This window comes from Bactrocera oleae, chromosome 2 (genome assembly GCF_042242935.1).
Source record: "Bactrocera oleae isolate idBacOlea1 chromosome 2, idBacOlea1, whole genome shotgun sequence".
In the NCBI taxonomy this organism is placed as follows: domain Eukaryota; kingdom Metazoa; phylum Arthropoda; class Insecta; order Diptera; family Tephritidae; genus Bactrocera; species Bactrocera oleae.
This window is the reverse complement of record NC_091536.1, coordinates 46,443,603-46,515,691: the sequence shown is the minus strand read 5'-3', so window position 1 is coordinate 46,515,691 and position 72,089 is coordinate 46,443,603. Positions and strand designations below refer to the sequence as shown.

The 72,089-nt window shown below is 34.7% G+C and overlaps 1 non-coding gene and 1 pseudogene across 1 annotated transcript; both read left to right on the top strand.

Annotated features, from left to right (window-relative positions):
• The first annotated feature begins 44,049 nt into the window (after nucleotides 1-44,049).
• Nucleotides 44,050-53,298, top strand: LOC138855984 (uncharacterized; annotated as a pseudogene).
• Nucleotides 53,299-53,976: 678 nt separating this feature from the next.
• Nucleotides 53,977-71,534, top strand: LOC118682399 (uncharacterized). The gene is made up of 3 exons (XR_011398031.1): nucleotides 53,977-57,348; nucleotides 65,046-65,360; nucleotides 70,548-71,534. It is a non-coding gene; the product is annotated as an uncharacterized protein (transcript).
• The last annotated feature ends 555 nt before the right edge of the window (nucleotides 71,535-72,089 follow it).

Genomic DNA, 72,089 nt, shown 5'->3' with positions numbered 1-72,089 from the left:
GTTTGCTTTGGTATGAATTTTTCGCAGATAGCAATACTTTGAATATTTGTGGTAGAGCTTATATACATACAATTATTCATGTGAAATATGGTTAAATCAGTGATGCCGTATAAAAAGAGCTAATAAGAGCTTTTGTAGCGCCCACAATATTGCAAGAACTTATTTTTCGTTTGTGCTGTAATTTTTTTCAGTGTCGTTTAAGGTTCGGGAAATAAAAGCAATAGGTTGGCGAAATTGGGAGAAAACTGCTTCAATTGCTTGGTTTGGTAAAATCAGGCTGATAAAGTTCTACCTGTTCCTGCAGAGCATCTTTTTTTTTCGATGGCAGTAATTGCCGCTTCATCGAGCTTTACTTCTACTCGCGCACTTTGATTTTTTGAAATCATTCGTCAGTCACCTCGTAGGTGTATAGTTCGTGGCTTAATGATTTGTGCGAAGTTTTTTACAAATTTCCTATAGTAGCTATCCAATCCTAAAAATTATCTGAATTCTTTTGACGTTTTTGGCATTCGGTACTCTTTTATAGCTTGAATCTTTCTTGGATCAACCGTTACTCGGTTATGTTTAGTTATGTGGCCAAGGTACTCAACAGAGTCCTGGAAAAAATGCGACTTTTCGTACGAAATTTTCATATTAGCTTCATGCTGTGCATTGACTATGGTTCGAATATGTTCTATGAGTTCTTCAGACGTAGAAAAAAAAATTAAAACATCGTTTATATAAAGGTAAGCAAATTTACCGATATATATGTTGAAAAATTGAGGATGCGTTCTTAAGTCCAAACGGCATCCAACAAACTCATACTTTGCGCCATTCACTAAAAATGCGGTTTTTTCGCGATCGGATTGCTATATTAAAGTTTGATGGAATCCTGATTCTAAATCAATGGTCGAGAAATCTTTAGCTTTACCTAAATTTTAAACTATCATATTAATATCAGGTATAGGGTAATCCATTCTTTGGAACAGTCCAAATAGGGGAATTGTACGGACTTTTACTCGGCTGAATTGTTTTATTTTCTAAAAGCCTATCTATTTCTTTATTGACGAAATCATTGTCTGTCACGGGGTAAGGATATTGCTTAGTCCAAATAGGATCTTCTGTTTGCGTCCTAATCGGAGCTTGGATAGTGGTTGTGAAGGGTAGGGTGTCACTAATGTTTTCATTTGCTTTCATTACTTCCTTAATTTCCTCTTCATACTTGGCATTATCCACAGTATAATTAATGAAAGGTTCCTTTTTTTCTGCTAGTTTCTTCTGGTACTTTAAACTATAATCAAAGAGGTTAATCTCTCCCTTAATTAATCTGAGACCTTATTCACCTGAGATCATATCGAATTTAATTCGCCTTTTTGAAAGAATACTAAGTCATGCCCGTACATTGTGATCAATTGTTTTGAATGTATAACCGAATAGCCATCTAGAGTTTTTATTCTAAATGGTTTTATTGATACTGACTTACCTATGTTACAGTTCTTAGTAATGTAGTTATTTGTGGATCCAGTGTCCACCAGTAAAGTCACCTGTGTGCCTGTTACTCCGCATTTCGTCTGGATGCATGGCAACCCGTTTATTCGCCTAAAAAAGTACTGCCAGATTCAAAATTTTTCTCATAGTTGGAGATGTTCACAGATTCTATGTCAGCTTGTTCGGTTTGGTGATACGCTGTACTTTATTGTGGTTAAAGTTTTGGGATGATACGTTTCTCTCCCTTTTAAATGAATTTTGTTGGTGAGGCGGATTTCTTGGTGAGTTTTGATGCGTTTGCTTCACGTATTGGTGTGAAAAGTCCATTTACATGGGTATAGGTTTTGGTTGCTGTTGGCCATTTCACTAGATGTACCTACCAGAATTCCTTCTCTCTTCATACGTTGGTTGCCGTTGAGGATTAACGCGATATGCTGGTCTCAATTGACGATCATTCCTTTGGTGATGAAAGGTGGTCTGACCTTCATATCTCGAATCATGTCGACGGGGAACAGTGCCCTCGAAGTGTAGATCCTGATTGTCATGGTAGATGGTGCAAGCAATCGCATATGCTTCACCAAAGCTCTTTGGTTTATTTGAATAAAGTATACCTCTGGTGTAGTTGCTCCGGAGTCCCGGATGTGCGGATGGCGTCATCACTCACGTCTGATAATCTTCCAGCTCGCATATTTTCTTCCATTGTTTCTATTTTTTGTTGAATCAATGTTAAGGCTTGATGTATTTCGTCGTGGAATTCCATGAGAGTTTTACTTCCTTGCTTTTTCTTCATCATTATTTCTTTCAGGACATGTAGTGGTCGTTTATCCGAATAGGTATAATCCAAGCGGTTGATTATAGCATAGAAGTTAAGTGGAGTTCTGTTAACTGATACAACTTTAGAAGCGGCTTCTGTTATTTTTGCTCTGATTATGCACACACAATTGTAATACTCAGGACTGTATGTAAATTCTTTTATATTCTCCATCTGTGTCCACACCTGAGTGCGCCAAGGGTTATATTCGCCCTCAGCCATCTTAATAGCTTTTGCTTCCTGTCGGAACATATAATTTTTTTATTGTCGTCAAAGGCTGCTTTCTTGCTGTTTGGTCGAGGTGTTGTTTCGTTGTTGTTGGATTTGGCGTTGTCCGCTTTTTCAGGCACTTTGTATTGGAAGTCCTACTTCCCATGGTATTTTAATTTTATCTTCTTTAGGATCGCGTAGTTCCTGTCTTTTCAAGGATGTCTTCTGACCTATTTTACGAGTACGAATTTTATTTTAGATTCGGGCAATTCGTACTCAAGGTTGAATGATCCCCTTTACAGAGCATGCATCTGGAGCGTTTGTCCATATCTTTGCAACGTGTCCTTCAGTACCACAACGCGTGCAAAGAAACGACCTGTTAGTCGGGTTACAACATTTTCGTACCGTATGTCCCAGGTTGAAACACCTAAAACAACGCGGAATAACCGAATATTCCCGGAAGCGTAGATTGACCACCTTATCTTAACTTTGCCCAGTTTTAGTGCAGCCTTGGCATCCTGAGCACACAGGCATACACTGGCGCTTGTTTTCTCCATGGTTTGGATCGCGCACTCCTTTTGTAGTGCATCGCAGATTTCTTCATGAGTTGTAATTTCGTTGAGGTCCTTACACACTATTGTAACGTTGTACGTTTTTGGTTGTATCACCGCCATTTCACCCACCGCTCCCTCTAAGACGCTTTGGAACGATTCGGCTTTCTTGTCTGCCTGATTTTTTAATTCAATCAATATGTCTCCTTCCATAGTTTTCCGTATGTAGGTCACGTTTGAACCCAACTCTTCAAGGCCGCTCTCGCATTTTATCTTCAGGAGAATGTCAGCATATGATGGATGGACCTCCTTTTTGGTTATTATGATGGCGTCCGGTTCCGTTCTTATTTTCTTCTGAATCGGTTTTCTCTTTTTCACAACGTCCACCCATTTTTCGCATGCGCTATGTTGTCCCTTAGTATTTTCCTTTATGTATGTTTGTGTGTATGTATTGTGTCGGCAATTTTATGATAAACATGTTCAAAGATGTTTGAACATATTGCCGAAAAAAAAAAATTATTATTTAAAACTAGTTTAGGCAAAAATGTATGTATATAAATGTATGTTGAAAGATATTTGAACATATTTTCGAAGGAAAATATTGTGATGGACTGTATTTTTCCGATCCTTAAATTAAACTTTTTAAAATTTAGATAATTTTTGCTTATAATACCGATGTTTGTTTTTCTGGCCTTTTTCGTCTACCATCATGACAACATAAGCAGCCGGTGGTTGTACTTTATTCTTGCTGTGCTCAGTATCTTCACACTGTGTTTTAAACTTCAAGGCAATTGGCAGAAAATCCTTTAGAGCAATGGACACTATGTTATACTTGTATTCACCAATTTATTTTGATATCAGTTTGTTTATTGATATTTTTGGAAGGGCTAATTAGATCTTCCTTGCAGGTACAGACGCGACATTGGTTGTCATCAACATAATTCTCCATTGTAGCAGCTTCGCGTGTCTTACTTGTTCGCTGCTCGCCATCGTCTACATAATCTTTTTCTTATTATACCCTGAACGTCGGAGACCATATAAAGTATATATATAAATGATCACCGTGACGAGCTGAGTTGATTTAGCCATGACCGTCTGTCTGTCCGTCCGTCCCTCTGTCCGTCTGTATATACGCGAACTAGTCCCTCAGTTTTTGAGATATCGATCTGAAATTTTGAACACTTCTTTTTCTCCCCAAGAAGCTGCTCATTTGTCGGAACCGCCGATATCGGATCACTATAGCATATAGCTGCCATGTAAACTGAACAATCGGAATCAAGTGTTTGTATGGAAAACTTTTTCATTTGACGAGGTATGTTCACGAAATTCGGCACGGGTTATTACTAGAAGGAGTAATGCAATCTCCGAAGAAATTGTTCAGATCGGATCACTATAGCATATATCTGCCATACAAACTGAACGATCGGAATCAAGTACTTGCATGGAAAACGTTTTCATTTGGCGAGGTATGTTCACAATATTTGGCATGAGTTTGTGCTAGAAGAAGTAATGCAATCTCCGAAGAAATTGTTCCGATCGGATCACCATAGCATATATCTGCCATACAAACTGAACGATCGGAATCAAGTGCTTGCATGGAAAACTTTTTCATTCGACGAGATATGTTCACAATATTTGGCATAAGTTTTTGCTAGGAGAATTAATGCAATCTCCGAAGAAATTTTTCCGATCGGATCACCATAGCATATATCTGCCATACTAACTGAACGATCGGAATCAAGTGCTTGCATGGAAAACTTTTTCATTCGACGAGATATGTTCACAATATTTGGCATAAGTTTTTGTTAGGAGAATTAATGCAATCTTCGAAGAAATTGTTCAGATCGGATCACTATAGCATATATATGCCATACAAACTGAACGATCGGAATCAAGTGCTTGCATGGAAAACGTTTTCATTTGACGAGGTATGTTCACAATATTTGGCATAAGTTTTTGCTAGAGGAAGTAATGCAATCTCCGAAGAAATTGTTCAGATCGGATCACTATAGCATATATCTGCCATACAAACTGAACGATCGGAATCAAGTGCTTGCATGGAAAACTTTGTCACTTGACGAGGTATGTTCACAATATTTGGCATGAGTTTGTGCTAGAAGAAGTAATGCAATCTCCGAAGAAATTGTTCCGATCGGATCACCATAGCATGTATCTGCCATACAAACTGAACGATCGGAATCAAGTGCTTGCATGGAAAACGTTTTCATTTGACGAGGTATGTTCACAATATTTGGCATAAGTTTTTGCTAAAAGAATTAATGCAATCTTCGAAGAAATTGTTCAGATCGGATCACTATAGCATATATCTGCCATACAAACTGAACGATCGGAATCAAGTGCTTGCATGGAAAACGTTTTCATTTGACGAGGTATGTTCACAATATTTGGCATAAGTTTTTGCTAGAGGAAGTAATGCAATCTCCGAAGAAATTGTTCAGATCGGATCACTATAGCATATATCTGCCATACAAACTGAACGATCGGAATCAAGTGCTTGCATGGAAAACTTTGTCACTTGACGAGGTATGTTCACAATATTTGGCATGAGTTTGTGCTAGAAGAAGTAATGCAATCTCCGAAGAAATTGTTCCGATCGGATCACCATAGCATATATCTGCCATACAAACTGAACGATCGGAATCAAGTGCTTGCATGGAAAACTTTTTCATTCGACGAGATATGTTCACAATATTTGGCATAAGTTTTTGCTAGGAGAATTAATGCAATCTCCGAAGAAATTGTTCAGATCGGATCACTATAGCATATATATGCCATACAAACTGAACGATCGGAATCAAGTGCTTGCATGGAAAACGTTTTCATTTGACGAGGTATGTTCACAATATTTGGCATAAGTTTTTGCTAGAAGAATTATGGCAATCTCCAAAGAAATTGTTCAGATCGGATCACTATAGCATATATCTGCCATACAAACTGAACGATCGGAATCAAGTGCTTGCATGGAAAACGTTTTCATTTGACGAGGTATGTTCACAATATTTGGCATAAGTTTTTGCTAGAGGAAGTAATGCAATCTCCGAAGAAATTGTTCAGATCGGATCACTATAGCATATATATGCCATACAAACTGAACGATCGGAATCAAGTACTTGCATGGAAAACGTTTTCATTTGACGAGGTATGTTCACAATATTTGGCATGAGTTTTTGCTAGAAGAAGTAATGCAATCTCCGAAGAAATTGTTCAGATCGGATCACTATAGCATATATCTGCCATACAAACTGAACGATCGGAATCAACTGCTTGCATGGAAAACGTTTTCATTTGACGAGGTATGTTCACAATATTTGGCATACGTTTTTACTAGAAGAATTTATGCAATCTCCGAAGAAATTGTTCAGATCGGATCACTATAGCGTGTATCTGCCATACAAACTGAACGATCGGAATCAAGTACCTGCATGGAAAACTTTTTCATTTGACGAGGTATGTTCACAATATTTGGCATCAGTTTTTGCTAGAAGAAGTAATGCAATCTCCGCAGAAATTGTTCAGATCGGATCACTATAGCATATATCTGCCATACAAACTGAACGATCGGAATCAAGTGCTTGCATGGAAAACTTTTTCATTCGACGAGATATGTTCACAATATTTGGCATAAGTTTTTGCTAGAAGAAGTAATGCAATCTCCAAAGAAATTTTTCACATCGGATTACTATAGCATATATATGCCATACAAACTGAACGATCGGAATCAAGTACTTGCATGGAAAACGTTTTCATTTGACGAGGTATGTTCACAATATTTGGCATGAGTTTTTGCTAGAAGAAGTAATGCAATCTCCGAAGAAATTGTTCAGATCGGATCACTATAGCATATATATGCCATACAAACTGAACGATCGGAATCAAGTACTTGCATGGAAAACTTTTTCATTCGACGAGATATGTTCACAATATTTGGCATAAGTTTTTGCTAGAGGAAGTAATGCAATCTCCGAAGAAATTGTTCAGATCGGATCACTATAGCATATATATGCCATACAAACTGAACGATCGGAATCAAGTACTTGCATGGAAAACGTTTTCATTTGACGAGGTATGTTCACAATATTTGGCATGAGTTTTTGCTAGAAGAAGTAATGCAATCTCCGAAGAAATTGTTCAGATCGGATCACTATAGCATATATCTGCCATACAAACTGAACGATCGGAATCAACTGCTTGCATGGAAAACGTTTTCATTTGACGAGGTATGTTCACAATATTTGGCATACGTTTTTACTAGAAGAATTTATGCAATCTCCGAAGAAATTGTTCAGATCGGATCACTATAGCATATATATGCCATACAAACTGAACGATCGGAATCAAGTACTTGCATGGAAAACGTTTTCATTTGACGAGGTATGTTCACAATATTTGGCATGAGTTTTTGCTAGAAGAAGTAATGCAATCTCCGAAGAAATTGTTCAGATCGGATCACTATAGCATATATCTGCCATACAAACTGAACGATCGGAATCAACTGCTTGCATGGAAAACGTTTTCATTTGACGAGGTATGTTCACAATATTTGGCATACGTTTTTACTAGAAGAATTTATGCAATCTCCGAAGAAATTGTTCAGATCGGATCACTATAGCGTGTATCTGCCATACAAACTGAACGATCGGAATCAAGTACCTGCATGGAAAACTTTTTCATTTGACGAGGTATGTTCACAATATTTGGCATCAGTTTTTGCTAGAAGAAGTAATGCAATCTCCGCAGAAATTGTTCAGATCGGATCACTATAGCATATAGCTGCCATATAAACTGAACAATCGGAATCAAGTTCTTGCATGGAAAAATTGTTCATTAGATAAAATATCTTCACGAAATCCGGCATTGATTTCTCTCAATGGCATATAGCTGCCATACAAACTGACAATCTAAATAAAGTTCTTATATGAAAAAAATTGTTTATGACAAGTTATCTTCACGCAATATGGCATGGATGATGATTGTTCAAGATATCGCTACAATTTTCAAACGAATTGTTCATATCAGACCACTATATTAAACAGCTATCATAGAAACTGACCGATCAAAATAAATTTTTGTATGGAAGTTTTTAGTAAGGATTATTGGGTAAGATGTGACTTCAATCTTCGAACGAATTGTTAAGATCGGACCACTATAGCATACAGCTGTCAGAGTTAACCACTTTACAAATAATATATTATAAACAAATCAGATTAATTAATTATTTATGCTGTCCAATTTGAGCTTTCAATAAAAATTATCTTATATCTGCCAAAAACTGTTTTGCTTGTGCCAAAAGTAAGGTGTGACATGTAGCTAATTGAGACAATAAGTTGAAAAATGTGTTAAGAATAGATACATAAGAGTAAGGAGCAAAAATATTATTTAATTAACCATAAAATAAACAAATCCCTAATTATTCAAGATATATTATTATTTATTAATAATAATAGAGAACTACCTTTGTAAAGATAATTATTCAGTTTTAAAACCCCAATTAACTGATGGGTAGGTACAAACCAAATCTAGGTACAATAATAGGTAGGAAATAAATAGTTCGAAACGTAGGTAGAAAACATAACCTAGGTAAAAAAAACCTTGATAATGCCCCTTTTGTAGTTAACGCCTTAATATTTCAACTAAAATTACTTGATCAAATTTGGCTTGGATTATTGGCCACGGTAACAATAAAATATCCTAAGAAATCTTTCAGATCTGACTACTGTATCACATAGTTGCCGTACAAACTGATCGATCTAAATAAATTTGTAAAGTAGAAAATTATGTTAAGAATATATAATAAGAGTAAGGAGCAAAAATATTATTTAATTACCCATAAAATAAATAAATCCCTAATTATTCAAGATATATTATTATTTATTAATAATAATAGAGAACTATCTAAAGATAATTATTCAGTTTTAAAACCCTAATTAACTGATGGGTAGGTACAAAACAAAACCTAGGTAGAAGAGTAGGTAGGAAGTAAACATAGTTTGCAAGTTAGGTAGAAAGTATAACCTAGGTAAAAAAGAACCTCTACAATGCACTTTCTGTAATTAACACATTAGTATTCCTACGAAAGTTACTTGATGATACCAAGAAGGGCAAAAAGTTTACAGATGTGAAGTCGGGCTCTAAAGCATTCAATAAATAGGACCCAACGCATCGGATCATTTCAGTTTACGCGAGCAGCTTAAACTTTCAACAACGCAAATAAGTTTCAAAATCAACGAAAAAATCCTTTTTTAAATAATACGCATACTTTTAATTATATTATTATTACTTAATTTATTAATATTTAAGTATATTTTTTATTTGTATAATATTTTTTAATAATTTTTGAAAATGCCAAGAGTATCTAGGCAATCGCAGGAACAAAGACGTCGCAATGCTCTGAATCGAAGCCGACGACAATATAGTCAAAATTTGGAAAATAATAGACAAAGGAACGCTGACTATATTGCAGAATTACCCAGCTCAAATTTGGAGTACCGCAATGAGGAGAGAACTCGTGATAGTTCTGCACGTTCCACTAGACGACAGAACCTACTTCACAGAGCAACAGAGCAGCAGCGACAATGGGTCATTCAAACAGGCGCTTGGATCCGGAGTATAGAGCAGCGGAGCAGGAGCGCGACACAATGGAACGTTCTGTACGGCGCCAGAATGCAATAATAAGAGAAGAAGAGAGGCAACGAGATGCAGCATTGAGGAGAAGTCGTCGAGAAGATCCAATAAGAAGACATCGTGAGCAAATTTTAAATTCTTCTCAAAGAAGAGTGACCCGCCAGCAAACGAGCAGGAATGAACGTTGGAAAGAGTACAGTTGCATAGATCGGATCCCGCAAATCGTCAGTTAGAAAGGGAGAGGCAAACCAGGAGGAATATAAGAAGACGTCGTGAACTTTCTCCTGATGCACAGCTAGAAGAACAAGAACGTCAACGCCAATATCTTTGATATGTACGCATTGTTGATAAAGAAAGGACCCACTGAAATATGCGTCTGTTGCGGTGGTACTTGGTTCCCTCATCAAGTGAAAAAACTAGAAAAATGTCAGACTTCAACAAAATTTGCGCGCTCAGAAGATGCTAGAAAAGTGTTTTATCTGTCATCAAAATTTCCGTCTTCGAACCAAAAGTACAACTTTTGCAACACATGCTATCGTATTGTTAGGAAGGGCAAGTTACCAAATATCTGCCTATCGGAAGGATTGGAGTTTCCTGATATTCCGGAATGCCTTCAGGATTTAACGTGTCTAGAAGAAATACTGATATCACCGAGGAGACAGAGACAGTGCGACCAGCAAAAATATTGGAGGCACTAAACTATCTGCTGGGTACAGAGCTCTACGTCAAGTATAATATCCAAATGTAAAGTGATTGGCTGGCAAATGCTGAAAACGAGGAAACTGTGCCATTTATTGCGGATCCTTCAGATGAGGCAGAAGTAAGAGACCTTCTTAATGCCCGTCAGGAAAATGTACCGCTTGAAATGGAAGAGGATTTAAATCCAGGTGGTCAGGAGACTTTAATGGACAATGAACCCGTTGAAAATCGATCCATTGAACGGGTTGCAATGGCACCAGGACAAGGTAGATGCCCAAGGGATGTTACAACGATTTACTGCGGAAAAAAGAGGACAACTACAACAACTTATAGTAAAATTGCACGTTCTGAAATTCGACGCTATGATCGGCGTTGTGTCCGCGTGGACGTGCTCCTGTATATTTATAAATTCTACGAGTTGGAGCGCATTAAAAATGCAATTTCCATTTGCCTGCGTAAAAAGTCTGGATCGAGGAATATAACTGCTGCAAATGTGAGGAATGAAAATTTTGTCAGCAACCTTATCCAGCATGATGAAGGCTATCGTGTACTCAAAGGACTTCGATCCTTACCTGCACATTGGGAGGCTGAAAAGAAGAAAGTTTTAGCCATGATCCGCCAGTTTGGTTTGCCAACATTTTTTATCACAATGTCTGCTGCAGAAACAAAATGGCCTGAGTTGTTAGTCATATTGAAGAAACTGGTGGATAGTAGACATTTCGGAAGAGGAAGCTACTGCTCTATCAAGCTCTGAAAAGGCGAGACTGATAAGGACAGATCCAGTTACATGTTCCAGGTATTTCGACAATCGATTCCGCCAAATGCTAAAATTATTACAAAACGGACTATTTGGAGGGCATTTAGTAGTCCGTTACTATTACAGAATTGATTTCCAGCATAAGGGATCACCACATTGTCATGGCATGTACTGGCTAAGTAACGCACCACAATTGGAAAGTGATGGAATCATTAACACAAATGATGTTGAAACATTCATCGATCGACACATCACAACCGATGGGGATGATTTGGACTTACTGGAATTCATTCAGGATCAAAAACACAGACATGGTCGAGCTTGCCTAAGAGACCTACATGGAAAACAAGTGTGCCGATTCAACATGCCATTTCCGCCGATGCCACGGAAATAACTTAATTGCCACGAAAATACTTTTTCCTCTGGAGAATGAGGAAGGTATTGAGCAGCACAAAGCTCAATTCCAAAAAATACAGGAACTATTAACTCTAACGGATCTCCCAGAGGAAGAAATAATACGGTTGAACTGCTTCGAAAATTTTTTGGCTGATGAGCGAATCAACACTGACTATGAAGGATACAGGCTTGTTCTTCGCTCATCTGTAAAAAAGCCACACATTTTCCTAAAGAGAACATTTTCAGACAGGCTTCTAAATGCCTATAATAAAAATATCCTTAAATTGCATAGAGCAAATATGGATATTCAATTCATTCTGGACGCATACGCTTGCTGCAGCTATATCATTAATTATATAAATAAATCCAATAGAGAAGTATCAACATTATTGAGATAAGCCATGGAGGAAATAAATGCAGGGAATTTCTCCATTAAAAGAAAACTGCAGCACATCGGAAACAAATTTGTAAATGGATCGGAAATATCGGCTGAAGAAGGATCTTATAATATTTTGGGACTGCATCTATCAGAAGCCAGTAATGGGGAAATATTTATAAATACATCACATCCAAACAACCGAGTAAGGATGATAAAGCCCCGACTTGAATTGAATGCTTTACAGGAGGACTCTACGGACATATATGTGCCGAGTGTGCTGGAGCACTACTCTCAAAGGCCCGATCAATTGGAAGAACTATGCTTAGCAGAGTTTGCAGCATGGTTCAGATTTTGCAAAACAGGCAGAAATGTTTCTGATAATAACGAAGAATACAACGAAGTAGAGAACGAGGATGACACGACAGCTGCACTTCCAATGGCATTAAAGGATGGATCAGGATTTCTAAGGAAAAGGGAGCAAGCTCTTATTCTGCGTTGGAAACGTTTTAGCGTTGAAAGTTCAAGAGCCGATTTCTTCAGAGAAACCGCCATGATGTTTCACCCATGGAGAAATGAGGAAACAGACTTATTAAATAATACAAATTTTCATCGATCGAACTAGAACGGATTTTGGAAAACCTTCATGTCACAGCGAAAGAAACAGCTGATGATCGAGCTGCCTCACAACTTTTAGATCCCGAATTTAGAGCTCTAGCCTTTCCAGAGCAAACAGGAGACATTATTGTTTTTCAAGAGCACAACAATACAGAGGAAGAGGCGGTTCGATTAATTAAACTCCCACCTGTAATATTAAAAGACCATTTACTGGCAATGGTGCAGTCACTTAACAGCAAACAGAGGGAATACTTTGCTCATGTAATGCACAATGTAAGTAAAAGGGAAATCTTCTTCGAATATGTCGGAGGCGGTGCTGGAGTGGGCAAGAGTCGGCTTATAACAACTATATATCAATCGTTGACATTGCGAGCAAATAGTGTACCAGGAACCAACCCCGAAACAGCCAAGGTGTTACTCTGCGCACCCACTGGCAAAGCAGCATTTGGAATTGGGGGCCTAACCCTTCATTCGGTTTTTTCACTCCCCGTCAACCAGTCTTCCGGCGATCTACGGCCACTAAATAGTGACACATTAAACACAATTCATGCCAATCTCATAGATATTAGGCTTATTATAATTGACGAAATTTCAATGGTTGGGGCAAAGATGTTTGCATATTTAGATTGCAGGCTAAAGCAAATTTTCAGGAGCACCGCTTACTTTGGAGGCATACCAATTATCGTGTTTGGTGACTTAAAGCAGCTGCCGCCAGTAGGAGATCGATGGATATTTGCGCCGAATAGGAATGATCATTACAGTACAATTACAGGAACACCGCTTTGGGATCAATTTCGGTACTTTGAGCTCACTGAAATAATGCGCCAGCGTGAAGATCAAGCATTTACCATCGCTTTAAATAACATGTCAGAGGGAAATATGACACACGCTGACATCCAATTGATCAAAAGCAAGGAAAAGACCTCTAATGAGATACCGAACGAAGCCATCCATCTATTTTATTCAAATGCTGGAGCAAATGATTTAAATTTAACTAAACTGGCAAACACGATGACCGAGGAGTTCATTTCGACTGCGAAGGATACAATTAAGTCAAGTTCCCTAACAAAACGCAACAGGGCCAACATTTTAGAAGCTGTGAAGTCTTTTAAGCCATCGGAAACACAAGGAATGCTTTATACATTGCAGCTCAAGACTTCGATCAAATATCTGGTGACAGTCAACATAAGCATAAGTGATGGTCTCGTCAATGGTGCTACGGGGGAACTAATGCAGGTTGATTTCGAATCACATAGATCTGAAAGTTCAGTGGTGCGACTATGGATAAAATTCGCATAATCAAGATTTGGAAGCTTTGCACGTTCCAAGAAGCCTCACAGTCGCAATGTAGATTGGACACCAATCATGAGCGTGGTCCGATCATTCCAATACAAGAGAAATGAGCAAATAACCATAGAACGCAGACAGTCTCCGGTCATTCCAGCTGAAGCCATCACGATACATAAAAGTCAAAGTGGAACATACACACAAATTGCTGTTTATCTAGAGGGTAGAGTAAGCAGATCAGCTTTATATGTAGGATGTAGCAGAGCCACAAGTGACAATGGATTATATATAAGCGGGACATTTTCTCCCCCGAACCCATTTGGACCGCAGGCTCCAATTAAAACTCAACTTAATAGCCTAAACAAGCATATTGAAGATATCAGATCAGACAAGCAGAATTGTTTTGCTGATATTCTGTGCTTTGCCGAGACATGGGCCTTACCTCAAGAAGAATTCTCAATAGAAGGCTACAGTGTTATTGCACGCCTTGATGGAGAAACAAGATCATCCCGACAACGCCCTGCCAATGGCCTTATAATATACTACAAGCAATATAGGTGCCTAGGTCTATCAGAAGGATCATTTTCAAGGAACGACACCGGTTCAACAAACGTTTACCAACTGTTAAACGTAAACAATTCAACAGTTTCCATATCACTTGTGTACAGGAACCCCTGCTATAGACTTCCGGAATTTAGAAACCAAGTGGAAAATAATATCCGTCAGATAAGTGAACAGTATAATGGACCGTCAGCAGTCCTTGGTGACTTTAGCATATGTCGCCTAACAGCAACTGATGATTTGGAGGCTCGATTGCAACAGTTAGAATTTCAATCTTCATTGGCTAAGGTCGCTACAACAAAACAGGAAACAGCAATAGATTGGGTATGGACAAACATGGATTCTGCAATGACCTCATCATCACATATAAAACACCATATAGTGACCATGACGGAATATTTTTAAGCTTTAGAAAATAGATATATTATATATATAGATATATGGTAGATTCAATATTATTAAATTTAAGTTTGTATTATAATATAAAGTGTTAGTCATAGATGTAATTATTGTAATTTATATATCATATAAAAAAGTATTATAGAATAATAAATATTATTATATGTTATATATTTTCTAATTTCTATAAATATTATAATTTGTTTTGTTTTCCATTCCATTTTCATGTGAACAGCTTAAAAATTAAAATTTATGTAAATGTCTGAAAGATCTATTCACCTCAATAACTAAAATCAATTCGAATAGAAGATTGTTTATAGTAAAGAACCTGGCTAGAAAGAACTGGCAAAATGCTTTCCGTTGGATGCAAACCGTTGGCAAGTTACGTTTTCAAATGTAGTCATACATATAGTGGTGCTAAAAGAAATGCACCTGTGAAGGGTATTATAGCTTCGGCGCAGCCGAAGATAACGTTTTCTCTTGTTTTTCATTTGCTTCATCTTCGTCTTTTAAAATATGTTTGATTGCTTCAGCTTCGTTTTCATATTCAAGCACTTCAACTTTAAAACCAGTTTTCCACATTTCTTCCAAATGTGGGTCTGCCGAGGGAGAAAAGTACCAAGTTGGAATTTTAAATTTTTTTAGTTTACCAGACACTGAATGTGTTGTATTTAATTTTTTCAAGGCAAATTGAATATTTTATCTTCAATTCTATCATTTGATCATCCATTAAGTCATTCGTAGTGACATTTATATATGTTCAAAACGTATTTGAAGCTTAGTTTTAAGATCTCTCATTTCTTCGAGAGAATCCAGTTAATTTTTTTTATTTCTGCTAACATCATTTTGAGCTTTTGTGCTCGACGTTGTAACCTTATTTTAGCTTTTAAAATTTTTTTTTTTTCTGGCCGTCAATAAGTCCACCATCTGGGCCGCTTCCCCGAGCTTTGACCACGACCGTTTGCGCTCGATGTTGTCATAAGTGACCCATTTTTCATCGCCAGTCACAATCCGCTTCAGAAACGGGTCGATTTTGTTGCGATTCTGCAGCGAGTTGCAGATGGTAATTCGGTCCATCATGTTTTTTGCGTTAGTTCGGATGACACCCAAACATCGAGCTCCTTTTTGAATCCAAAGTTATGCAAATGGTTCCAAACGGTTTTTTGGCGATCTTTAGTTCCTCAGCAATTAAATAAGTGCTCACGTGATGGTTTGTTTCCACTATTTCCATGATTTTATCGCAATTTTCGACGACAGGCCTCCCTACGCGTGGTGCATCTTTGACATCGAAATTACCGGAACGGAACCTAGCAAATCACTTTTGTGCTACACGTTTGTTTACAGTATCGGGCCCTAAATTAATGTTTTCAGCCGCTTTGGCTGCTTTTTCACTTTGATCGAAGAAAAATTGTAAAATATAGCGAATTTTCTCTTTGTTGGTGTCCATCTTTGACGAGCGCTCACAACGAACTGAGTAAATCAATTGAAAAACTGTCAAAGACAAACTTTTAACGCGAATAAACACGTTTTCAGCGCCGTATAGTATGACATGATGCGACACGTAACACTAGTACTATGGACAATAACGCCATCTCTTAGATAAAAACCGAACGAACTTTTTATTAATATATTGTATATTATATATGTATTTTAATAAATGCAGATAGTCTTTGCTATTCCGGCTTACATTTATATCTATTTTGATCAGCCCCTTTTTAGGCTTCGGACCAAAGAAAAATTGTCTGTATGCTAATCAATACAAAACTTTAAATTTCGGCTGAGCAATCATCCGGCTCGGAGGGCCCAGGATAACCCAACACACCGGTCGATCACCCCACCAACCATCAACAAAACCACAGACACTTGAAGCGGCTGGACTCTTTTGGCGTATCCAATTCGAAGCGTCAACGTTTGATTCCCGTCGCAGTACTTTACATCAGCGGACCTGAGCCGGACAATTCCATTTGTTTTTCTATATATAAAACATTTTTATACAGTTTTGGGCTGTGTCGCAAGTGATTGTCATATTAAGTGGGTTTTTAAATATAGGTATTATAATTTCATTTCATTCAATTGTTGCGACACGATATTAAAAAATGGTGAGTGCAATAATTCCAAAAGGTTGGAATAAATACATGGTTCTTCGAGTACTTTCGATATACAAAACAAAAAAAAAAAAAGTTATATATAATATATATATACAAAATGCCAAAGTGCAGTGAAACAGTGAAAAACAATAAAAAAAACAAAAACAAAGCTACCTAAAGTGACAGTGCAATGTAGTGTTAAAACCAAAAAAAAAAAAAAACCACATTCAAAGTGCTGTGTAGTGTACTAAACATATTTAAACATATATACAGAAAGTTATATATATAAGTACATATGTATATACACGGAGTTTTCCTTGGAAACAAAAAAAAAACCCCATATGTGCATATTTAGAACAAAAAAATAATATAGACTTAAAAGTGGTGTGACAAAAAACAAAAAACAGAAAAAAGAAATAAAAAGTTAAATTACATATTAATTTACATTTAAAAAACAACAATAAACACGAAACGGGGCGCGAAAATAATTCCAAAATCGTAGCGGGCGCGATCCTAACAACAAAATTTAATCTTATATACAAATAACACATACGGGCCGAAGTAACAAAAAACAAAAAAAAAACCACAAAAAAACACCTAGCACACACAAAATCCAAAGGAAAAAGGACAGGAATTGGAAGACAGAAGCACACGTAGACGTACATACACGTAATTACACATATACATATATTCCACAAAAGCCCTTGGAGAAAATTAAAGGGAGTCAATTCGATTCCGTTTTCTTATATTACGTATGTACATATATTTATTGTGAATTACAGTTTATATTTTGTACAAAAAAACTATAATAAAAAGCAAAAAAACCGTTCAATATATTGGTAACGGTTGGCAAGTTGGTCTAACTTACCGGTTTAAACTGCAGGTTCACATTACGAAAAACCGTTTATTGTATTGCTTTTTTTTTCTCTGCTCATATCCCGACGAGGGAGATGTGGAGGGGAAGAAGCCGCTGGAGAAGAGGCGCGGTGAGTTTTTTCACGGATGGGTCGAAGCTAGGAGGGAAAGTTGGAGGGGGGGTTTTCTGTAAAGAGCTCTCCGTCAATCTTTGCTTCAGGCTACCGGACCACGGTAGCGTTTTTCAGGCGGAAGTGGCCCCGATCAAGGTGGCGGTAGAAGTAATGTTACGTAGTGTAGCTTCGTTTAGAGAGGTGAGCATTCACTCCGACAGCAGAGCGGCAATACAAGCCCTGAGTGCGCGAACCGTGCATTCAAAGCTAGTCAAGGAGTGTCTGTCCTCGCTAGAATTAGCATCAGGCTACTTCAATATCAGGCTCGTTTGGGTGCCTGGTCACAGCGGAATCTCTGGGAATTGCAAGGCCGATGAGCTGGCCAGGGGGGGTACCCTTGCCCCGCTCACATCGGAATGGGATCGAGTTGGTTCTCCACTAACGTCTTGCATTCTCGCTCTGGACCAATGGACCTCGCAGGAGCTCAGCAGACGCTGGTCGGCGACCAGCTCCTGCGCGACTGCGTGATCCTTCTGGCCGAGAGTGGATCGCAGGAGGTCGGGGGATCTTCTCGCCTTGAACAAAGTTCACCTCGCCGCCATGGTAGGAGTTCTCACTGGGCACTGTCCAATGGGAACTCATGCGGTGCGGCTTAGAATACTACCCGATGGCAGTTGTCAAAGCTGTATGGAAGAGGGGGAAGTGGAAACATCCCGGCACTTTCTCCTCCATTGTCCGGCTTTTGCTAGGTTGAGATTGAAACATCTCGGCAATCATACTTTTGGCGGTCCAGAAGATCTGGCCGAAACAGATATTGGCCATCTCAACAAGTTTGTCATAGGCACAAAGCGCTTTGTCGACATGTAAGGGTCTATTGATCCGGCTCATAGGAGTTTTGGGTACCACAACGGACCGGCGTTTAAGCTGTCCAAGTGTGATCCTTCCTAGGATCGACCCGCTAACCTAACCTAACCTATTACGGGATATGGGAGTATAATGGTTTGGGATTGCTTCTCATGTTATGGAACAGGTCCGCTATTTCGGACAGAGGGTGGAATGGATGCATTACAATACACCAAGATTTTAAATGAAACCATATTACCTTATGCGGAGTTTAATATGCCCCTTCAATGGGTCTTTCAACAAGATAATGGCCCGAAACACACATCGAAGCGGGCAAAGGAATGGCTGAGATAAAACGGCATCGCAGTTTTAAGCTAGCCCCGCAATCACCAGACCTCACTCCTATAGAAAATGTATAGCGAAAGGTTAATGTGACTCTGAGAGGCCAAAATCCATCCAATAAAGAAGACCTTTGGAGGCTGGTGAAGGCCGCATGGCATAAAATTCCAGCTGTTATGTGCCAGAACTTAGTGGATTATATGCCCAGACTTTTGCACAGCAGTTATAAAAAACAATGGATACTGCAATAAATATTAATGTAATAGTTATTATTCTTTATCCTTTCTATTGATTAATCCATTAAAAATTACTAATTTCAAATCACCGGAAACAAATAAATTTAAATAACGTATTCTAGCTCTATTTCAAAGCACAGCCAAAACTGGACATGCTAATGAGTTTTTAGTTTTTTAATTTTGATTTTAGACTTAAGACTTTTAATTGGTATCTTAATATATACTCCATACTTTGTTTCTTTTCTATCAATAAAAAAAATCCTGAAAAAAACAAAATTTCTTGAAATATATTGATTTAAAAGATATCTATAGTACTGGCTCTATTTCATCGCACATCACTGTATATACGTACATAAAGGAGTACTTACATTTACTTCTAACGTATATATAAAAATTACATCTATCGACATATATATACAGCGTGCATAATTATGTATACATACATATATATTTTTCCATATTAAAAATTTAATATCATCATATATTGTATTTTACATACATATCTATATATTCTACAAGCATACATCATTTATACATACAATTACAAACTTACATACGTACATACAGTGCTTACGGAAAATTGCGCCATTACCTGCTATTGCCAATTTCTCTCTCGCGCTAGTTAATTCATATACTTATGAATGATTAAAAAATATATATTTTCTTTTGCAGAATATGATCTTTATTTTTAGAAATTCACATACTTAATGAACATGTTTTCGTATTATCCTAAGGGTTATATATTATTCGTTAAGTTGATAACATATTCATGTTTTGTGGCTTAGGTCTAAAGTCTAATTGTATTTTTTGTTGTAAACAAGTGCTTATCGTGCGGCCTATGCATGTGTATACATGGCTTGCATTCGGGTATGGTGTGGTATGAGTTCAAAGTCTTGTGTTTGATACTCTTATCTTGTTTATTTGATTAAGACAGATCTGGCTTTATCAGCGTTTCTTATATACTTATGTATAAGTGTCGTTGATACTGGTGTTAACTCTCCTCTCTCTTATAAAAAAAAATAAAATGCCCTCATTTTTATAATGTAAAGGTGGCTGTGAGTTGTTTAAGTTCGTGTAGTTTCTTTCTTTCTTGAGTAACTTGTCGTAGTTTGATTAATTTGAGTAGTGTCCAAATTATCAGGATTATAATTCCAAAAGTTGTGATTGTGTAGTATAAAGTTTGGATCGGGTGATATTCAATTGGAATGAGTAGTTTATGTAACTTCCGGATATTCGTAAACTTAGTTTCTTCATTGGAGTTGATTACTTCATCAATTGTTATGGTGCCTTCATGTTGGATTATCTGTATGTTTGTGTACTTTCGTCCATTTATTTTAATGGTGTCATTAAACTGGATCAAGTTTACTCCTGAGATAGTTTCGTTATTAATTTCATATTTTCCATCTAATATTATATTACCATAATCTAATATTGTGATATTTGCATTTGTTTCTTCAATAGTTTTATAATTTGCTTTTTCTTTTAGCACTAATTTCGAAATACATTCATTATCCTTGTTGGTTTTACATATAAATATATTTAGTGATTGCTTACATTCTTTTACTCTTGAATAATTATTTATATTACATTGAGCTATATATTTGTCTAATATATATTTGCCATGTAGATAGCTTAACCAGAGAACTTAAAACAATGAGAAGGTGCAGGTTCGACAGCGAACAATTTGTAGGAATTTATCAAGGAGTTCACCACAGATGCACGAGAAACAAATAACATTTTTCGCTTTTATAACAGCGGTGAATCTGTAAACATACGCTCTCTTAACATAACCAAACGGCGAATATTGAAGAGATATTATATTCATGCCAAACTGGGAATATTGATATGCTATTTGAAACATATTCCTTTTATTGAACTATTATTTATTATTTTTTAAATTATTTTATGTTAACAAGCCTGGTCATATCAGAAACTTTAAAGGAATTAGAAACCCTATTCGAAACTATAAATTCTGTAAAGAAAGGAAATTACTTGTCTAAATCTTTAAATTTAAATGATATAAAACAAATAATAAAAAATGAAAAATTAAATATTCCAGTTTTAAATGTAATGGAATACTCCACAATTAATGTAATTAGAGTTAAGGATACATACGTAATCATTTTTAAATATCCTTTAATAACGCAAAAATGTAAATTATTTAAAATAACATCGTTAAGCCAGAGAACTTAAAACAATGAGAAGGTGCAAATTGAATTTTGTATGATGCTCGATTGGTTGGTTGAAAATTTGAGATCAAGGAGTTCACCACTTTCTGTATAGTTTTGCTGTTATTTAACAGAAATGAGAATTTTTAACAACGTTCTCTGACAAAATACGTATCTACCAATATAAAGAGAAAAATGAAATGAAATGAATGAGAAAACAAGTAATACAAATGCCACTTCACATATGCATGATTATTTTTTGCCATATAAACGATTTTTATGATGAAAACTTGATAAATTATTATTTTTTTGCACAAATGCTACATTGATAAAATGTGAAAGATTATGCAAAAAATGATACTTTACTATTTTCATAATTTTCTAATTTCAATTTTTACAGAATTAATAATTTATGTATGTACATCAATATGTTATATTATATAATATAATAATATATTATCAATTATCAATAAATACATGTGAGCGCACTGCTCTATATGTAAGTATGTATGTACAAATATGCATATGACCGCGCAAAATAAGTAATGCATACACAAATCTACATACATTTAAGCGTACAAATGTAAGTACGTCAGCCAATAAGAAAAATACAAACATTGTTGTACAAAAACAACAATTGTCTCAAATAGCATCAGCACCAGAAATCAATATGGCAGCCAAATTGACAAATCCTAAATTTGTAGTAAATCACACACCAACAACATTTTCATTCATGAACGCTGGCGCACAAGCAATAAGCTAAGTCGTTTCATTCATAAAAGCAAACGCCTTACACATCTCCCCGAGCATGCGTTTGCCTACAAGCGTCTTTTCGCGACGATGGCAAAAGCTAAAAATCATAAATTGATCAAATTTCTGATATTCCCTCTAGAAGGGAAAAGTGACAACCCCTCAAATATGAGTATTAAAATATTTTAGAATAAAAGTGACAACATAGTAAATTTGTCGATTTACAATTCAAGAAACTTTTTAAGAAAAATATTTAATATTCCTCTGATTTATGTATACAGTAAACCCCGGTTAAGTATCACTCCTCCAATCCCTCTTATCTGCCGGTGTCTTGCTGCATCTCACTTTTTTTTTCTTAATTTTTTAAAGAAAACGGTAATTTTTTTTTAAATACATAGAAATAATTTTTTTCGGTACCGCTCGCTTAAGTACCACAATCGCTTATGTACTACAAAGCACAAAAAATCTGCATCTTTGGTTTTGGCACTTAACCGGGATTGACTGTATTTGTCAAAGAATTTACGTAAGTACGTTCGAATTTTTTGTACACACATTGACTTTGCACTTGCCCATATGCGATGTATGTTTGTAAGAGTGTGTATGGCACATCTCGGATTTTCTACCAACAACACAATGTTGTGACGCTTTGTCGTCGCGTCAGTTCTTCGACAGATTGACTTTTTGACATAAAAGCAAAAAATGTGTCAACGGAGATTTCACATGAAGTAATGAGTGTACATATCTACATAAAAATACATACAAATGTGTAAACGACATAATATATGTATGTCCTGTTACATATGTTTACACATGCATTTGAAAAGAAAAATTGAAGCATGAATGTGAAATACCGACGGCAAAACACAATTCTGTACTTTTATGACTCCATAATGGTGTCAAGTACAATTAATGAATTATTTTAAGAAATATATCAAAATACTTTATTAGTAATAATTTAAAAGTATTTTGATATATTTCTCATAATAAAATGAATTAACATAAAATAATTTAAAAAATAATAAATAATAGTTCAATAAAAGGAATATGTTTCAAATAGCATATCAATATTCCCAGTTTGGCATGAATATAATATCTCTTCAATATTCGCCGTTTGGTTATGTTAAGAGAGCGTATGTTTACAGATTCACCGCTGTTATAAAAGCGAAAAATGCTATTTGTTTCTCGTGCATCTGTGGTGAACTCCTTGATAAATTCCTACAAATTGTTCGCTGTCGAACCTGCACCTTCTCATTGTTTTAAGTTCTCTGGTTGAGATTGATTGAATATCAACCTTTGAGACTAATTGTTCAAAGTGTGAGTTAATGACTCTTTGTTGAGTTTATTTCATTTAAATTGATATTATTTCATTTAAATGTGTTTTTATTTCAATAAGATCGTCATGATCTGGAGTCCCAGTTATAAATTTTATTATAGTCCCTAAAATGTTTATTGATCTTTTTTGTATTGAGTGTGAAATAGTTTGTTGAATTAAATTTGAGATTCTATTCTCGTTTATGATATTCTGTTGTGTCCTGCCAAATGATCCATATTCTATCTGTTTATATTTTTCCGTTATTGTCGTTAAATTGAATAAATGGTATAAATATTCGGTATCTTCATATAGGTATGTGTCGTCAGTTTCGGTGAAGATAAATTTTTTATTTTGTAGATTGCTCACTGTGTATGCTTTAATGTTTATTATTAAATTCAATAGGAGTGTTACGAATATTATCTTTATGTAAGACATGTTGCCTTCCTCCTCTCTCTACTGAAACTGTGTCCTCACGGTTTTCTAAAACTATGTATTTTAAATATTTTTGTTCCGTTTTTGTACGTCGTTTTGACAGTGCGTAAATTATTTGTTTTGGTTCATAAACTTTGTGTTCTTTTTTTATTATGATATTCTAAAACTTTGTCTTTGTTTTTTTCAATCAATTGTTTTATTTCCGGATAATTCTTCCTATTGAAAAACACTTCTACTGGTTTTTGTTTTGTCACCGAATGTATTGTCCTATTATACTCGTATGCTGCGTTAAAAATTTCCGTAACTGGATCGGTGTTATTTTGTTTAGCTAATGTTCCTGCGATTTCTATCAGTGTGTTATGTACTGAACCGTTTGATGTCGAATGAGCTGTTGGCGTACGATTATTTGTTATAGGTATGTAGTCTCGGTATAGTGACATACAAGTTATCGATGTGAATATACTCTCATTGTCGGTTTGTAAGTTTCTACAATATGGGTATGTAAGTGTGAGAATTTCTTCTAATTTGTCTACGGTGTTGACTTTATCTGCTATTTCTCTCATTAATAAATATTTTGAGTACCTACACATACTAGTTATATATGTTCTATTCCCTATGTGGAATATATCCATACTTAAGGCGAGTCAGATCGCTACGTTTCATGCTGGCTTTGTGATGGGATTGCCCATATTAAATGTGCTGGACTGACTGGTAGAATCTTAGATTCTTTTCTCGACTGTAAGGGATTGCGTTGGTCCTGTTTAAATTGTAGATCTATTGAAATCGATCTATTTAAAGTTTATAGGGAGACACTCAATGGCTTTAACGAAATCGGTCGTGATCTTGTAACCCTCACTGAAAAATTTAGGCACTATGAAAAATTGTTCAAATCTTTTAAGTGCCTGAATGATTCTCACGAATCCTCTAAACCTGCTCCTAAGCGTAAACGTCCTTCCGATGAAGTAACACTTAGTTCTTCTGTTCAGAAAAGAACGTCTCCTCCCAATGACCTAATAAATCTCTCTTCTCCTTGCCCTCAAGGTGATAAGCCGTCAAATTCCAAATAGCTCAATTCCCCAAAAGCTCTATCTAATAGTAATAAGTGTCTCACAATTACAGAGGCTCCCCCTATTAACTTAGTAGCATCAGTTAATAATTTGATAGTTATTCCACCTAAAAAGTCTATATTTATTTCGAGACTTGCCAAAGATACCTTGGTGGAGGACATTAAATCTTACATTTCGTCACGTTTAAAAATCGATGATATCAATATACGTAAATTTAACTTCAATTATGATAGAAGTATATCATCTTTTAAAATAGACGTATCTCTTGAATCATTCAAAAAGATCTTAGATAGTTCATTCTGGCCACCTGGGGCTTTTGTACGCGAATTTAAACCTAAACTTAGAAGTCAAACTGAGGAAAACATTGTTAAATTACCAAAAGCAACCACCGATATAAAAAACTGATTGGTAGAAATTTTCTAAGCATTTATTATCAAAATGTTAGAGGTCTTAATACGAAATTAACTGAGTTGTATTTGAACAGTTCCAATTTTAATTTCCATATAATTGGATTTACAGAAACTTGGTTAAAACCTCACATTTTTGATAATAAGATTTTAAACAGCGAATTTCAAATTTTTAGATGTGATCGACTGAACAGAATCGGTGGAGGTGTTCTATTTAACGTGCATTCCTCTATCCCATCTGAAAATATTCTTGTTCCAGAGACCGACTCATTTGAATTTAAATGTATTAGAGTATACGTTAATAGTTGCTTTATTTATTTAACCCTATCTTATATACCACCCCATTCGGACTTATCTGTATACATGCAGCATGCTTCTTTAATAAATAGTGCTACCTCGATGGCAAATAATGCAGATTCAATAATTGTATTAGGTGATTTCAATTTACCGTGTGCTTCGTGGAAACCTTTCGATGACTATATCGTGCCGATTTGCAATCGGTCATGTTTTAATGAGTTTTTCGAAAAAATGCCCGAGTTGGGTCTGAACCAAATTAATTTGATTCCGAATAAATTTGGTAAATGCTTAGATTTAGTATACGTTGATACCTCTGCAAAGTGTTCCGTTATTCAGAGTAATCCTCTTGTTCTACCAGAGGACTCATATCATCCTGCTTTGGAAATATCTGTCGAAATCTCAGGCATTGTACGGGGTAATAATCATCAAACTTCGTGCTTCTGTACTCGGTTTAACTTTGCAAAAGCTAATTTTAAAAAGTTAAATACAGAACTTTCTACAATAACATGGCCTAATTATAATGGTGATATTGAATTGAGTGTCTCTCATTATAATAACATTATTATGAAATTATTTGAAAAGTATGTTCCAATAGTAATTGTTAATAAAAGCAAAAGTATAAGTCTGTGGTTTTCGAAAGAGTTATATAAATTGAAAAACAGAAAAACTCGAGCCTTTAAACATTTTAAAAAAACCGGTTCACTTGTCGACTATTCTAAATATTCTCTATTGCGTCGACAATATTTTGACCTAAACAAAAAATGTTATAATAATTGCTTAAATAAAGTAAAAAAAAATATTGTAAGTAATCCAAAATCGTTTTATGATTTCGTCAACTCCAAACGCAGGATTTCCAAATTTCCGTCCGCGATGAAATACAAATCTATCATTTCAAGTGACAATGATATTATATCCAATATGTTTGCAGAATTTTTCAAGTCAAACTACTGTAATAATTCTTCCAAAACTTTTTCTTATCAGCAAGTGCTGTGTTCGAATACTTTAATTAACGCTCCAATTATTTCTGAAGAAGACGTCCTATTTAATTTAAATAAGTTAAAACCATCTTTTAGTTATGGCCCAGACATGATACCCTCATGCTTCCTAAAAAATAGTGCCAAATATATTTACTTGCCTTTGACAAGGATATTTAATTCCTCTCTTAAACACGGTATATTTCCTTCAATATGGAAACAGTCATTTATAATCCCTTTGCATAAAAGTGGATTTAGATCCAACATTGAAAACTATAGAGGTATCGCAAAACTATCAGTTATACCTAAACTTTTTGAAGCTATCATCACTGACCATATAACCTTTTCGATTTCTCCGTTAATTTCCTCATCTCAGCATGGATTTCGTAAAGGGAATTCGACTATAACAAACTTACTTGAATTTGTAAACCATGTATCATTGGGTTTTAGGGAACATAAGCATACGGATGTTATATACACAGACTTTAGCAAAGCTTTCGATAAAGTAAATAAATTTCAGCCAAGATTCCTTCAATGAGTATCTTCCTATCTTTATAATAGAACACAACGAGGGATATTTGAGGATACACCTTCAGATACAATTAATGTTTCTTCAGGTGTTCCGCAAGGTAGTCATCTTGGCCCGATTCTGTTCTTGTTGTTTATTAACGATATCTCTTCAGTAATAGAATTCTCAAAAATTTTATTATACGCTGACGACGTAAAGCTTTTTAAATCATACACTTCAACTGAGGAAAGGTGCCTGTTGCAAACAGACTTAAACAATTTGGTTGCGTGGTGTGATAGAAATGATTTGCCATTGAATCTCAATAAATGTAAGACGATGTGCTTTTCCCGTAGATCTGTGCACCCCTCTTCTTATGTAATAAAACACCATATTCTAGAGCAAGTTTTTAACTATGTTGATTTGGGAGTTAATATGGACCCTAAGCTTAATTTCAGTCTTCATATTGATACCATGGTCTTGAAAGCAAAAGCTGTCCTCAGTTTTGTTAAACGTTGGTCTAAAGAATTTAGAGATCCGTATATTACTAAAACACTTTATACAACTTTGCTTAGACCTATATTGGAATATGGCTCTGTGGTATGGAACCCTAGCTACCAAATCCATTCTGACAAGTAAGAGTCGGTTCAAAAACAATTTTTACTTTTCGCCTTAGCGCATTTCTGATGGGATGCTAGGGTAAGTCTACCTCCATACACTAGTCGTTTAAAACTTATTAATCTACCTACACTTTCTAGTCGTAGGGAAATGCTTGGCATAATGTTCTTAGTGAAACTTTTGAATGGAACAGTTTGCAGTTCTTTTCTCCTGTCTGAAATTAAATTTTATATCCCGGTTCGCCTTTCGAGGCAGTTTAGACCTTTTCTGCTAAAATCCTGTAGATCAAATTTTGAACTAAACGAGCCATTCCGCCGTATATGTCATGATTTTAATTCTCATTCCAGCACATTTGACTCATCTGACTCACTTTTCAAAATTAAAAAGACTTTATTGTTGTCTCTTAATAAATGAATATGTAACAATTTATTATATTGTAACTTTAGATCTTAGCTGTTAAAATTTTTGTTTCTGTAGCTGAGCAGTTTTAGATCTCAACACTTAAAAAACTCTCTTGCCTTTTCTGACTCGGCTAATTCCGCACGTATGCGGATTGCGCCCCTCGCGTCGGTTGGGCGGGAGGAGGGTAATCGTTGGGTTATTATTATTATAGATTCTCCTGGTAGATTTGTTGCTGGTGTTCTCCCTATCAGTTGTTTTGTTGGTCTACCGTTGTATTTATGTTCATTACAATTTAAACAGTTTCGTGCAAAGTTTTTGATTTGTTTCGCCATATCGGGCCAAAAATATTGTTGTCTAATTTCCATCGCGTTATTTTTCTCATTTCTATGCGCTCGGTTATGTGTATTTGTTATAATTTCCAATTGTTTGTTTTGTCTGTTATGTCCTCGACTAGATTTTGTGCTATAAAGAGCTTGTAGTTTAGAAAATGTTTACTTAGTAGTGATTTTATTGTGAATAGTTCTTGTTCATCAATTTTAATCGCGTTATTGAAATTAGGTGTAAAAATTTCTTTTAAGGTTTTTGTTAGATAGTCAGTGTTTTGATATTCAATAATATGTCTGTGATACTTTGGAAAAGTCGTTTTTGTTTCTTTTTTATTTCGTTTAGTTTTCTTTAATATGATTTGATTCTTAAATGAATTTATCGTTTGTTTTGCGTATGTATAGTTTTCGTTTGGTGAACTACGTGTCGAGTGCATCGATTCTATTCTTGAAGTGTTAATTTTTTGTCTTGATAATGCATCTGCTACTACGTTTTGATTTCCTGGTTTGTATACTATTTTTGCTCCAGATTTTTGTATACAATTTTTCCATCTTTTTAGTTTTATATTTGGATTTTTGTCCGAAATAGAAATTATTAATGCCTGGTGATCAGTGTGTATAGTTAAATCTGCTATACCGTAAATATAATTCCTAAGTTTTCCTATAGCCCATACTATTGCTAATAATTCTGTTTCTGTTGTACAATAATTTTCTTCTGTTTTTGTTAATGTTCTTGATATAAAAAATATAGGTTTCTTTTCTTGTGATAAAACTCCTCCTATGGCGAAATTACTCGCATCTGTAGTTAAGTCAAAAGGTTTTGAGAAATCTGGTTGAAATAGTTCAACTTGTTCTTTTAATTTTGTTTTAATTATTTGTATAGCTTTTATAGCTTCTTTATCTAATTTAATTTCTTTCTTAGCTGACATTGTTTTACTTGTTATACCATTATCTCCTTGTAGATGTATGGTTAGTGGTTTTGATATTTTGCTATATCCTTGTATAAATTTCCTATAATATCCTGCAATACCTAAAAATTACCTTAATTCTTTCAGGGCTTGAGGTATCGGATACTTGTCTATTGTTTCTACTTTCTTTGGATCTACTGTTATCCTATTATGTGTTATTATATGTCCTAAATATTCGACTTGCTTTTAAAGAAGTGTGATTTTTCATCAGAGATTTTCATATTTGCTTTATGTAATGCGCTTACTATTATTTGGATGTGTTTAATATGTATTTCAGGTGTCGAAGAATATATTAACACGTCGTCGATATATACAAACGCAAATTTGTTTATATATTCTCGTAGAATATCATCAACACATCTTTGAAATATTGAGGGTGCATTTCTTAATCCGAAGGGCATTCGTATGAATTCATATTTTGCTCCATTTATGGAAAATGCTGTTTTTTCCCTATCTTCTTTTTTTATCATAATTTGGTGAAATCCTGCTTCTAAAACTATCGTGGAAAAATATTTTGCTTTACCTAATATTGTAATATTTACTTGAATTGTCATGTTTATATCCGGAATAGGATATCTATCTGTTATAGTTTTTGAATTTAATTTTTGAAAATCTATCACTAATCTTTTCTTGGGTTTTCCATTTTCATCTATACCCTTTTTTGGTACTGTCCAAACTGGTGAGTTATAAGGACTTCTACTAGGTTGTATTACATTATTCTTTAATAATTTTTTTATTTCTGAATTGACGAAATCGTTATCTGCATACGGATATTGGTATTGTTTCGTCCAAACAGGTTCATTACTTTCTGTCCTAATGGTTGCTTCTATCGTTGTGGTCAATGGTAACTTTTCTGTTTTATTATTTCTCCTAATTATTTCTCTAATCTCCTCGTCATAATCTTTATTGTCATTTGTGTAATTTATTTTTTGATTTTTGTTTTTTGTTTTTATTTGTATATTTTAATTGTAGTGACGAGAAATCTATTTCTGTATTTAATTTTTTCAATCCACAAAATCCTATTATCATATCAAAATCTTTAATATCTTCTAGTTCAAAAAATGGTAAATCATGGCTTAACAGATGTATTATTTTTTTACTAGTCATGATGGAATATCCATGCATTAATTTTGTCCATACAGGATCTATTGATATACTCTTACCTATTCTGCATTTTTTTGATATGTAGTTGTTTGTAGCGCCTGAGTCGATCATGATATTCACTTCTTGTTGTGTCGGACCATCCTTAAGTGTAAGGCAAGGTAGTCCATCCTTTAGCCTAAGAAAGTACTCGATGTATCGTCAGCTTCTTCCATGTATCTGAAGGTTTGTTCTGGCTGAGGTTCAGGTTGTTGGTGTGTGTTGATCCTTTGTATCTTTTGCGGAATGATGTTTCTGTTAGAGTGATTTCGTTTGTACCCACTGTTTCTTTGAGGTTCGTCAACATCCATGCGTTCTTGTGGAGGTTGGTATGTATTAAATACTCTTTGAGGTTGTGCATAATTGTAATTGTTCCTCGTTTGTTGCCTTGGTTGGAATTGATTTTGCCTGAAGTTGGTTTAAATTATTATTTTGCCATTGTGGTGGATTAAAATTAAAAGGGTTTGTCCTTTATGGTATTATTCTATGTTGATTAGTTGGTCTTTGCCAAAAGTTATTTAAATTTTGGTTTTGGATTTCGATAGGTCGTCATAGATTTTTATTTTCACTAGTTTGTTGTAATCGTATTTCGATTTGTTTAGCACTTGTATATGTTTGCATTAAGCTTTGATACTGATTAGATGCTAAGGCTGTTGCCAAATTTTTATTTTTTAATCCTTTAATAAATTGTGTTATAGATTCTTGTTCAATATATTTGTTATTTATTTCTGTTTTTAGAAGGTCCACTGTATTTTTAATCAGCTTCCTGTGCAGTGTCAATGTGTATTGGAAATAAGTGTCCAAGTCTTCTGTTGGTTGTTGTGCCAAGTTCTTCATGTGTTCTTGTATTTCATACAGTGCGTTTGGGTCGTGATATAGTGCGTCCAAAGCTTCCATGATACTGTAGAAGTTGAGAGGTGTGTTGTTGCATTCAAGTAACATATCTGCATGCCCCCTGATTCTTCTTCTGAAGATTGTAATGATATTGTAGAATTGAGGTGTGTTCTGGAATACCTGGAGTGGTTCCATGACTTTCATTACATGTGACTTCCATATCGTATATTCTTCTTTGTTCCCTTGGAAAATAGGTAATTTCTTTATTACTTCGATTTGTACATCTGTTACATTCTGGTATTACATCGTGGCTTCTTGGTATATTGTTGGAGTAGAAGTTTCGCCAGTATTAGGATTTGTAGTTTGGAACATCCGTAATATTAACTCCTTGTCCTTTCTCCTTTCCTCGTCCAATTTCGTGAACTGATTCTGAATGTAGGACATTATGTAGTTTTCAGGAGTGATATGGACTGTAGCTGAAGGATTTATGTCCTCGTTTGGCATTGTCCGTTTTGCTCCTTGACTCATTTTGTGAGTGTCTGTCTTTGTTGAGGAAGATTTAAAGATTTTGGCTTTCTTTACTAAAGATTTCAGCTTAAGGATTTAGATGTCCTTCTTTATGCGCTTCGAAGATTCTTAAGGATACCGAAGTCCTGTTGTGCGATCTCCTCCTTCCCAGCAAAGAGCGGTTGAGCCCCCAGTTAATTCATATACTTATGAATGGTTAAAAAATATATTTTTTCTTTGCAGAATATGATCTTTATTCTTAGAAATTCACATACTTAATGAACATGTTTTCGTATTATCCTATGGGTTATATATTATTCGTTAAGTTGATAACATATTCATGTTTTGTGGCTTAGGTCTAAAGTCTAATTGTATTATTTGTTGTAAACAAGTGCTTATCGTGCGGCCTATGCATGTCTTGCATTCGGGTATGGTGTGGTATGAGTTCAAAGTCTTGTGTTTGATACTCTTGTTTATTTGATTAGGACAGATCTGGCTTTATCAGCGTTTCTCATATACTTGTGTATAAGTTAACTCGCTTTTATACGATTATACATATTTCGCTTATTTGCATTTACATACAGTCTGAGAATGTTAATGAATAGAGCCATATAATTATATCAGATATATTTTTATTATTCGAAACTATTTTAAAAACGAATTTATTTGTATTTATATTGTTATGTACATATTAATTATATTACGAAAATAAGTCATTAATGCATCAGTATTTTTCAATACAAATTAAGCAACACATTAATACTCGTATATAAGGTCAAGTAAAGAGTTCGTTCGGTTTTTAGCTAAGAGATGGCGTTATTGTCCATAGTACTAGTGTTACGTGTCGCATCATACTATATGTCATACTATAGGGCGCTGAAAACGTGTTAATTCGCGCTAAAAGTTTGTCTTTGACAGTTTTTCGATTGATTGACTCAGTGCGTTGTGAGCGTTCGTCAAAGATGGACACTAGCAAAGAGAAAATTTGCTATATTTTACAATTTTTCTTCGATCAAGGCGAAATAGCAGCCAAAGCGGCTGAAAAAATTAATTTAGTTTTTGGGCCCGATGCTGTAAACGAACGTGTAGCACAAAAGTGGTTTGCTAGGTTCCGTTCCGGTAATTTCGATGTCAAATATGCACCACGCGTCGGGAGGCCTGTCGTCGAAAATTGCGATAAAATCATGGAAATAGTGGAAACAAACCGTCACGTGAGCACTTATTTAATTGCTGAGGAACTAAAGATCGCCAAAAAACCGTTTGGAACCATTTGCATAACCTTGGATTCAAAAAGGAGCTCGATGTTTGGGTGTCACACGAACTAACGCAAAAAACATGATGGACCGAATTTCCATCTGCAAATCGCTGCAGAATCGCAACAAAATCGACCCGTTTCTGAAGCGGATTGTGACTGGCGATGAAAAATGGGTCACTTATGACAACATCGAGCGCAAACGGTCGTGGTCAAAGCTCGGGGAAGCGTCCTAGAAGGTTGCCAAGACCTTATTGACGGCCAGGAAGGTTTTTCTGTGTGTTTGGTGGGATTGGCAAGGAATCATCTACTACTAGCTGCTCCCTTATGGCCAAACGCTCAATTCGGCCCTCTACTGCCAATAACTGGACCGCTTGAAGGCAGCACTCATCCAGAAGAGGCCATCTTTGATCAACAGAGGCCGAATTGTGTTCCATCAGGACAACGCCAGGCCACACACGTCTTTGGTAACTCGCCAGAAGCTCCTGGAGCTCGGATGGGAGGTTCTAATGCACCCACCTTATAGTCCGGACCTGGCACCATGTGATTACCATCTTTTCCTGTCCATGGCGAACGCACTTAATGACGTGAAGTTGGCCTCAAGAGAGGCCTGTGAAAATTGGCTCTCCGAGTTCTTTGCCAATAGGAACGCAGCCTTCTACGAGGTGGTATAATGAGGTTGGCATCTTGTTGGCAACAAGTTTACGAACAAAACGGCGCATATTTGACTTGAATCGAACAAATGTACACAAAGTTATCATCTTTTCAAAAATAAATAAAAGACCGAACTAACTTTTTACTTGACCAATATTATGAGCCCTCACTTGACACGCTTGTGTGCAGGGTGGCAAGCCAACGAAATAACGGCGAGTTCGCGGGGACATTGTATTGAAAAAAACGAAAAGACGACTTTGTCAACAAACAAACATATATACATATGAGCTCGCATACATATTGACACCAAATTGTGCGAGTCTTCGCGGAGTTGACAAAATATGTTTCAATCGTCATTTTTACGACAATGTCGGTCGGCTATGTTGTCTCGTTTGTCCATTTTGCAGCGCTATGCTATTGAAAATTGGCTTATGCTCTTTTCAGAGAATGTTGATGAATAGAGAAGGAGCAAATGTCAGCAGTACTAAAATGTTAATTACGATGGAGGAACATCGAAAACGCGCAAATTGGAAAATAAAATTTCACCACAACTATCAGGGTACGAAACGAACTACACCACTCTATAAGCAAAATGTATATACATACATATACACAGATGTTCATTGGTATGCGCATAAACAAAAATTGAAATAATAAAAACGAAAGTAATTGACCTCCGACAAGAAAATATAAATAATGAGGGAAATAATACTAAAATAGAATTCAAATATCATTTAATAAAAAAGAGTTATAAAAATAAAAAATAGTATAATATATAAAAATATGATAGGATTTGAACTTAGGCAAAACATTTCATTGCAATAAGGAAGTGTGCTATACAAGCAGCACCACAGATGATATTAGAACATATTTGTCTAATCTGTGAACTCAAACAGCTATTGTTGTTTACTTGCTTCAATGTTCATATGTCTATATGTGAATATTCTTGAAATTGCCTTCCTTCATTCGCATGTCCAAATATATTTGCATATATGTAGACATATGTACATATGTATGTCCATCAATATGTCTTTCGCAAAAAATCAAACACTCGCGCAAGTGACAAAAAAAACGTAGACGCACCATCATCGGCCAATAATATTCAAGCGAACTCGCGGCTTATTTTCTAAGTATTTCATATTACAACGACAACAAATTCATTCATAAGGAACGTGCGCTGCTTCAAAGTAAAGTGCGTTCGTTCATAACTCTGCGCCGCGCTATTTTTTCTGTGCGCCTGGTAAACCACATTTGGTTTTTATATAGAATTCCTACCGCAAATGCGCGAAAATAAAAATGAATGAAATTGAATTTGAATGTCTTCAGTAAAATTGAAGAATCAGCAAAATTTCAATTTTACAATTTGTATCACTGAAAATCCTACCATCCCCCTCGCGTTTGTATGTTGCCCACAAGCTTCTTCCTCACAACATTTGCTAAAAATCAGAAATTGAAGAATTTGTCTGATGTTCACTTCAAAAAGGAGAATTGGCAACATGACCTCCTAGCGAGTTTAAATAATATTTATATTTATGCATATTATGCACTATTTATGGCATTAAATTACAAAATTTATATAAAATTGCCATTCATATGAAATCATTAACTACTTCTATATATTCTAAGCACAGTCCATATAGTACTTTTATATGTTTACTTATTATCATTATTTCATAGTTTGTCGATTTAGCTCATTTTATCTAAATACGACGCTATGAAAATGCAGCCCAATCGGTAATCGCAATATTTCAAAAGAGCATAAGTCAACTTTCAATAGCAAACCACTGCAAAGAGGACAAACGAGACAACATAGCCGACCGACATTGTCGTAAAATTGTCGATTCAAACAAATTTTGTCAACTCCGCCACGATGCGCAAAATTCGGCGTCAATATGTATGCGAGCTCGTATGTATATATGTATGTTTGTCGACAAAATCGTCATTTGGTTACTTTCAACAACACAATGTCTGCGCGAACTCGCCGTTATTTCGTTGGCTTGCCACTATACACAGAGGCGTTCTAACTGAGGACTCTTAGTATATTATTATGTTGCTTAATTTGTATTGAAAAATACTGATGCATTTATGAATTATTTTCGTAATATAATATATATTATATATATATATATAAATACACATAAACTCATACCTATAATCGTTTTTAAACTAAATTCGATAAATAAAATATATATCTGAAATAATTATGTGGCAGTGCGCCCCAATCCCTCCTTGCTTGTGATCGTTCAACTTGCTTCTCGCAAAAAGCAAAAAGTGTTGACAAAAGTCATTGCTTGTGCGGGGCAAGAAGAAGCAAGCGTCAGCGTACGTGTACTCATGAATATATGTGTGATTATCACATTTGTGTAAATACGCATAATAAGGAAATATTCAATAAACCTAACCATATGAACATATTTTCCTGATATATTTTAATTATACCAGGAAGTAAAATATGCTATTAAAGAAATTGAATTATGATATGCTTAGACTCCAATTAATAAAATAAAAAAATTATATACAATTTCAGTTTTAGGATTCGAACTTATATGCTCGTATTCGGAATGAGCTTAACTCCTTCGCGCTTACGACCTAAGCCACCACAAAAGTCGAAACGCGGCCGCTTAGCCACCGTTTTATTCTTATCCTTTGTTCAATAAGCAATTACTCACGCAATGCACATACATAAGTTGGAAAAATAGCCTATTAAATGTTTATTTTGCTATGAATTCTGGGGTTTTTACCGGTAATACAGATTTTTAATTCAGAAGGCTTTTCATAATTATAAATTTGTCATATCATAGAAATTGAAAACATAAATCTAAATAGGTATGCGCAACGATTTTTCATATAGGAATATTCGTTGTGTCTATTTATAGCATTTCGCATATTGTGTGGTGTATTTTTCTTTTTCGAAGTTATATTTTTCGATGTTCCCTCATCTGTAACTACAAATTAGTACTCAAAAAGATTTCATTTAACATTTGCTCCTTCTCTATTCATTTACGTTCTCTGCTCTTTTGAAATACTACGATTACCAATTGGGCTGCATTTCCATAGCGTCGTTTTTAGGTAAAATGGGCTAAATCGACAAACTATGAAATAATGACAATAAGTAATCATATAAAATTATTATATGGAGTGTGCTTAGAATATCTAGAAGTACTTAAAGATTTCTTATGAATGGAAATTTTATATAAATTTTATCATTTAATGTCATATATACTGAATTATATGAAATAAATTAAAATAATATTTCAAGTCGCTAATACACCATGTTGTCAATTCTCCTTTCTGAAGGGAACATCAGGCAAATTCTTCAATTTCTGATTTTTAGCATCGTAGTGAGGCCCCAGCTTCTTTGCATTATGCAAACGAGAGGGGATAGGTAGGATTTTCAGTGGTGGCTGTCAAATTGTAAAATTGAATTTTTCTCGTTTTACTGAAACCATTCAAATTCAATTTCATTCATTCATTTTATAAACTTAATTTTCGCACATTTGCGTAGGAATTCCATATGAAAACCAAATGTGGTAAACCAGGCGCACAGAAAAAATAGCACGGCGCAGAGTTATGAACGAACGCACTTTGCTTTGAAGCAGACCCACATTCCTTATGAATGAATTTGTTGTCGTTGTAATATGAAATACTTAGAAAATATGCCGCGAGTTTGCAGTTCGCAGTTTTGTCACTTGCGCGAATGTTTGATTTTTTGGGAAGGACATATGTATATGTACTCATGTGTACGTATGTGTACATATGTGCAAATATATTTGCGCATGCGAATGAAGGAAGGCAATTTCAAGAATATTCACATATAAATATATGAACATTTGAAGCAAGTAAACAACAAAAGCGGTTTGAGTTAACAGATTAGACAAAATTGCTCCAATATTGTCTGTGGTGCTGCTCCTATAGCAGACTTGTTTATTGCAACGTGAAATATTTTGCCTTAGTTCAAATCCTATCAGATATTTTTATATACTCTTTTTTTTTTTTTTTAATAACCCTTTTTTATTAAATGATATTTTATTCTATTTTCATATTATTTCCCTCATTATTTATATTTTCTTTTCATAAGTTAATTATTTTCCTATTTATTACTTTAATTTTTGTTCATGCGCATACTAAAGAACATCTGTGCCTATGTACAAGTATGTATATAAATTTTGCTTATGAAGTGGTGTAGTTCGTTGCGTAAATTGATAGTATGGTGAAATTTTATTTTCGAAATTGCGCGTTTTCGATGTTCCCTCATAGCAATTAACATTTTAACACAGTTAACATTTGCGCCTTCTCTATTCATTAAAATTCTCTGATATAGTATACAATCCGCTTATACTAACTGTGCTAAAATGTTAATTGCTATGAGGGAACATCGAAAACGCGCAAGTTCGAAAATAAAATGTCACCACACCTATCAGGGTACGCAACGAACTACACCACTCTATAAGCAAAATGTATACACATATATATGCACAGATGTTCTTTGATATGCGCATAAACAAAAATTGAAATAATAAAAACGAAAGTAATTGACTTCCGACAAGAAAATATAAATAATGAGGGAAATAATATGAAAATATAATTATCTTTTAATAAAAAAGGGTTATAAAAATAATAAAATAGTATATAAATATATGATAGGATTTAAACTTAGGCAAAATATTTCACGTTGAAATAAATAAGACTGCTATACAAGCAGCACCACAGACAATATTCAAACCACTTTGTCTAATCTGTGAACTCAAACAGCTATTGTTGTTTACTTGCTTCAATGTTTATATGTCTATATGTGAATATTCTTGAAATTGCCTTCCTTCATTCGCATGTCCAAATATTTTGCATATATGTACACGTATGTACATATGTATGTCCAGAGAACCAGAGAACGTATATCATAGAGAAGGTTCAATTGCGGACCAGCGTGTGAATTGTCAAAACCTAACAAGATTTTATTAGTGAATTTCACCAAATCTGGCTCGGAAGGAGAAATTTTAACAGTAGCGAGTGAACAGAGCTGAGAATTCAATGAAAATTATGCTCAGAGACTTGCTTTGATATTACAGCTGCATGTTAGCCTCTTGGCTTATATTTTTATACGTTTATATGCAATCATATTTATTCATATGAATATCATTTTGCGAATTTTTATGAATGCTTGCAAAACTGATAAGACTCTAATTAAATTATGTAATTTCGAAATAATATTTATAGTCAATTTGGGCGTTTAATAATTTTATTTAGTTTTTACATAATATACTTTTCTAATAGAGATTAAATTTATTACAATATATGTATTTGTACATATGTACATCTTTTATCATATTAATCTTATATATAATCATATGTATTGTATATCTGCACAAGCGCTTTTGAATGTGCGGATTCAGAAATTGAAATCATAATTTTATCATATATCAACACAATATACACATGTGCGCGCATTGATTTATATGTACACGCATATATGCATGTAGACATAAAATTGCGGAACAAATAATGCATACACAAACCAACATACATACATATGTATATGCGTACACATGTAAATATGTCACCCGCAAAAACTACAAACATTGTTTTACAAAAACAACAATCGTCATAAGTCAATATGTCAGCCAAATAGGCGAAGCCCAAATTTATAGTAAATTGCACAGCAACAACATTTTCATTCATGAACGCAGGCGTACTTTCGACAAGCAACTTCGCTTCATTCATAAAAACAGATACCCTCACATCCCCCCGAGCATGCTTTTGCCTACAAGCGTCTTTTCACGACGATGGCAAAAGCTAAAAATCATAAATTGAACAAATTTCTGATATTCCCTCTAGAAGGGAAAAGTGACAACCCCGCAAATATGAGTATTAAAATATTTTAGAATAAAAGTGACAACATAGTATATTTGTCGATTTACAATTCAAGAAACTTTTTAAAGAAAATATTCAATATTCCTCTGATTTATGTAAACAGTAAACCCCGGTTAAGTATCACTCCTCCAATCCCTCTTATCTGCCTGTGTCTTGCTGCATCTCACGCTTTAGTTTCTTAATTTTTTTAAGGAAAACGGTAATTTTTTTTTAAATACATAGAAACTATTTTTTTGGTACCACTCGCTTAAGTACCACAATCGCTTATGTACTACAAAGCACAAAAAATCTGCAACTTTGGTTTTGGCACTTAACCGGGATTGACTGTATTTGTGAAAGAATGTAAATATTCGAATTTTTTGTACAAACATCTGCCCGTATATATGCACATGACTTGTTGACTTTGTTTCCATTTACTCATGCCACGTTGTATATGAATAAGGGTTGATTTTGCACTTGCCATATGCGATGTATGTTTGTAAGAGTGTGTATGGTTCTTATTTCCCATGAAATAATGAGTGTACATATTTACATACATACGTTTTTTATATATAATATTAATTATATATAAATTCCTTTGCGCATTGTAAATATACGAATCTGTTGGCGTACATTTCTTAACATTGAATTTAGCATTATTTTTCTCATTTAACATTCAAAATGCTCAATTCTGCTATTTTGCGCTCCGCAGAGGTAAAATTCTGGTGAAATCAGCTTATAATTTGTTTGTGGTGAAATGCACTAATGTTGGCGAGTAACCCTCCGTCAAGAGGAACATTTTGACAATCGGCACACCATGAACCTTCTCTATGATATACGTTCTCTGTTGCTTCTCGCAAAAAGCAAAAAGTGTAGACAAAAGTCATTGCTTGTGCAGGGCAAGGAGAAGCAAGCATCAGCGTACGTGTATTTAAGAATGTATGTGTGATTATCACATTTGTGGAAATACGCATAATAAGGAAATATTCAATAAACCTAAACATATGAACATATTTTCCTGATAGATTTTAATTATATCAGGAAGTAAAATATGCTATTTTAGTAATTGAATTGAGATATGCTAATTAATTCCAATTAATAAAATAAAAAAATTTAATAAAATTTAATTTACATGAGTTTTAGGATTCGAACGTATAGGCTCGTATTCGGATTGTGCTTAACCCCTTCCCGCTTACGACCTCAGCCACCACAAAAGTGAAAACGCGGCCGCTTAGCCACCGTTTTATTGTTATCCTTTGCTCAATAAACAATTGCTCACGCAACGCACATACATAAGTTGGAAAAATTGCCTATAAAATGTTTATTTTATCATGAATTTTGGGGTTTTTACCGATAATACAGATTTTTAATTCAGAAGGCTTTTCATAATTATAAATTTGTCATATCATTGAACTTGAAAAATAAATCTAAATAAGTATGCGCAACGATTTTTCATTTAGGAATATTCATTGTGTCTATTTATAGCATTTCGCATATTGTGTGGTGTATTTTTCTTTTTCGAAGTAATATTTTTCGATATTTGCTCATCTGGAATTACAAATTAGTACTCAAAAAGATTTCATTTAACATTTGCTCCTTCTCTATTCATTAACATTCTCTGCTTATATACCCTATACAAGTATATGTACATAGGGTACAACTATAAGCAAACCAATCGGAACAATTCGCATAAATACGGTTCGGTAAATAAAACGCGGATTATTTAATAAAAATCATACTACATCATATAAAAAATACAAAATTGTGAACAATATACATACATATTGGTTCAAACTAAATTTATATTTAATATTCAAAGTCCACTTTGGCATATATCCCGCAATACCCCTTGCAGCAAGCAAGCAGGATTGCGTACAAAACTCTTCAGCACAAATTATTCGTGCTTACTCGTACATTTTATAATAATAATAACCCAACGATTACCCCCCTCCCGCCAACCGACGCGAGAGGCGCATTCCGCATACGTGCGGAATTAGCCGAGTCAGAAAATGCAAGAGAGTTTTTTAAGTGTTGAGATCTAAATCTCAGCTACAGAAACCAAAATTTCAACAGCTAAGATTTGTGGTTACAATATAATAAATTGTTACATTTTCATTCATTAAGAGAAAACAATAAAGTCTTTTTAATTTTGAAAAGTGAGTCAGATAAGTCAAATGTGCTGGAATGAGAATTAAAATCATGACATATTGTATGCGGCGGAATGGCTCCTTTAGTTCAAAATTTGATCTACAGGATTTTAACAGTAAAGGTCTAAACTGCCTCGAAAAGCGAATCGGGATATTAAATTTAATTTCAGACAGGAGAAAAGAACTGCAAACTGTTCCATTCAAGATTTTCACTAACAATATTATGCCAAGCATTTCCCTACGACTAGAAAGTTTGGTAGATTAATAAGTTTTGAACGACTAGTGTATGGAGTTGTGTTCTATTATAAAGATAGGAAGCTACCGATTGAAGAAATCTTGGCTGAAAGCCCAGTAGATCAAGTTTATGTATGAGAATCGAGAGGTTTACTTTATCGAAAGCTTTGCTAAAGTCTGTGTATATAACATCCGTATGCTTGTTCCCTAAAACCCACATGGTTTTCAAATTCAAGCAAGTTTGTTAGAGTCGATTTCCCTTTACGAAATCCATGCTGAGATGAGGAAATTAACGGAGGAATCGAAAAGGTTATATGGTCAGTGATGATAGCTTTCAAAAGTTTAGGTATAACTGATAGTTTTGCGATACCTCTATAGTTTTCAATGTTGGATCTTAATCCACTTTTATGCAAAGGAATTATAAATGACTGTTTTCACATTGAAGGAAATATACCGTGTTTAAAAGAGGAATTAAATATCCTTGTCAAAGGCAAGTAAATATATTGGCACTATTTTTTAGGAAGCATGAGGGTATCATGTCTGGGCCGTAACTAAAAGATGGTTTTAACTCATTTAATTTAAGTAGGCCGTCTTCCACAGCACGTGCTGATAAGAAAAAGTTTTGGAAGAATTATTACAGTAGTTTGACTTGAAAAATTCTGCAAACATATTGGATATAATAACATTGTCAGTTGAAATGATAGATTTGTATTTCATCGCGGACGGAAATTTGGAAATCCTGCGTTTGGAGTTGACGAAATCATAAAACGATATTGGATTATTTACAACATTCTTTTTACTTTATTTAAGTAATTATTGTAACATTTTTTGTTTAGGTCAAAATATTGTCGACGCAATACGGAATATTTAGAATAGTCGACAAGTGAACCGGTTTTTTTTTTAATGTTTAAAGGCTCGAGTTTTTCTGTTTTTCAATTTATGTAACTCTTTCGGGGACCACGGACTTCTACTTTTACTTTTATTAACAATTATTATTGGAACATACGATTCAAATAATTTCGTAATAATGTTATTAAAATGAGAGACACTCAATTCAATATCACCATTATAATTAGGCCATGATATTGTAGAAAGTTCTGTATTTAACTTTTGCAAAGTTAAACCGAGTACGGAAGCACGAAGTTTGATAATTATAATCGCGTACATTGATCATGATTTCGACAGATATTTCCAAGGCAGGATGATACGAATCCTCTGGTAAAACAAGAGGATTACTCTGAATAACGGAACACTTTCTACCACTTACACAAATCTAAGCATTTACCAAATTTATTCGGAATCAAACCAATTTGGTTCAGACCCAACTCGAAGATTTTTTCGAAAAACTCATGAAAAGAAGACCGATTGTAAATCGGTACGATATAGTCATCGAAAGGTTTCCACGAAACACACGGTAAATTGAAATCTCCTAATACGATTCTTGAATCTGCATTATTTGCCATCGAAGTAGCACTATTTATTAAAGGCAGGGTTAAATAAATAAAGCAATTATTAACATAGACTCCAATACATTTAAATTCAAATGAGTCGGTTCCTGGAACAAGAACATCTTCATATGGGATAGAGGAATGTACGGTAAATAGAACACCTCCACTGACTCTGTTCAGTCGATCACATCTAATATTTGAAATTCGCTATTTAAAATCTTGTTATCAAAAATGTGAGGTTTTAACTATGTTCTTAAAAGATTTGAACAATTTTTCGTAGTGCCTAAATTTTTCAGTGAGGGTTACAAGATCTCGACCGATTTCGTTAAAGCCATTGCGTGTCTCCCTATAAACTTTAAATAGATCGGTTTCAATACATCTACAATTTAAACAGGACCAACGCAATCCCTTACAGCCGAAAATAGAATCTAAGATTCTACCTGTCAGTCCAGCACATTTAATATGGGCAAGCCCATCACAAACCAACATGAAACATAGCGATCTAACTCGCCTTAAATGTTACAATTGGGGAAGTTACAAGACATAATAAACAACAAGAATGAAGATCAAATAAAAGAGTAAGTAAAACAAAATTTAATGGATGTAGAATAAATTAGTGTGTTAATAAAATACTAAAAATAATAAATTCAATTAAGAAAAAACACAAACATAATTGCAATTTTTTTATTTATTTTTTTTTTCAAAGCTCATAACCAAGTCAGTTTGAAAAGGCAATATAGCGAGCAGTTTTAGATGCACTGGAACAAATAAAAAGCTACACGCAACACAGCTGTGAATAAAGAAGTGAATGAGATAAATAAAGAGAGAAAATAGAATAAAATAAAGCAAAAAGCTGACTCGGCACCAAAAATTCGAAAATTTAAACTTTTTAATAATGCACAAAACTTAAGAACATTTAATACTTAGCTTGCAACTCAGAGTTAAATCAGTAAATATTGAATTAAATTACTAAAAAATCAATTAAAGTTTTAGAATTTTGCAAAATTGAACACAATAGTTCAGAGCAAAAAAAATAACAGCTTTACAGCTTGAAGTGTTGCCACCTTATCTTAGGTATAAAGTGCATTGATCTCTTCAACGAGTTCTCAATTGCACAAGTACATATATACATACCTATAAGTCCACGCATTTGGGTGTACCTACATATTCCTAAATAAGGACATAAAAAACCAAAATAAATAAAAATTGTTAAATAAAATAAAATTAAAAACAAGTAAGGAAGGGCTAAGTTCGGATGTAACCGAACATTTTAAACTCTCGCAAAGTCACATGGTATACTCGCTTGAGATTTCTTTGTGGATTGACTGATATTTTTGGTAGAAGGTTAATTATAGGCACTGGGGCCACATATTTAGTACTTAGGGGCTTGAACAGTTTTTGTTCGATTTAGACAATTTTTGGTCACAAGGTGACATATTTTAAACGCATTATTCGCGCAAAGTTTTACCCCGATATAATCATTGTTGCTTGATTTGCATACTGGAAAGTGTAAGAATTAGATGGAATTGAAAATGGTGTTATATGGGAAATAGGCGTGGTTGTAGTCAGATTTTGCCCATTTTCGCACTATAACATAAAAATGTGAAAAGAACGTTATGCACATGGTTGAAATCGGTTAAGCAGATCCCAAGATATGAGTTTTTACCTAAAAGTGGGCTGTGCCACGTCCACTGACTAATTTTGAACGCGGTTCCTATAAAGTCATCTCATACCATCCCAGAGATAAAATTTAATGTCTCTGGCGTGTTTAGTGCTTGATTTATCGCGCTTTTACTAGTTTTTAACAGTACCGTTATATGGGGAGTGGGCGGAGTAGCCACCCGATTTCACCCATTTTCACACTGTAGGTAGAGGTTCTAAAAACATTTGCTTCCGGTGAATTTTGTTATTATAGTACTAGCGGTTGAGGAGATATGCACATTTAACCTATTAGGGGCGGGACCACGCCCACTTTAAAAAAAAAGTTCTAACTGCAGATGCCCCTCCCTATTGTGATTCCTGCATACCAAATAAGAGTCTTGTATCTTGTTGTGGAGCTTAGTTATGGCAATTTATTTGTTTTTGAATAATGGCGTTTTGTGGGCGTGGCAGTAGTCCGATTACGCCCATCTTCAATACCAAGTTTCTCACGGTACCAAGAAACATGTCTACCAAGTTTCATAAAGATATCTCAATTTTTACTCAAGTTAGAGCTTGCACGGACGGACGGACGGACGGACGGACAGACAGTCACCCGGATTTCAACTCGTCTCTTCATCCTGATCATTTATATATATAATATATAACCATATATCCAACTCGATTAGTTTTAGGTGATACAAACAACCGTTAGGTGAACAAAACTATTATACTCTGTAGCAACAGGTTGCGAGAGTATAAAAAGTGCGCTTCGGCACTGAGTCAAACGGTGTTTACCTTAGTGCTCATATCATCGGAACTAATTGAAATTTCGTTTTGAAACTTAAGCAACACTTTTTTGAATAGTTGTACTAATAATTTATGTAATAAAAAAAATTTTTTTTTGAATCATCTAAACTGGTTTCCCCGCTTAAAATACTTGAGAATACATTTTCAAGTAATTTTAGAAATACAAGTATATACTCGTAACTGATACACTGAACGATATATTCGTCATAAGGCTTGTTAGAAAAACGAAGCTCATAAAACTCGCACAAATGCAGTATACGGGAGTGGGGGTAATTCATATATATGGTATAAGACGAACAGGAAGTTTGAAAACTGTATATTAGGTATATGGGGTCTAAGGGATGTATTGACCCGATTTAGTCTATTTTTGGAATAACACATACAATTAATATTCCACATACTAATAATATGCTCACAGAGTTTCATTAAGATACTTACCATCACACATATATTGTATATGGAGTAAAGTCAGCTGGATGTTCTAAAATCGTAATATTAGCTGTGTGTGGACTAGGACAAATCTCCACCCGATTATATCCATTTTAAGCACAAAGATACAATGTTATTAGTAAAACACGCTCTCTCGTTATTACTAAGATAACTTAGATATTGGCTGATATATGCGGTATAAAGTAAACCGGAAGTTCGAAAATCTTTGTATTAAGTATATGGCGGCTAATCCGATTCAATTCATTTCTGACATATAGGCATACTGTTATCAGGAAATGATTTTCTCCGAATTTCAATAACATATCTCACAGGTTGGCCGATATTTTGGATAATATGTTTGCTGGAGGGACTGGGGTCCACATATTTAGTATTTGGGGGTTGAACAGTTGTAGTCCGATTTTGTAAATTGTTGTTCATAAGGTGGCCTACTTTAAGCACACTATTTAGGAAAAATTTTGTCCCGATACATTTTTGGTACTGGGTTTACATACTGGGAAAAAAAAAACCGTCTCGTACCATCTCAGGTATAATTTTATGTCTATGGCGTATTTATTTATCCCACTTTCAGTAATTTTTAAGATAATTTATATGGGGAGTGGGCGGAGAAGTCATCCGTTTAATTTATTTTCACACTATCGTAAAAAGTGTGTAAATGATTTATCCTGTGCAAATTGGGGTGTTATAGCTTAAATGGCTTAGGAGATATATATTATATACTTAACATATAATATAAGGGAGCGCGGCCACGGCCATTTTTTTTAATTTTTTGAAACCGCAGATGTCCTTTCGTAATGCGATTCGTTGTACCAAATAACAGTATAGCATCTTACTGTGGAGCTTACTTATGGAAATTTGTAGATTTATTATTTGCGTTTTATGGGAGTGGAACTTGTCCGATTACACCCATCGGCAATATCAACCCTCCTTGGGTGCCGAGAAACATGTGAACCAAGTTTCATCCAGATATCTTAATTTTTCAGCATTAAACTATGGTATTTTCAATAATAAACTTTTAGTCAATTTCGCTGATTTTATCCAATACGTTCGGTAAAAAAGTCATATGCACTGGGGTCGCCATATTTGGTGTCTGGGTCCTTGAAAAGTTATAGTCTAACAATTTTTGGGCGTAAGATAAAATGGCTTGAGGTCACTGTTTGTGCAAATTTCTATTATAAGTTCATAGATGTTTGATTTGAATGTTTGAACAATTACACACATTAAATTTGGTTGGTTCATGTAAAGGTAGGTGGTAGTTTTCATCATTCCCGTTATATATGGTGAGGGCGTGGTTATTATGTAATTTCACCCATTTTCACAATATATATAAGTATAAGGAAGTGTGAAGAAAAATTTCTTCTCAGCAAGTTTGGCTGAGCTAGCTTTAGCGAGTAGAAATATATGTACATTTACCCATGCCTGTGTACCAAATTACAGATTTATATCTTAAATGACGGCGTAATCAGACCACAGTCTCACCCACAAAACTCTTTTAAACGAAAGCCTATAAAGTGCCATAACTAAGCACTAAATTAAGATACATAACTATAGTTTGGTATATGAGATCCTAATAGCAAGGGACACTTGGTTATGAATTTTTGAAAAGTGGGCGTGGCCCCTCCCCTTAAATGGTTTAATGTATATATCTTCCAAAACGGTAAAGCTTAATTAAACAAACTTGCTGAAAAGGAGCTATCGTATCATCTCTTCATATACTGTGAAAATGGGTAAAATCAGATAATAACTCCAACTCCACATCTAACGGTTATGTTGAAAATTACTTAAAGTGCGATAACTTACTGAGTAAAAGAGCCACAAACATTAGAGTTCACAACCAAGATGGCGGGGAAGAGCTTTATAAGATCATATGTAAAAATTGAACAATGAGCATGGTACCGTCCACCTTTATGTGAAATCATATATCTCAGAACTTTCTGACCATACCTATCATACACTGTGAAAATGGGCGAAATCGGACAACAACATATAACGCAACTTTAATTTCCATATGATTCTTTCACTTCCAGTATACAAGTCAAGCATAAATAAATATATTGAAATAAAAATTTTCACAAGTAGTACCCTCGCGGTATTTAATCTTGTGGCAAAAAGTTTCGCAATCGGTCTATTACTCTTCATGGACGCAGACACCAAATATCTGTACCGCAGTACATTTGGCTGATTTTTTACCGAATATATCGGTTATTCTGTAAGTGCTAATATTGAAATTCAGGGAGAATATTTCTGCCATTACAGTATTCCAAACTTCCGGTTGACTTTATACCTTATCTATCGATCAATATGTAAGAAATCTAAATGAAATTCAGAAGAAATCTTTTTCCAAACAGCGTGTCCTCTTACCTAAAATGGATGAAACAGGGCAATACTTCCTCTAGTCCCCATATACTAAATATACGGATTTTAAAACATACGCTTTCACTTTTTACCTTATATATTGGTCAATTTGTAAGGTTTCCTGATGAAATTCAAAGGTCATCTATTTCTGGTAATGATATGTCGTAATTCCAAAACTGGATGCAATTGAGTCAAAGATCCCTAGCTCCCATCTACCTAATAAAAAAATTTTATAAGAATCACATATTCGTATATAAGTACTTCAAACATCTGGTTGGCTTTATACCGTATATATTGGTCATTATGTACAATATCTTAGCGAAATTAAGTGAAAGATATTATTACAATGAAATTGGGATTTCCTATCCCGTGGTCGATGTTTTCCTCATAAACCCCTTGTATTAAACTTTGATCGAGTATATATCACATATGCATGTCTCACTGGAGTTATTAGGTTGAATTGTTTCGTAACATTTTAATACTATTGCAACATGCTACGGAGTATAACAGTTTTGTTCACCTAACAGTTGTTTGTTTCCCCTAAACCTAATCGAGATAGATATGGAGTTATATATTATATAACATTACAATTGATTAGGATGATGAGACGAGTTGAAATCCGGGTGACTGTCTGTCTGTCCATCCGTTCGTCCCTGCGTCCATTCGTGCAAGCTGTAACTTAAGTAAAAATTAAGATATCTTGATGAAACTTGGTAAAAATATTCCTTGGAATTGTAAGAAGTTTGGTATTGTACATGGGCAGAATTGGACCACGCCCTCAAAACGCCATTAATCGGAAACATATGAGGTACCATAACTAAGCCGTCAATTAAGATACAAAACTGTTATTTGGTACAACGAATCGAATTAGGGAGATGGACCTGTGGTTAGAAAATCCCGCCCCCTATTAGGTTTATTGTATATATCTCCCAAACAATTTAAGCAAAATGTCCCAAATTTTAAAATAGGTGAAATCGGAGGACAACCCCGTCCACTCCCAATGTAACGAATTTGTTAAAAAGTAGAAATCAATAACTAAATGCATCAAAGACATTAAATTTCACATCCGGGATAATACAAAAGGGCCTTATAGGACCCCATGTCGAAACTGGACGATGGGCGTGACACCGCCCAACTTTAGATGAAATAACATATTCTCGGACCTAAAAGTATTCTACAAAATTTAACCACATTCGGTACATAACATTATTATGGCTTTTCCATGTCACAGTGTGAAAATGGGCGAAATCGGACTACTACCCGACTTTTTGCCCAAAATATCGGTCAATGTGTGAGATGGATATATTTATGTATATTTCAAAATTGAGTTTTTCTAATAACAGTGCATATTTGTGAATAAAACCAGGAGACGATTTGCCATGTACTATATTGGTGATGGTATGTGAGATACCTGAATAAAACCCAAGCAGCATTTTATTTATATACTACTTAGAATGATATTCGTTATTCTAACAAGTTTTATCCCAATAAGTCGTTGAGTGTGTGCGTTATATATGTATAAAATTGTTTAAAAGTATGTTCTTAAATATACACGATTAATGTTAAAATTATTGCAATTCCCTTTCTCTGCCCCGATATACCCTACATAATGATCTCCAACTTTGCACCTGATTTTAAACCGTTTAGGATAGTCTAAATGTGTCATACATACATTTAAATGAAATTAGTTTAGCGCTAATATAGTTTAAGCTAATACGAACTGTCATAAAATATAACAGTAATACTAAGTCATAGACTAAGTTTATGCCCTTCTATATAAGTATTTGATCATAACCCATTCTCGATTTTTTCGAATAATGAATTTTTCGCAACATTTTTAAACTTTTGTTTCTACCTAATGGTTGTTTGTAACACCTAAAACTAATTGAGATAGATATAGAGTTATATACATATGGTATATAAATGATCAGGATGACAAGGCGAGTTGAAACCCGGTTAAATGTCTGTCAGTCCGTCTGTCTATGCAAGCAGTAACTTGAGTGAAAATTGAGATATCGTCACAAAAATTTGTACACGTATTGCTTGATCAAATCGGGAGAACGAATTCGGACCAATGTCACGCCCACTAAAAGCCATTCATTAAAAACGTATAAACTGCCATAAATAAGCCAAAAATTAAGATAGGGGCCTCGCCTACTATTAGGTTTAATGTGTATATCTGCCAAGCCAATCAAGCTATAACACCCAAATTTGCGCGGGACATATCATTACGACGTATTCCTTAGACCAATACCACGCCCACTAAAAGCCATTAATTTTGGACCTATAAACTGCTATAACTAATTAAAAAATTAAGATACGAAACTGTAATTTGCTTTTGAGCTGCGAACTGCTCTTTAAACTGTGTCGATATTTGCGTTGACATCTCCGTTGATATCTGCGTTGAAGTCTGGGACATTGCAGCCAAAATCATGTTAATTTTCATAGCGTTTGATGAGCGCATCTCTTCCTTTTCTTTTATCGTTGTGGTTCCTTCCTCAAATTCCAACTGAAATACATATTCTTCAACATTAATGTTTTCTGCCTCCATGGCCTCTCGCAACCGTGAGTGTAGTTCAATTCTTACTCCATTTTTCGCCAAACCAGGTTTTTCCAGCTCCTGTTTCAGTTGTGGAATCTTCAGATCGTTAAACTTGGCCATTTTCAAATAATTATCTTCTTGGGAATTTATTTGACAATCCCACTTCTGACACCAAACGGATTTCCCGATAATTCGTCTACTTTGTAACTCACTCTTGAATTCGATCCCTGGATTGTTAAATAAAAGTCCCAATTAAATGGCTATACACTTATCTTTATTTCTAATTCCAACAACTTCACACTTAATAATAGTGTGTCCTTGTGCTTAAAAAGGAAAAACTCGGGCCCACTAGCATTAGCCCCCACATATATCAGTCAATTAGTAACATGTCTTACCAAAATCTAGTGAACTTATAATATTACAGTTAATTTCCAAAAATGTGTGTGTGATATTTTAACGAAATAAAGTAGATTTCTTAAAAATAATGTGCTTTAGTGTTGAATATGAATCGAATCGGACCTCATATCTCTAATATAATGACTTCCGTTTATTTGGTTGAATTTTTCCTAATATACCCAATGCATTAAATTTAGCGTCTTTGGATGATTTTCTTTCACATACGTATATCGCATTTTAGTTAATTAGAATGATTCTAAGATAAATATTTCGGACACGAAGCGAAATGTAGATATGACCAAACTTGATAAGAAATTTTCGGACGACTCGACACACATTTGTTGTAAGCTATTAGTTATGAATATGCACACATAAATGTTAGAGATAGCCCTTTTTGGCACACGATGGATACCAAGTGTTCAATGGAACAGTGTTTGCATATCCCATTGTGGAAACTTGGTAACAGCAGGGTTACTTATCGAGAGCTTTCCGATCGTTTCAATGTTGGGAAAGGAACATCCCATAAATTGGTTTTTAGAACCATAAAGGCAATACGTTGCTTAAAGAATTAAATTTCTTGGCCAACCATTATTGAGCAACAACACTTAATGACAAATGATCAAGACGCACTCTTTTAAGTACGTTATTGGATGCATGGATAGAATTCACTTTAAGATAAATGCACCAAAAAATTAGCTATTACGACCGCAAGGAAAATCATTCTTTAATTATGCAGGCTAGTTAGAAATCATGTCTATATAAATATGTAATATAGCATATATAATATATATATATAAAGTTTTCTTTCTTATTTCATTTTAGGCTATGTGTGACAACTAACTTCGGTTTTTGATGTGTTTACCGGATTTCCTGAAAGTTGTCACGCTGATGTTTCAGAAAATAGTCCTATATATAAGAGCATAACAACTGGTCAAGTTCAAATCGCAAGTTGTGCTGTAATTTTAGCCGAACAAGTAAGGAAGTTCTAAGTTCGGGTGTAACCGAACATGTTATACTCTCGCACTTTGCAAGGATCAAAGCCCGGGAAGTTACTTCAGGTGTTGGCAAAACTTAATATTCAACGAAGTATTGATCTGATTCAACCCATTTTTGACATAAAGACATACTATTATCGAGAGTTTCATTTATTTATTTTATTATATGAATTTCAATTATATATCTTACACTTTGAGCGATATTTTTGGTAAAAAGTCAACTATAGGCACTGGGGTCCACATATTCAGTTCCTGGTCACAAACTGGCATATTTTAAATGCATTATTCACGCAAAGTTTTACACCAATACAATCATTGTTTTTGGACTTATTGTATATAGTGAAAAGTGAAAGAATTAGGTGGAATTTAAAATGGTGTTATATGGGAAATAGGTGTGGTTGTTATCTGATTTCACCCATTTTCACACTGTGACGTGGAAAAGCCATAATAATGTTGTGTACCGAATGTGGATCGGTTAAGCAGATCCCAAGATATGGGTTTTCACCTAAATGTAGGCGGTTGGACGCCCACTGTCTAATTTTGATCGCGGTTCCTACAAAGTCATCTCATACCATCCCTGAGTTAAAATTTAATGACTCGCGCGTGTTTAGTGCTTGATTTATCGCTTTTAGTAGTTTTTTACACTGTAGATAGAAGTTATAAAAACATTTGCTCTCAGTGAATTTTGTTATTTTAACTTTAGCGACTTAGGAGATATGCACATTAAACCTATTTGGTGGCGGGACTACGCCCACTTTTTAAAAACAATTTAAACTGCAGATGCCCTTTCCTAATTTGATCCTGTGTACCAAATAACAGTTTTGTATCTTCTTGTGGAGCTTACTGATGACAATTTATTTGTTTTTGATTAATGACGTTTAGTGGGCGTGGCAGTAGTCCGATTACGCTCATTAGCAATACCAGCCGTCTTACGTTACCAAGAAACATGTGTACTAAGTATCATAAGGATATCTCAATTTTTACTCAAGTTTCAGCTTTCACAGACGGACGGACGGACGGACATACAGTCACCTGGATTTCAATTTGTCTCTACATTCTAATTATTGATATATATATATAACACTATATCTAGCTCGATTAGTTTTAGGTGATACAAACAACCGTTAGGTGAACAAACCGATTATACTTTGTAGCAACAGGTTGCGAGAGTATAATAAATACGAACCGGTATCTATAACAACTAAATCCGGGCACTTCAGTTATTAATTTCAAATTAAGAAGGCTAAGTAACAAAAAAAAAGTTTCGGTTATACATATATACGGAAATTAATATTAATTTTGTTCGAAGTGAAAAACTCTATTTAATGAAAAGAGCTTTCGTTCACACATTTATATATACGAAGATATTTCCTGAATTATCCATCAGTTGGCTCTGAGGAATTTAATTTATTTCAATACAATTTCTAAATGAGCTCAGACTCCAAAGTAATCTCCCGATTCTTGGCCACAAGCGCCCATGCGAAATATAATTGCCCCAGAACATCGAAAATTCGACATCGGATGATACTGACATCCTTGAGCGATTCTCATCGTTCCCCCGAGCCATCAGAGTAGTTGCCTACATGATCAAAACTAAAGTTAGCGGAACACCTCCAATATACCCCCACTGCGATACATTAACGCACCTACAATTACAAAAAGCAAAAGGCGCTCTTATCGCATGTACTCAAGCGCGCTACTTCAGCCGAGAAATATCATTATTAAAAGATACGAAACCGCTTAGTACTAAATCCATTTCTGAATACAAGGGGTCTGCTTTGTACGAATGGTTGGCTTGTCAACTCCAGCCTGACATTCAACGAACGACATCCCATAATCATACCAGAAAAATCACGACTTGCCACGTTATATCTGCATTATGTCCACATACTGATGCTACACGCCGAGCACCGCTTCATGCAACAAATAGTTCGCCAAGAGTTTTATATTCCCCGTCTTAAGCCTTAAATAAAGAAGTGCATTTACATGTTCAAAGTTTGCACAACGTACAAGCAAAAAATGTGAACGCAGATAATGGCAGCACTTCCATCTGAACGCTGCATTTTCGCTCTGCCCAATAAAAACAAAAAAAACCGCTAAAATTAATAAATGAAAGAAAATTAAAAAAAAAATAAATCCGGTAAAAAGTCGATCGAAATAACGACCCATTTATGCCACATAACGTGGCCCAAATTTCCAACTCAATCATGCGACAAACTTATAATCTAAATAACTTTTTTCCCATATAGATCATTATGGACGGAAAGCACCAACACCAACGCCAGCAATACGTTCGGCCGTTAATGTGCCGCGCCGTGGGGCAAATCCAGTACCCCGAACTACGGCTATCACAGCCCCTCCAATCGCTCCTCGTAGTGGCACGCGCCCACTAACCACGTCAACATCGCTGTCCGAGGAGCAGCACCGCCTCCGATGCCCGCTATATCGTTGCCCACAACGGTTGCAACATTGCGGCATATTTAAAGATATGTAACCTATTCAACAGCAGCAAATCGCCCAGGCACATAAACACTGTCTAGCGCACACTCATGCAACAACCGCATGGGAGTCTGGGGGCCTATGTCAAATGTGGCACCTCACCTCACACAACGACACTACCACCCAGGATAACCCAACACACCGGTCGATCACCCCACCAACCATCAACAAAACCACAAACACTTTTAACACATTCGATCTCATTACCTCAAATCATCCCGACTGTAAAGCACACGGTGGTTCGCAATTTCTTCTAAAATCAAAAGTAAAGCACGTTGTTTTAGAGCCAGTTTCAGTACCATCAATTCAAGCAGCTTTTTTAGAAATCCAGACCGCCAGTGGTGCGATTGCCATTACTTCTTTGTATCTCCCACTTTGATTCAACATAATCAAACAAAAACTTTTAAAACACTCTTCGATAAAAAGGGACCTTGATTTTTTGTCGAAGAAGTTTCAAATTCCAGACATCTATTTCCAGGTTCACAACTTACGAACCCCAAAGGCCACGAATTATACAAGTGCGTTTCACAAAACAACTTAAACGTTTTGTCTGCTGGCAGTCCCACATACTGGTTGGCCGATCCTAACAAAATTGCGGACTTAATTTATACCGGCATAAACCCAAATCATCTACAAATTTCTAGTAATGAAGATATAGGCTCAAATCATTCTGCTATCATTGTCAATATGAATATGCCTGTTCACTTACCGTAAGTAGCGTATTTTAAATAAAAGGTCCAACATAAAATTTTTTCTAATCTTGGCTCGAGTCCCACGTAAACCTTAACACGGAAATAAAGACTGAACAAAGCAAAAAAAAAAAATTAAAACCCTAGTTGTCAGAGCTGAAAGAATAATATATTGCTGAATTTCTTCAGAATGTAGATCCAAATAAAAACGACGATTGCAATCTATAGAGAGCTGCCAAATATCTAAAATGTCTTCCGAAGCGACAAGTACCGGTAACAGATATAAACAACACGTGGTGTAGATCTGACAAAATAAAATCCATAAGTAGTGACTATCAGCGTCTTGACTGTCCATGCCAAATGGATAAACCAATGCCTTACATAAAACTGACTAAAGTACAAGCAGAAATGTCGCATTTAAAAAATGTTAAATCACCTGGTTCAGTTAATATTGGTAAAGGTTCAGGTAATGTTGGTAGGCTAAGCTACTTTCCTAAGCAATGGAAATGCGCTGAAATTATAATGATTCCAAAGTCAAGCCAGCTGGATAACGAAATATCATCTCCCAATATATTTGAAAGAATACTTCTTCAAAGATTATTGCCATTCAATATCGATCATACCGAACTATCAATTTGGATTCAGGCTACTACACGGAACCCCTGAACAGTGCCACAGAATTGTTAAAAAAATACTAAAATGTTTGGAAGAGAAACAGTACTGCAGTTTTCTTAGACATTCAACAAGCTTTTAACAGGGTCTGGCATGCGGTGATGTTATTTAAATAATACTGATACTGCCAGCACCACTCTATCTATTTCTTAGGTCATACTGAGATTACAGACTTTTCTACGTAAGAATTAATGATGACACATCCGACACAAACGAAGTTAAAGCAGGTGTTGCGCAAGGCAGCGTGCTTGGCCCAACTCTATACACAATATGCCAATAATAAACGACGAAAATATAACTGTTGCCACATATGCAGACGACACCGCCAACTGAACGAAATAGAATCCTGGCTTCGAAACTGGAACATTATGGTAAATGTAACAAAATCGGCGCATGTTCACTTTGTCATGAAAAAAGGAGATTGTCCTAGCGTTAATCTCAATCAAACAATCTTCCCAAAATGACTTAGCACTAAGTACCTCGGAATGCACTTAGCCTCAAGCCTGACTTGGCAGCAACATACGTATAAAAACCAAACGATGTCAGCTTAAAATTAAGACCAGAAAAATGTACTGATTACTGGGTACCAAATCGAAACTTAGTCCTAACAAGTAAGGACGATACGAACATTTCATACTCTAGCAACTTGCAATGATCAAAGCCGGAGAAATACCTTCAGGTGTTGCCAAAACTTTATATGAAGAAATGTAGCGAAAAGGTTTAACTTCATTGTTCGGCAAAATTGTGAATGGATTACAATCAAATTTGGTATGTAAGTTATATTTTTATTCAATTCCTTTATTCGGTAGCGACGGTGTTGTCGACTACCCACGAACTATTTAAATAATAGTTATTTTTTTATTATCACTGCTTTTACTTTATTCGGTAGCAACGGTGTTGTTGACTACCGCGGAATTATGTTTGAATATTTATGTGCGTTGTGAGTGGTAGCGACGGTGTTGTCGACTACCCACGAACTATTTAAATAATATTCCGTTTATGCGATAGGGACGATGTTGTCGACTACCACGGAATTACGTTATTTTAAATAAACACAAGTTGAGCTCCATTCTAAAACTGTTTTATTAAAATTACATTTCTCTTATTTATAACCTACTATTACTATCGCCACTACTGCCATTGACGCTGCTTTTCTAAGTTTCTGCTGACGCCTAAGCTTGTGTAAGGCATTGCGTTACATCCGCCGGTCACACGGTCGGTGGCTACTGCAAGGTGTTGAATTGCGGCTGTCGGTCATTCAGAAATCCAAACTACATAGGTTGCAATTTAGGCAGTTCAAGAGACTGACTTAGTTAACTATTGTTAACTTGTATTATATTAACTTATGTTGAAGGTCATAGACTCACTTAGTTTTATTACCAGATTTTACTTCCCGTCAGCTAAAATGATACTAAAATCATTGGGTGCAGAGAAGTGGAAGGGCTGATTGCATTAATCTTTGACATTGCTTAGGTATACTTGAAAACTTTTCGAGTAATTTTATAAATATATACATATATTATATATAGAGTAAAGTCAGCCGGACGTTTCAAAATCCTGAATATCAGTTATATAAGGGCTAAGACAAGTTTTTGCCCGATTTAATCCATTTTAGGCACAAAGATATTAGAATAACACCGTTTCTCAATTTCATTAAAATAACTCCCACTTTGGCCGATATGTAGAGTTAACTGAAAGTTTGAAAGTGTTTATATTACGTATATGGCATAAAATATGTCGTGAATTGAATTCGGCCTATGCTATGAATTGTAGCTTTGAATATTGTCAGTAATTTTTGGGCTTTTCTTTATATTTAAAAAAATAATTTTTTGTTGTGTTGTGGAAGCTGGACTTTACCATTTTCACAACACATAGTGAAGGAATTTGTTTCACGCATTGTAGACTCTGAGGCAAAACCTTAGCTAAACAATGCCTACAAACCAAGTTCATAGAAACAATATGAAAGGGATCAAAATTAGGCGGTATTTCAACCAATACACATTTGAACGAACTTTGCAAAGGTACTGAATTATTATCAACCCTATCATCAACTTCAATTAAAATTAAATTTTTAGTAATAATTACATTTCGTATTCTACCTAATTGCATATATTTTCTATTTCTTTCTCGTCTTTCTACAATTCTTCTTTATATTTTTAAGTTCAAAATGCAAAAACAAAAATGTATATTTCTATTTTCGTTTTTGTGATAACGGGATTTTAGTATAAGGAGAAGTAAATATAGGCACCATTAAGTCTGCGTTCAGCTTTAAAATTAGTTACAAAAGTATTAAAAATGATAAAGAAATATTAAATTCAATATTTTGTTGGATAGCCGCGTTGTTTTAAAACCTCGCTCAATCGATTTGGCATTAATCCTACCAACTTATCTGTTTCCTCAGCTGTAATCTGGGACCATTCTTCTTTCATAACATTTCGCAAAGCCTCTTTACTTGTTATTGTATGCTGACGAATTCTTTTTTCCAACAGATGCCATAGATGCTCAATAGGATTAAGGTCAGGTGATTGAGGGGACTTTTTAAGTTGTCCAGGAACGTTGTACAAGAGCCAAAGTCTAACTATTTCAGTAGTATGCTTCGGGTCATTATCTTGTTGGAACCAAAACGTCGAAGATAATCCAACTCTCTGCACTTTGTTTCAAATTGTTTTTTAAAATGTTCAAATTACCCCATTTATCCATTATGGATTCAATAAATTCAAGCTGACCCACACAATAATTCCGCCACCTCCGTGTTTAACTGTACCAACAAGATTTTGCTTTTCAAGAGCAGTTCCTGAAATGCAAAATTTGCTCCGAAGATATTACTTGTCTCCAGAATTCCGGCGACTTATTTATATAATTATGAGCAAATTCAATGCGCTTTCGTCTGTTTACAAGTGAAATATATGGTTTATTTCGAGCGACTCTACCATGATATCCAGCTTTTCGTAAAATTTTTTTAGCAGTTTCGGCACAAATTGTTTTTTAATGGTTATATTTACGTTTTCAATAATCTTTGTGGACGTAATTCGAGGGTTATTTCGGACGGCCAGATCGCGATTTTGACGTTAAAATTCCGTTTTTTTTTTAATTATTTACGACGCGCTGGACAGAAGAATACGTTCTTCCAATAGTTTTGCCCAATTTTTCTGAGACTTTCGCCATCTTTCCACAGCATAATGATAATTTTTCTTTCCGACAGACTAATTTCTTTTCCTTTGGTTTCCATTTTATAAATATAATTAAAACGCGTCACGTGGTCTTTAAACGACTAATTATATTAAAACACAATAGAATCTACGCAACAATATATTTCCAATCAGTGATCGCAACCGTACGATAATTATCGTACATATGCGATAATTTCATGCCTACGTACGATGTACGATATGATATCATTATCGTACGCAGATTGTACGATAATTTTCATTATGATGCATTAAAAATGTATCTTATTTCTACCCTCGCAGACAATTGGGCGATTTTTTTTTATAGGAAAAAAGAGGAGAAGGCGCGAGCTCTTGGCTCTTGGCTCTTACTGCTAGCAAATATTTTTTCCGTCTTTTTGCTCACAACGCCATCTACTGGTTCGTTCAACGAACAAATAATATCGATATTGTGGTTTGATTTCGATTATGTTCAGACTTCACAGACCTTGCATATTTAGTGTTCGAATGTTGGCTGTTTTTCTTGTTATTGTATTGAGCTAACGTGCTCGCGTTCAAGATTTAAAATAGTAATTCGAAAAAAACTGTAACTGGAAGCTCAACGCGATTATGCTTCTATATTAAGTGATTGTGTTTTTATATTAATGAGTAAGTATGTCAATCGAAAACTTTAATTCATTGGCTATAAACTATATATAAACTATCATTTTCACTCTGTAGCTGTAAAGTGAAAAATGAGTTATTTACGTGAAGATTCCGAAGAAATAAATAATACTAAACCAACTGATGTTGACTTGGACATTGCAAAAATTAGCAATAATTAAAATAATTGTAGTCATTCTTTTTAAAAGTACGATAATTTCGTTTCATGTACGATAATTTTACGCTACTGGTACGATAATCGCCTCACTTCAAGATGTGAACACTGTTTCCAATTCAAGCTAACTGAACGCAGACTTAATGGTGCCTATGTTTACTTGTTCTTACACTAAAATCCCGTTATCACAAAAATGAAAATAGGAATATACATTTTTGTTTTTGCATTTTGAACTTAAGAATATAAAGAAGAAATACATGCAGAAAATTTGAACTGAATTACCTATTTACATTGTGTTTTTACTTCACTTAAAACATGTGTCGGGTGAACGCAGACTTTATAGGCTATGTGTATGTGGATATGTACTTGTACATATACATATGTTATATAAATTCAATCAAAGAAGCAAATTTAAATATATTATATTTGGTACATGAGTAAAACGTCAGAGAATTGGAAAACGTTATATTAGGAATACAGGGTTAATACCGATTGGTCTAGACCAATTTCATTCATATTTAGCGTTAGGTAAGGTTAGGGTTCGATGGCTGATCCGGGAATCGCACTGTAATTACAATACGCAGTCATTTGTAAACAATACAAATTTGCTTAGCAATTAATTTCAATTCCTACCAGCTCGGTGGGATATCTGAAAGTGTGAGCTCCCAAGTGTTTAAGCCTTGATTTCACAAACGCGGGACAATCAAGAAGGAAGTGTTGAGATGTTTCCACCTCCTCTTCTTCCATACAGCGTTTGCAGCTGGCATCAGGTAAGACCCTCAACTTTATAGCGTGGGCACCGATAGGGCAACTTGAAAGAGGCTAGCCTTAAAAGAGTCTAAAAGAAGAAAAGAACTGATAGTAGACTAGCTCTGACCATACTCTCGCGAGGCCCAGCTATCGAGTAGTAGAACACACGAGGGGAATTGAACGCAACCCTTTTCCCATTCTACTGACAGGGTGACTTTCCTTGTCAGTTCGTCAGCTTTACAGTTACCTCCGACTCCGTGTTGACCTGGCACTCGTACTACTCTTTTTACAAAGTACCTCGATGCCATTGTTAACAAGGTTAGGCATTCCTTAACCGAAGGCTAGTATCGCCGCCCTGCTATCAGATTGGATAGTCACTTCTCTGAAGGAGATTGCACTCGGGAGCAATCAATCTACCTGTTCCTTAATTGCAGCAACACATTCGTGCAGAATGTAATGCAGAACAAAATGTTTCAAATGCAACGGCAATGGTCACATCGCCAAAAATTTTATGGTTTGGGAAATATTGCGATAGCGGCGAAGCATGTTGTTGATGTGTTATCCTTAGAAGTCGAAGTTGATAATGTAAAAACTGAAAATACATTTCTTGTCGTAAAATAAACAACGAAGTTATTGTCGGATATGATTTTATTCAGCAATTCCAATTAGAATTTAATGCAAATGGAAACTTTTTCTTTAATAAGACAAAGCAAATACACGAAGATGACGAATTGAAAAATGTCTCAAATCCCATATACAATATTACAGAAAAGGTGCCTGAAATTGATCTATTTTCCCAATATAAAAACGATGTTTTTAAATTAATTATTAAATGCAATCCTGTAGGTAACACGATTGAATATCCTATTCAGCTGAAGCTAATACCGAAACACCATTTCATTAATTTCAATGAGAGTCCAACTCGATTGTCTGCAGCAGAGCGTGACGTACATATATATGTAGTCAAGAGCCAAGTCGACGAGTGGTTAAAATTTGGTATAGTTCATGAAAAAAAAAATAAAGTAGTACTTGAAAAAAAAAAGAGGGAAGTTATCGTGTTTGCATTGACTATCGAAAACTAAATGCTGCCGTGTTAAAAGTTTGCTTCCCTTTTCCAATCATCGATGAAGTGTCAGAGAAGATGCATTGAGAGAAATTTATTTTCGGTAGTGGACCTCAGAAATGGGTTCTTTCACGTGCCAATCGAAGAAAGTAATGAAACATATTCAGCATTTGGAACCAAAGAAGGTTTCTTTGAAACTACTAAGGCACCGTTTCGATTTTGAAACTCGCCAGTATTGTTTATGCATTATGTAAACTACATTTTTTGGCAGATGATAAACAATGGTATTATGAAGTTCTATGTAGACGACAAACGTAGTTGTTTTCGGACAGACATCGGATAAATGTCTGAAGCATGTAAAAATGGTTTTGCGGAAGGCTCAAAGTTTCGGTCTGGAAATAAAATGGTTCAAATGCTTATTAAGAGCTCTTAAGAGATAAACTTAAAGCTGTGAAAGTTTGTATTGTACCCAATATAAAAGGCGTTCAAGCTTTCCTAGGTTTGACGGGATATTTTAGGAAGTTTATTTAAAATTATGCCATCATAGTTAGACCTCTAACACAGTTGTTGAAAAAAGAACCAAAATTTCTAGCAATACTTGATTTGTAGTCAGCACTTACGCAATAATCCATTTTGAACATTTTTAAACAGAGTGGAGGATTTGGTGCAACATTAGTACAAGAACATGAAGGGAAGTGGCATCCTGTATTTTATTAGAGCTGGAAGACCTTACCTCAAGATGAAAGGCTACATAGTTACTTTCTCGATTTCAAAGCTGCATACTTAACAATAAAGCGGTTACGCCATAAATTAATGGGTATTCAGTTTGATTCAGTTACCGATCAGTAGTAGAAAAATGGCGGTCCTACCCCACTTGGTGAAAAAAACCATTCACCAGCTGGGAAAACCATTGAAAGGAAAATATAGGTTTTCTTGCACCAAGGTGGGGTAGGACCGCCATTAATGTAATGGGGATCCTACCCCACTTGGTGAAAGGAAAATATATACATACACACATATACAAGGTGCGTTCCAAAGTAAACAGGACTTTTAAAAAAAAGACAGAACAAATAGTTTTATCGGCAAAATCAATTAATTTTATTCAAAATAGTCTCCTTCTTCTTTAATACAGCTTATTGCACGGTCCAAAAGCATGTCAAACGATTGTTTTAGCTCGTTACCCGGTACGGCCGCCAGTATGCCGGTGCAAGCCTTTTGAATGGCCTCCAAGTCTGCATAACGCTTTCCTTTCATCGGCAAATGCATTTTTCCGAAAAGGTAGAAGTCGCACGGTGCCATATCAGGTGAATACGGGGAGTGGTTGATTGTTAAAATGTGATTTGTGGTCAAATAATCGGTCACAAGTGTCGATCGATGAGACGGCGCATTATCGCCAAACGTTTCAAAACTCTAAGGTAGAATACCGCATTAACGTTTTGGCCGGGTGGAACAAATCTTTGTGGACAATACCCTTGGAATCATAAAAACAAATCAGCATTGTGTTCACTTTTGACTTCTCCAGGCGCGATTTTTTGGGTTTCGGCTCATTTCTCATGTATGTCCTCACGACCACTTTGAAAACGTTGAAACCACTCGTGCACTCTGCTACGGGATAGGCAATCATCGCTATAAACTTGTTTCATCTTAAAACTTAAAACGCGATAACTTCACTTCCAATAGATGAAATGTCATGAAATTTTTACTGGAAGTCGATAAAGGATAGCAGATTCTAACGCACTAGTCGGCATATAGATGGCGCCACTAGAGGTTGCTTTGTTACTTTTTTACTGTTTACTTTGGAACGCACCTTGTAAATACACAAACAGTCTTTTTATTATGATATAATTTTTAATAAATTTGTAAAAAATATATTGTTGCTCAAAAGTCTATTTTATTTCAATATAAATTTCAGATGATTTTCATATAGAAATTTGACTGGCGTAGAAGCAAATGTGCAACAGGACATAAAAATAATATATCGTTTGCACATTTGTATGTATGTTTGCGAAAGCAAATGTTCTACAAAAGCATATTTCTGCGGTCATAAAAAAATTGTCTATAGACATATTTATGTAAAATCCGATATGAGGCGAAAAAATAAACGAATGAATATATTGACGCAGATTTTTGCGTATTTTAGAATTGTAAATATTTTAGAATTGTAAAATATTTTAAATCGACAAAAGCTCCGTTGCCATTGTTGTCAATTTTTTCTGTATTTTGTGGGCTTGCAGGGTTATCACTTTTCCCTTCTAGAGGGAACATCAAAAAGTTGTTCAATTTATGATTTCTAGCTTTTGCCATCGTCGCGAAAAAACGCTTGTAGGCAAACGCATGCTCGGGGAGATGTGTAAGGCGCTTGCTTTTATGAATGAAACGACTTAGCTTATTGCAAGGGCACCAGTGTTCATGAATGAAAATGTTGTTGTTGTGTGATTTACTACAAATTTAGGATTTGTTAATTTGTACTATGTATATATATGTACATGCATCAAGCTAGTATCCTAAAATATGGAAGTTCATATATTTTAATCAGAAAGGATTTTCAAAATTAACTTTTAAACCTCAATATAACAAATTATTCTAAGACTTCAAAATACTTACATGTGTTAAACAACCTAAATATGAATCTCACTTCTTTTTTTGGGCTAATTATATATTTATTTATTAAGGAATACCTGTCAGTGGCCCTATGCTACAGGAAAAAGCAAATGATTTTGCCGCCCGATTTAGTATTATCGACTTCAATTGTTCTGCAATCTGGATCAATCGTTTTAAAGTTCGACATAACATTGTGGTGGGAAAAATTGTCGGCGAATCTTCGTCTGTTGCTCACAATTTAACTACAAACTGGTTGATATCTGTGTGGCCGAATTTACGAGGACAATTTTCTGATGATGAGATATTTAATGCTGATGGAACTGGTATTTTTTACAAATTCTTGCCGGATAAAACTTTAAAATTTCAAGGTGTAAATTGTAGTGGAGGTAAGTTGTCGAAAGATAGAATAACTGTCATGGTAGCAGTGAGTAGCACTGAAAAGAAGAGATTGCTCGTTATTGTAAAGTCACTTTTTAGAAGTGTCAAGTCATTACCTGTCGATTATGCTAACAATCGTAAAGCTTGGATGACGTCAGAACTTTTTGAAAAGTGGCTTCGTGATTGGGATCGTGATTTGGTGAAAAAGAAGAAAGAATTCGATAAAGAAGATGACATTCCTTTATCTTTGTGGTCACGAAACCTAATTTCAGATTCTTCAGCAGCACCGGAAATTTGGGAAGATTATGTTGACATCAATAGTGCTCTCCTCACACCCGAAGAACCCACCGATGAAAATATCGTACAGAACATTAGTGCTAAGGAACAACTAGAAAGTGATGGGGAAGAGGAAGTCGAGGAAGCACCATTACCTACCGCAGAAGAGGCATTAAAAGCTACAGAATTATTATCACGATTTGTTCCCAGCAATATTGAAAATGATAATTTGACCATAACTATGTCTTCTATACACAATAGTATTAGAGATTGTTTTTACAATAGAATGAAAAAAGGAAAGCAGACAAAAATTATAGATTACACTTGTATGTGAGTAAAAACACGTCAAGTGGACCCCCCATTTTCCACTTGATCATCGAATTTGAATGTGAGTATTTTTTCATAAAGTAGTCATCATAAGCAAGTAATCCCCTGCTCAGTTTTTTTAAATTTTAATTTTAACAACAATTTTTATTTAATTGAAAATTTTTTCTACTTTTAGTTAAAAAATTAATAACTAGAAAACTATTGGTGATTTTTTAATGAAATTTTCAGCAGTTATAGTTCAAAACTTTTGCTTTGAAAAAAAATGTATGAATTTAAATAATTTTTTTTTTCAAATTGTTAATTAACTTTTAAGTTAAGAAATGAAAATTTTAATGACTTCTCCCTCAAAAATTAAAATTTTTTTATTTTAGCAATAAACATTAAAGTAACGAAATCCGCAAAAAAATTTGACCGATCGCGATTAGATTAAGCAAAAAAAAATTTTTATGACGGGCGGTAGCGCTGCCGGTATAGCGCTGCAGGTATAGCGGTTCGGCAACGCAACACTTAGAGTGTGTTGCATATTTCATTTGTATGTTGGGATGATGGTCTCACATTTTGCTTGCAGTGAATTAGCATGAATGTGGTAGAACAATATGCATAATACCTACCCGCTTAATAGGTTCAAAGAAATACTTAAGACGGGAATTCCCTAATCCAATAATATAATACTTCATTTTTTAATTAAAAATATCGTTATTTTATGATTAATTTTATTTCAACAAATGAAAGATAATAAATTAAATAGTTTTTCATAAATAAAAAAAAAGAAGTTAAATAATTCTTAAATTAATTCTTATAACTTATACGTATTGCTTTATTTCTTTTTTTTAACTTTATTGGTAACGATTTTAATGTCTTTGGCGAAAACTTTGCACTCGAGTGATGTATTATTAAGAGCTCTGTAATGATGATATTGGCGGGTATTTTTTATGGTTACACATCGGTCATAACGTAATTTAAACATCTTCTCATGGGAGTCATGATCTTCTTGAGAGCAAATACCAAAGTTAATTTTTTTAAATGCATTCTTACCCCATTCAAATAATGAAGTTGCATTGGTTATGGGCTTATCGCTTTCCCTTTGAAGACTTGCACGAAAAGCTTGCCTCTTAAAACTTCCTGCCAAACCATCACATGCTCCTTTCCCATGAGAAGTAGCAAAAAAATTCCATTCCGCGTCCACGTTGAAATCTTTTTTATGATTTATTAAATTCACAAAATTATACTTATTTTTGTACTGAGAAGCAGCTCCGTCCGAAAAATAGAAAATTTTTTTTATTTTATCCGCTCCAAACTTATTTTTTAGAAATTTTATCAATTTAAAATTAAAAAGGTGAACTGAGCTCGCGTCGTGACAAACTTTTTCCGAAATTACCACGTAGTTTATATGTTTCATTTCTTCATTTTCTCTATAGTACACAACGTAAGGGTGAATTGTATCCTGACTGGTATTCCAATGATGAGATTGGATGGCATTTTGAACAGTAAAAGTATAATTTTCAGAAAAATCAAGGCAAACGATAAATTCTCCATCCTCAACAGATTTTTTCTTGTCAGTAAAATATGACGCTTGAGATCGTGCAAGGAAATCATGTCTCAACAATTCAGGCCATTTTTGTCTTAAATCATAAAAAAAATCTTCTTTTGTCTTCGTTTCTTCAATGATTTCAGTTCTAAAAAATTCAAAATAAATTAACTGAATAAAATAATAATAAAAAAATGGATAATCAAAGGAATTAACAATTTAAACATATAAAATCTAATAATTTCATTATTAATATGTAGATTGCGTAACAAAATATAAAGAATTACTCAGTGGCGTGAATATAAAAATTATTTGATGACAATAATTACAAAAATTTTAAAAGAAAAGGAGAGATTTGAAATTTCTTTACCTATCAGTACTTTTCCATTGGCTGTATGTAATTTCATTTATTTTATGGTTATTAAGCAATAGTTCCAATTTGTTTATAATACTATCACTTCCTGGACACTTAGTACACTTTGAAAAGTAACACAATGATGCAGACTCTTGGCAAACAGAGCTTTTAATTAAATCATTTGAGCTTTCTGAAATTATTGTCCCCTCTTTTTTTAATTCATTTTTAAATCCAGCTAATTGCAATTTGAAATTTTGATGGATTTTACACACACACACATTATGAGTTCCACTTTTGCCAGCAGATATACATTCCCGAGGTCGGAATTTTTGAAATTTGGATAGTCCAATCTTTTCGTCAGGATAAGCTTCTTTAAATTTTTTGTGTATTTCGTGAACATTATATAATAATAGTCGTTTTTGTTTTTGGATTTTCTTCCCATTTTCAATCACCGAAACATAATCTTTCATACCAGGCATTACGCGGCTGACATCATCGGATAGATAGAAAGCTTCAATACGATCGAGGGTTTCAATGTTTAGAGATTTTACTCTCTTAATCATAGGTTGCGATGCGAATCCTCGTTCTTGTCGTATTTTTTTTGCAATTCTCACCATTCGTTTGGAAACTTTAAACTCTTTCCTTATCATTTTAATCGACCAATCTGTAGGAAGCGTAGTCAAAACCTGAATTTTATCAGCTCTACTAGTTTTACCATTGAAAGCAGATTTAAAGTTATTAAGTAAAAGCTCTTTTGGATCAATTTCACTATTTACATTGTAAATTTACTCACAACATTTGTTAAAATGTTTTGAAATTCTTTATTACTTGAGACTCTCTTGATTTTGATTGAAGGTTCACCAATTTCCGTTAAAAACTTATTAACCTTATCAATTTTTAATTTGTTATCTTCCGGTTTGCAATGAAAAGTAGGATCTTTTTCTTCGTCATCTTCGATAACATCATTTGACTTCTCAGGCTTGTTGACTTCAGGACATTTATTCACCGATAATTCACCAAGAATTTCAGGTTTTCGGCCTGAATAAATAGTCCGTTCACATGAATTGTACATATAATTCCCAATAAAATCTTTAAAATCATGAGCGCGGTTTTTTGTTATTGAAAGTAAGTTTTTAATGACTTTTTTATGATTTTTTTTGTTAAATGGATTGCAGCATTTCTTAACGAGGCTCATGATTAATTATCAACGAAATTATGAATGGCTCGAGATATTCGTTTGTTGTTCACATACTTGTAGATACTGGGACATAAATATTAAGATGCTTTCATATTTATTTCTTTTAGCCGCAAAGGATTTAGTTCGAATATCATTTTATTTAAAACAAGTATTGTAATGTTAATTGGATGTTTTATAATGAATAAAAAAAAATATGGGGTAAAAAAAGTATTGATTTTTAATACTTAAAGAATAGGAAATTCCAGTTAAAAATTTGGCCTTGAAATATTAATAGCGGGTATTCAATACATTCTGGTGGATTAGGGAATTCCCGTCTTAATTATTTCTTTGAACCTATTAAGCGGGTAGGTATTATGCATATTGTTCTACCACATTCATGCTAATTCACTGCAAGCAAAATGTGAGACCATCATCCCAACATACAAATGAAATATGCAACACACTCTAAGTGTTGCGTTGCCGAACCGCTATACCTGCAGCGCTATACCGGCAGCGCTACCGCCCGTCATAAAAATTTTTTTTTGCTTAATCTAATCGCGATCGGTCAAATTTTTTTGCGGATTTCGTTACTTTAATGTTTATTGCTAAAATAAAAAATTTTTAATTTTTGAGGGAGAAGTCATTAAAATTTTCATTTCTTAACTTAAAAGTTAATTAACAATTTGAAAAAAAAAATTATTTAAATTCATACATATTTTTTCAAAGCAAAAGTTTTGAACTATAACTCCTGAAAATTTCATTAAAAAATCACCAATAGTTTTCTAGTTATTAATTTTTTAACTAAAAGTAGAAAAAATTTTCAATTAAAAAAAAATTGTTGTTAAAATTAAAATTTAAAAAAACTGTGCAGGGGATTACTTGCTTATGATGACTACTTTATGAAAAAATACTCACATTCAAATTCGATGATCAAGTGGAAAATGGGGGGTCCACTTGACGTGTTTTTACACATGTGTTATAATGTGCTGATTACGTGCAATTTTGATTTCGATTTAATATGTTTGTATACACATGTATTTATAATATTATGTTTCTGTATTAAAATACTTAAGTACATACATATTTACATGAAAAGGTTTTTCATTTCACAAAACGCTTTGTATGACGTTCGTTTATTATGACGTGTTTTCACATTTATATAAAAATTACCGGATTTGACGGTTTTGATTCAAATTTTATTTTGACGCTTATGGAAAGCATGTTGTCGTGTAAGATTTTTTTTTTAACTCCAATAATGACCATACAAATTTTTTTTAATTTGATAACTTTTAATTACCTATAAAGCGGACTCTCCACAGCTTCTTGAACACTTATCAAAAATTTTTTACGAAATAAAAATTTTAACTTGAAATTTACTTTAAAAGTGAGTAGGCCGCCTGTAGATTTTATTTAAAAATTTCCCTCATTACCCTCAGGTTAAGCAAAAAAAAAATGTTTTTTTTTTTCGCTCCCCCATAATATACTTGTCCATATATCTAATGGTTTAATTTTCTATATATTTTTTATTTCAGAGGCGTCCTCCACAGTTTTTCTAACATTCTCTCTAAACACAAGGGTGCAATGCAAAAAATGCGAACGTGTAACCTCTGAGCAAAGGATGAGAAGTGCCCAAATGAGTTTGCTTCACAACCAGAAGTCGCACGGAGCCGAATACGGTGGTTCCGGAAAGATTCGAGTAGAGTTTTTTGAAAAAATCCCGCGAAGAACTGATGTACTATGACATGGTCTATTATCGTGATTAAGGGACCAAATCATATTTTTTATGCATATACATTAAGGCCAGAAATTTTCCGGAACCTTTTTTTATCTTCATCAATATTTATTTTGTCGCCTTCAAAATATGCTCCTTCTGAAGCGATACATATATACCACCCCCTGCGAATTTTCTTTAACGGCCTCAAGCGGGAATCTACGGCAATTATTTTTTTTTCATATTCGCGGTTTGGTTCATCATGAACTCGTTCCAACGGGACAGATGGTCAATAAAGAGTATTAGTTAAGCGTTTTGAGGTTTGAGTTAAGCGTTTCGTTTGCGCGAAAACATCCGTCGTAAACGGCCGAAACTGTGGGCCAACAATTTTCGTAATTTGTAGTATAAGTAATTATTTAAGGGATTGTATTGTTAGATGTATTTTATTTGTTTAAGTATAAATTTTAAGCGTTAATATTATATTTATATTTAAACTATATAAGTATATATACAAATTAAATATTATATATACATATTAGTAGTATTAATTAATTTGAATAATCAGTTTATGTATATACGTGGTTGTGGTAACAAAAAGGTAACCAAACTGCTAACATATGCATTTGTTAAAGGTAACAGATGGATAATCAACAGAGTAACACCAGGTAGTGTTATTGAAAGAGAAGGCGCAAATTTTAAATCAAATCTTGTAGTTTTCACATGAGAGAACATCGAAAAATGTTACTTCAAAAAGAGAAATACACCACGCAATGTGGTAAATGAGAATAAAGGCTATAAATAAACACAACGAATGTTCTTAAATGAATTATTGATACGCATACCTATTAGTATTTTCATTTTCTATGACATGACAAAATTTATAATTCTGAAAAGACTTTTGTATTAAAAAGGAGGATTACTGGTAAAAACCACAGGGTTTATAATAAAATAAACATTTACTGTATGCATTATTTCGTGCGGTTTTTTTCTCCAAAATTAAGACTTTATTGTTATACATTTAATGTTCAAAGTATTGCCCATCGGAAGCTACGATGTTTGCCCATCTTTCTGGCAGTTTGTGGATCCCATCCCAAAAGAACTTCTTCGGCTTGGAGGTCAAGAATGAATCGGGCCAATTTCTGATACCCTGTTCTGGAGTGAAGCGTTCTCCGGGGAGGGCATTCTATGTCTGGGCTATAAGGCGGTGAGGTAGAACTTGCCACCCACAGTTTTCCAAATAGTTTTTAACTGGCCTTGCCACATGCATTATGGATTCGTGTCTGGTCGCATATTCTAGTCGTTTTTCCTCTTATTTTATTTATTAAATATCAATTCAGTTACTTTAATAGCATATTTTACCTAT